The sequence below is a fragment of the Oncorhynchus gorbuscha genome, linkage group LG09 (assembly GCF_021184085.1).
Source record: "Oncorhynchus gorbuscha isolate QuinsamMale2020 ecotype Even-year linkage group LG09, OgorEven_v1.0, whole genome shotgun sequence".
NCBI lineage: Eukaryota > Metazoa > Chordata > Actinopteri > Salmoniformes > Salmonidae > Oncorhynchus > Oncorhynchus gorbuscha.
Genome location: NC_060181.1, coordinates 49,457,101 through 49,528,616, shown reverse-complemented (window position 1 = coordinate 49,528,616; position 71,516 = coordinate 49,457,101). Strand labels below are relative to the sequence as shown.

The 71,516-nt window shown below is 45.3% G+C and overlaps 4 protein-coding genes and 1 long non-coding RNA gene across 7 annotated transcripts in view; 1 reads left to right on the top strand and 4 right to left on the bottom strand.

The window, feature by feature from the left end:
* The window catches only part of LOC124043732 (palmitoyltransferase ZDHHC18-A-like), an 18,686-nt gene extending 12,143 nt beyond the window's left edge, over positions 1 to 6,543 (bottom strand). The window contains exons 1-7 of one of the 3 annotated variants that reach the window (XM_046362635.1): positions 6,311 to 6,543; positions 4,432 to 4,592; positions 4,050 to 4,199; positions 3,830 to 3,967; positions 3,652 to 3,703; positions 3,046 to 3,148; positions 668 to 780 (exon numbers count right to left, since the gene is read on the bottom strand). In XM_046362635.1, the coding sequence (XP_046218591.1) occupies positions 668 to 780; positions 3,046 to 3,148; positions 3,652 to 3,703; positions 3,830 to 3,967; positions 4,050 to 4,199; positions 4,432 to 4,592; positions 6,311 to 6,396 (803 nt within the window). In that variant the 5' untranslated portion in view covers positions 6,397 to 6,543. Of the gene's footprint in view, positions 1 to 667; positions 781 to 3,045; positions 3,149 to 3,651; positions 3,704 to 3,829; positions 3,968 to 4,049; positions 4,200 to 4,431; positions 4,593 to 4,946; positions 5,762 to 6,310 lie in introns of those variants that run through there. The other 2 variants (XM_046362637.1, XM_046362634.1) reach the window with 2 other exon arrangements.
* Positions 6,544 to 15,643: 9,100 nt separating this feature from the next.
* Positions 15,644 to 29,533, bottom strand: LOC124042853. The gene is made up of 5 exons (XM_046360982.1): positions 29,409 to 29,533; positions 29,257 to 29,293; positions 16,173 to 18,202; positions 15,905 to 15,995; positions 15,644 to 15,799 (listed from the first exon to the last, which is right to left on the bottom strand). The coding sequence occupies exons 2-5, from the start codon at positions 29,258 to 29,260 to the stop codon at positions 15,684 to 15,686; spliced, it is 2,241 nt and encodes a 746-aa protein (XP_046216938.1). The 5' UTR covers positions 29,261 to 29,293; positions 29,409 to 29,533; the 3' UTR covers positions 15,644 to 15,683.
* Positions 29,534 to 31,623: 2,090 nt separating this feature from the next.
* Positions 31,624 to 52,890, top strand: LOC124043731. Its single transcript, XR_006840376.1, has 3 exons — positions 31,624 to 31,633; positions 47,825 to 47,828; positions 52,738 to 52,890. It is a non-coding gene; the product is annotated as an uncharacterized LOC124043731 (long non-coding RNA).
* pigv (phosphatidylinositol glycan anchor biosynthesis, class V) lies at positions 37,743 to 40,250 on the bottom strand. The gene is made up of 4 exons (XM_046362633.1): positions 40,160 to 40,250; positions 39,899 to 40,060; positions 38,585 to 39,751; positions 37,743 to 38,418 (listed from the first exon to the last, which is right to left on the bottom strand). Exons 2-4 carry the CDS (start codon positions 39,959 to 39,961, stop codon positions 38,128 to 38,130), a joined length of 1,521 nt encoding a protein of 506 aa, XP_046218589.1. The 5' UTR covers positions 39,962 to 40,060; positions 40,160 to 40,250; the 3' UTR covers positions 37,743 to 38,127.
* On the bottom strand, positions 40,755 to 61,429 carry arid1aa (AT rich interactive domain 1Aa (SWI-like)). The gene is given in 21 exon segments (XM_046362632.1): positions 40,755 to 43,971; positions 44,429 to 44,559; positions 44,752 to 45,613; positions 45,790 to 45,886; positions 46,113 to 46,238; positions 46,462 to 46,621; positions 46,714 to 46,901; positions 47,074 to 47,203; positions 48,218 to 48,422; positions 48,686 to 48,895; positions 49,149 to 49,255; positions 49,761 to 49,906; positions 52,248 to 52,593; positions 53,434 to 53,607; positions 53,943 to 54,032; positions 54,346 to 54,452; positions 54,454 to 54,584; positions 55,339 to 55,446; positions 55,647 to 56,243; positions 56,387 to 56,605; positions 60,145 to 61,429. Coding segments are annotated over 21 exon segments (6,990 nt in total). The 5' UTR covers positions 61,060 to 61,429; the 3' UTR covers positions 40,755 to 42,030.
* Between the last annotated feature and the right edge of the window lie 10,087 nt (positions 61,430 to 71,516).

The following is a 71,516-nucleotide window of genomic DNA, read 5'->3' as shown; positions in this document are numbered from 1 at the left end:
CGCCAATGTAAACAGAGATTTTTGGATATAAATATGAACTTTATCAAACAAAACATACATGTATTGTGTAACATGAAGTCCTATGAGTACCATCTGATGAAGATCAAAGGTTAGTCTCTTATCTCTATTTCTGCTTTTTGTGACTCCTCTATTTAGCTGGAAAAATGGCTGTTTTTTTGTGACTAGGTACTGACCTAACAATCGCATGGTATGATTTTGTCGTAAAGCCTTTTTGAAATCGGACACTGTGGTGGGATTAACAACAAGTTTATCTTTAAAATGGTGTATAATACATGTATGTTTGAGGAATTTAATTATGAGATTTCTGTTTGAATTTGGCACCCTGCACTTTCACTGGATTTTGGTCAGGTGGGACGTGTCCCAAGTACCCTAGAGAGGTTAAGAACAAATAATTTTTTTACAATGACAGCCTACACTGGCCAAACCTGTACGACGCTGGGTCGATTGGGAGTCACATAGGGCGGTGACGGATGTGATACAGCCTGGATTCGAACCAGGGACTGTAGTGACACCTTTTGCACTGAGATGCAGTGCCTTAGACCGCTGCGCCACTCGGGAGCCAAGTTTAACAAAGGGTGAACTGAGATACATTTCAAATGACAGTAGCAACTTTGACTGACGTGGGGGTTTAGCCATACATACTGACCTGGGGGGCATGGGACCACACAGCGTTGCACAGCAGTTGGTAAAGATGTTGTCGTAAGTGTAGGGATTCCCAGAGTCCTCTGCACCTCTTTTACTCAACCAGGAGCCTTTTATCTGCACATGAAAGACAAAGTTAAGAAGCAGTCTGGAGACCAAGCAGGATCAAACATTCAAGTACTGTATATTTAGGTGATTAGAATGTGTAGGGCGGCCTTGTGGTCTAGCAGGAAAACCGCTTCCTCCGGCACAATGTCTACCGTGTCTGAATAGGTTGAAATCTGCCACCTGCCCTTTCACCCAACCACTCTTATCTTCGACCTCTGTCTCTCTCACCATCTGTTCAATAACATTTTAGAAACAATCCTCAAAAGAAAGTGTGTAGTGTACTAAACAAAATATAAAGCAAAAAGATATAAACGTCCCTTTTTCAGGACCCTGTCTTTCAAAGATAATTTGTAAAAATCCAAATAACTTCACAGATCTTCACTGTAAAGGGTTTAAACACTGTTTCCCATGCTTGTTCAACGAACCATAAACAATTAATGAACATGCAAATGTGGAACGGTCGTTAGGACACTAACAGCTTACAGACGGTGGGCAATTAAGGTCACAGTTATGAAAACTTAGGACACTATAGAGGCCTTTCTACTGAAAAACACCAAAAGATGCCCAGGGTCCCTGCTCATCTGCGTGAACGTGCCTTAGGCATGCTGAAAGGAGGCATGAGGACTGCAGATGTGGCCAGGGCAATAAATTGCAATGTCCATACTGTGAGACGCCCAAGACAGCTCTACATGGAGACAGGACGGACAGCTGATCATCCTTGCAGTGGCAGACCACGTGTAACAACATCGAACATTACACCTGCGGGACAGGTACAGGATGGCAACAACTACCGAGTTACACTAGGAACACACAATCCCTCCATCAGTGCTCAGACTGTCCGCAATAGGCTGAGAGAGGCTGGACTGAGGGCTTGTAGGCCTGTTGTAAGGCAGGTCCTCACCAGATATCACAGGCAACAACATCGCCTAAGGGCACAAATCCACCTTCGCTGGACCAGATAGGACTGGCAAAAAGTGCTCTTCACTGATGAGTCGTGGTTTTGTCTCACCAGGGGTGATGGTTGGATTCGCATTTATCATTGAAGGAATGAGCGTTACACCGAGGCCTGTACTCTGGAGCGGGATCGATTTGGAGATGGAGGGTCCGTGGTGGTGTGTCACAGCATCATCGGACTGAGCTTGTTGTCATTGCAGGCAATCTCAACACTGTGTGTTACAGGGAAAACATCCTCCTCCCTCATGTGGTACCCTTCATTCAGGCTCATCCTGCCATGACCCTACAGCATGACAATGCCACCAGCCATACTGCTCGTTCTGTGTGTGATTTCCTGCAAGACAGGAATGTCAGTGTTCTGCCATTGCCTAGCGAAGAGCCCGGATCTCAATCCCATTGAGCACGCCTGGGACATGTTGGATTGGAGGGTGAGGGCTAGGGCCATTCCCACCAGAAATGTCCAGGAACTTGCAGGTGCCTTGGTGGTGGAAGAGTGGGGTAACATCTCACAGCAAGAACTGTAAAATCTTGTGCAGTCCATGAGGAGATGCACTGCAGTACTTAATGGCCACACCAGACACTGACTGTTAATTTTGATTTTGACCCCTTTGTTCAGGGACACATTCTATTTCTGTTAGTCACATGTCTATGGAACTTGTTCAGTTTGTGTCTCAGTTGTGGAATCTTGTTATGTTCATACAAATATTTACACATAAGTTTGCTGAAAATAAACCCAGTTGACAGTGAGAGGATGTTTCTTTTTTTGCTGAGTTTATTATAGGTAGTTATTCTTCAGTTACTTGTGAAGCCTCTTATTTCTCCAATGCAGTAATGAGTTATGTCCTGAGTAGCAACCTAGCGGTGCCAAAAGCCCTTGTCTTCCCTAGAAAACCTATGTAAATTACCATCGCCAAAACAGGCCAAACACTTTTTTAGACAGAGGTTTTGGACTTTAAAATGTGCGTGATCAACTAGCATGATCAAGTTCGATCCCCATTTAATTATTTTAGGGTTCGCTACAAATCGAGATATTGTATTAAATAGGGATCCATTCTGACTACTACATTTGTAGTCAAACAGGACCACGTGCTGACAGACCATTCACAGGCCGGCAGGCTATGTGTTTGACTATCAGGCAGGATGAAAACAACTACGTTGACCATGATCCTTAGCGATTTTTGGTGCCATTCAACAATATGGGGCACTTCAAATTCAAATAGTTCTGGCCTCATACACCATCTGGAGTTTTCTATAGGAATACATGGTTGATGTCAGCGCTATCACTATCTACTATTTTCAAGATCTATGGTTGGTACTCACATCTTCATTTGTTGTGAGGTTGAAGGCCACCAAGTATGTATGGAAACCTGAAAGCCCCATAATAGACCAAATGGAGAAGAAGCAAATAACTAGTTCAACCACAGTGAGAGGGCTTGTCAAGGCTTCAACATACACTAGCAAAGGTTATCAACAATGACTATCAATAACAAGAGCTACATGATCATCAGAAGGCCTTATTGTGTGAATCTTAGGGAATCAAAATCACTACCTACTGGTTTCCCTGAACTGCAATTATACCATATTACTAACTGTTCTGGGTTTATAAGAAATCACAAAACCCACTATTGTAAACCACATAATGTGTCAAGCCAGCCAGTGTGACAACATTAGGTTGCACACCTGCTTCTGAAGTTTTGCCATCTGTCTAAAAGCCACAGGCTTACACCATTGCCAGTGTGTGAAGAATGGACTACAGGGAACTGATCCCATTAGGAATTAGTGGGCTTAGGCCAAAGTCTTAGAACCAGGAACAAAATCCTTGTCAACTTCTATCTCTGGGCTAAGAGCAAGAGCAGCAGTGTGGGCATCCAAGTCACTATAGGGATTCTAATGAGATCGAGAGAATGTTTGGTGTGAAAAGGATATCTGGCAGGATTCTCCTGTAAGGCCAGAACTAAGCCATTCCCTCCTTGGGATCCTGAAAAACAGGAAGGTAAAAAGTCAGCAACCCAATACGAACACTCCACAGTCAAAATTGTCACAGAACAGCAGGGAAGGAAACAACATAGTGCATTCGTGTTTGTTTGCGAGTGAGCATACATACGTAGCGTGAGGTGTGTGACAACACAACCGAAGATGAAGGAGGTGTGGAAGGAGAGAGATACTATGAAGCTGTAGAAGAAGCGGTAGTTGCGCTTGCCCACACAGTTCCCCACCCACGGGCAATGGTGATCGAACCGCTCTGAGGGCAGAACATTAAAAAAAATTGAGATATGGTATATTTGGACACTTTGAACAACAGTCACTAACCATACAGTCCTTACCCACACAGTTGTCACACATGCTGCAGTGTGAGGTCCGAGGAGGGCGGAACATCTTGCAGGTGAAGCAATACTTAAGCTTCACCACCTGCTGGTTAATGAGGATTTCTTTGGTGCGCGGAGGGGGGTGGTACGTGGAGGAACCTGAGGTGTCTTGAATCAGGGGAGGGTTAGAGGGAGGGATCGATTCTCTGACATCAATACAATTATATTGTTGACATCAACAAGATCACATATGAAACAAAATGTTAACAGAATACAAATGCTGTTGAAGGATATGAATCTGTACTATGAACACCACTGAAACAGTTGACCCCATATATACACCCCAGCTGGTCTAGCTCTTCAGCCATCACCCCAGTCTGTTACACTATATCCATCTTACCTATCTGCTTCTCAATGTCTGCAGCCTCATCTGGCAAGGTCCTAGGCAGGATTCCAGGGTCTGTAAAGCTGGTCTGCAGTAGAGAGGTGACCACAAACACAAACAACACTCCACCAATCACAGGTATGCAGACGGTCAGGTGAGTCACCAGGAATGGGCAACTGCAAGAACAAGAGTGGATATGAGAGCTTGTCGGTGCCTGGCCTTGAGTGGTTGAGACACCCATTCTAATAGGCCTACTGTACAACCCTAAAATCTACATGAGCCAGAGACAAGCTCAATTCAAATAGACAAAATAAACTAAAGTAAAAACAAGAGATTTTTAGGTAAGCCTGTATGGCCCTGAGCTTCACTGTTAGTTAACTAGTCAGCAACTTTGAATAACTGAGGAAGCCTACTCAACGAAGTAATGTTAACAGCCTAGTTAGCTATGCAACTAACGTTAGATGGCCGTCTAGACTGGTAACATTAAATTAAACAAAAGCGAAGCAAAATTATGATGCATAGCCACTTACTCGAATGCAAAGAAGAGGCCACTTGTGATAATGATAAGACCGAGTGTCAGAGGCAGGATACCATTTTGTCTGGCCAGAATAATCCGTCCATCGCAATAAAAGCGATTTTTCCCTGGAAATACTTCCCATTTTCTCCGAGGCCTCTGCACATTTTCGGTACAGGGTTGCGTTGACGAGGGTGTTGAAAGTCCCCGTGGGTCAATTTGCTGGTACTCACAGTTTTTCATAATGTAAAAGGGTCCGGTGATCAAATTAAGTTAGTTAGCTAGCTACAGTAGCTGTTTACGTTAGCTTACTAACCACCGGGCTGGCTAACGTTAGATAAATACCTAACGTTAAATCGAATGTTTCTGCTAGCTACAAGATCATTAAGCGACCATGCAAGCAATTTATTTAGCCAATTATCAAGCTAATTGCAGCCAAAACAGCGACCGCGTTCCCATTCATACTAACGTTAGTTAGCTAGCCATCGACACGCCACCAAAACAGCTTCTGACGGTGTCTCTCACACATACATATAATCAATCGTTCGTTGTATGCGACTGCCAGACTCCACTATTTAGCCCTTTGCTTAACGACAAGCTTATACTATGTTCTAGCTCGTTAAATGCTCAACTAGCGGTGTGGCCATCTTTGCCTTCCTCCAAAAATGCTCAGTGTGCAACTGCAGCCTGCATTTCGAGGCGTTCCTGCATCTGCCTGCCGAACACATACCATCACGGTCGTTAATAACATAACTGCGGGGAACCAGTACCCGTCATACCAACGTGTTCTCATCCCTCGGCGTCCTAACCTGACGAATGGACATAGTTCCTTTAATTAAAACTTCTTAGGGATAGACCTTTTTTTTTTTTTTTTTACATTTTTCGCCTAAAATGACATACCAAATCTAACTGCCTGTAGCTCCGGCCCTGAAGCAAGGATATGCATATTATTATTATTATAAATGGTACCAAGTACCATTTGAAAGGAAACACTTTAACGTTTGTGGACATGTGAATTGAATGTAGGAGAATAACACAATAGAGCTGGTAGAAGAAAATACAAAGAGAACCACCGTCTTTGAAATGCAAGACAAAGGTCCCAGTTCTAGCCATCACTCTGGTAATTCCGATTGTGTCCAAAAGATGAAAGCAGTGTATGTGCAACGTTTCAGACGGACAACTTGAAGTATGAGCATTCTCCATGACATTTAGTGTGAAGTCACCAAGCTACATATGGGCAAATCTAGGAGACAGTTGCATTCATATGAACTTTTCTGCAAGAATATCGTCACATCTGTATACTTCGACTTTGATTGAGCTTTTCCAGTATAAGTAGCCATATTATAAGTTTGACATTTGCAAAACAACCAGTTTTCATACCTCTGAATATTCTTCAAATTTTTGTCCAAAAGGGAAAAGGCATGCTGTCGCAAACGGTTAGCACCTACATTTTGCGACAGACACATGGTTTCCGGATACTCCCATAAAGCTCAGCTCATTGGCTATCTAGCTAGATTTGTTTGACCCCGATTGGTGCTTGTTTGACAAAGTTAGAGTCGTTCAGGTGAAGACCGCCAGCGTCATCGGAGTGCCATGAAGGCGTCGCTCTCTGACAAAATATGGTGTCCTATACACTGCTCAAAAAAATAAAGGGAACCCTTAAACAACACAATGTAACTCCAAGTCAATCACACTTCTGTGAAATCAAACTGTCCACTTAGGAAGCAACACTGATTGACAATACATTTCACATGCTGTTGTGCAAATGGAATAGACAACAGGTGGAAATTATAGGCAATTAGCAAGACGCCCCCAATAAAGGAGTGGTTCTGCAGGTGGTGACCACAGACCACTTCTCAGTTCCTATGCTTCCTGGCTGATGTTTTGGTCACTTTTGAATGCTGGCGTTGCTTTCACTCTAGTGGTAGCATGAGACGGAGTCTACAACCCACACAAGTGGCTCAGGTAGTGCAGCTCATCCAGGATGGCACATCAATGCGAGCTGTGGCAAGAAGGTTTGCTGTGTCTGTCAGCGTAGTGTCCAGAGCATGGAGGCGCTACCAGGAGACAGGCCAGTACATCAGGAGACGTGGAGGAGGCCGTAGGAGGGCAACAACCCAGCAGCAGGACCGCTACCTCCGCCTTTGTGCGAGGAGGAGCAGGAGGAGCACTGCCCAGAGCCCTGCAAAATTACCTCCAGCAGGCCACAAATGTGCATGTGTCTGCTCAAACGGTCAGAAACAGACTCCATGAGGGTAGTAATGAGGGCCCGACGTCCACAGGTGGGGGTTGGGCTTACAGCCCAACACGGTGCTGGGCTATAAGCACAACCCCCACCTGTGGACGTCGGGCCCTCATACCAGAACGTTTGGCATTTGCCAGAGAACACCAAGATTGGCAAATTCGCCACTGGCGGCCTGTGCTCTTCACAGACGAAAGCAGGTTCACACTGAGCACGTGACAGACGTAACAGAGTCTGGAGATGCCGTGGAGAACGTTCTGCTGCCTGCAACATCCTCCAGCATGACCCGTTTGGCGGTGGGTCAGTCATGGTGTGGGTTGGCATTTCTTTGGGGTGCCGCACAGCCCTCCATGTGCTCGCCAGAGGTAGCCTGACTGCCATTAGGTACCGAGATGAGATCCTCAGACCCCTTGTGAGACCATATGCTGGTGCGGTTGGCCCTGGGTTCCTCCTAATGCAAGACAATCCTAGACCTCATGTGGCTAGAGTGTGTCAGCAGTTCCTGCAAGAGAAAGGCATTGATGCTATGGACTGGCCCGCCCGTTCCCCAGACCTGAATCCAATTGAGCACATCTGGGACATCATGTCTCGCTCCATCCACCAACGCCACGTTACACCACAGACTGTCCAGGAGTTAGCGGATGCTTTAGTCCAGGTCTGGGAGGAGATCCCTCAGGAGACCATCCGTCACCTCATCAGGAGCATGCCCAGGCGTTGTAGGGAGGTCATACAGGCACGTGGAGACCACACACACTACTGAGCCTCATTTTGACTTGTTTTAAGGACATTACATCAAAGTTGGATCAGCCTGTAGTGTGGTTTTCCACATTAATTTTGAGTGTGACTCCAAATCCAGACCTCCATGGGTTGATAAATTTGATTTCCATTGATAATTTGTGTGATTTTGTTGTCAGCACATACAACTATGTAAAGAAAAAAGTATTTAATAAGAATATTTCATTCAGATCTAGGATGTGTTATTTTAGTGTTCCCTTTATTTTTAGGAGCAGTGCATGTACCGACATTTGTTGTTTCTCTAAAATCTGCAATCCTGACACAAGGCACTGCACGATTTACAACTGTCCCGTTGACGGGATGCCGATCCCTAACCTATACAGCAGACGCGGAAGGTGTCTGTCATGCATCTTTCTTTTTACCAATGAGTTAAGTTGGGGCGGAAGGTAGCGTTGGGCCAGTCACCAAGAGGAAAATACTTTAAGTGTTGCAACCCCTGGAGTTGGAACCTATCCTGTTTCGATGGCGCTTCAGTCATGTCAGGGATCAGAGGAGGGGAACATGTCCTACTAAAGCAAACATTTAAGCAAACGGTATATGTGCATTGTTACTCCCACCGTCTGAATTTAGTTCTGTGCACCACGGCAAAAGTGTCGGGGCATGTCAGTACTTTGTTTGACACAGTAAACCAGCTACACACATTTATGAGTGGATCTCACAGACATGCTCGATTCATAGAAGTACAGAAAGTGTTGCATCCCGATAGACCATTTATCGAGCTAGAAAGATCCACGGATGAACGGTAGAGTTCAAAATCAGGGTCTGTGAGTAAAGTGCTGTTACTGCTAGATGTCATTTTAGAGGTTTGTGGACAAAGAGGACAAGAGGCTTGTGGACAAACCAAATTAGGAGCCAATGCCCTCTTACAACAAATCCAGAACAATACGTTTTTATTCCTATTAGTCACGTTTAAGTAAATTGTTTGACACTAGTGATTTTGCTACGAAGGGATTACAAAGCTCTACATTATCTGTGACGGACTGTAATTGGCTTAATTGAAATCCTCAAAAGCAGCTTTTCAACGTTCAGAGAACTCAGGGGGAGACTTTGATAAAGTTCTCAAGCTTACTGAAGAGATGATGATTAAGCATGATATTTTTCTGGCCGTTTCTTCACTCTGCCAACATGTCAGGCTAGTCATCGTGTTCAAGAAGTATTCACCTGCAGGTTATGGCTGCGAAGTACATTCTGATATGAGTCTCCAGTGCTTGTCAGTACCCTTCATTTGATGCATAAAGTGCTTTATCAAGTTTGTACTGAGAATGAGATCATCATGCTGACCTGGGACTATGAGCACAGGAACTAAACAACTAATTCCATACACGTTAAGGTCAACTTCATACATGCATTTTGGTTGTGCCGTTTTCCCCCCTACATCAACAAGAATGACTGGCTCTAATAGTGGCTTCTTCTCTAGACTAATACTTTCCGCAAGCATTCTTTGTTCTGCTGCTTCGCTTAAAGTACAGGCCATGGAGCCGGTGTCAAGCATCCCTTTCAATTGGAACTGGTTATTTACAGTGACTGGGGCATCAAACAAATGGCATTACTCTTTGTATATTCTTCTCTATGACCCAAACCCCTTCTGGTGCTGCACTTCATGTGTTCACATATCACCGTTCTAAATCTTCATCACACTCGAGGGTTTGTTTCTCTTGACCCACAAAACTGACCAATCCTACCGATCCTCGACTTCGGCGATGTCGTTTACAAAATAGCCTCCAACACTCTACTCAACAAATTGGATGCAGTCTACCACAGTGCCATCCGTTTTGTCACCAAAGCCCCATATACTACCCACCACTGCGACCTGTACGTTCTCGTTGGCTGGCCCTCGCTTCATAGTCGTCGCAAAACCCACTGGCTCCAGGTCATCTACAAGTCTCTGCTAGGTAAAGCCCCGCCTTATCTCAGCTCACTGGTCACCATAGCAGCACCCACCCATAGCATGCGCTCCAGCAGATATATCTCACTGGTCACCCTAAAAGCCAATTCTTCCTTCTCCTTCCAGTTCTCTGCTGCCAATGATTGGAATGAACTGCAACAAACACTGAAGCTGAAAACTCATATCTCACTCTCTAACTTTAAGCATCAGTTGTCAGAGCAGCTAACAGATCATTGCACCTGTACACAGCCCATCTGTAAATAGCCCACCCAACTACCTCATCCCCATATTGTTATTTATTTTTTTGCTCCTTTGCACCCCAGTATCTCTACTTGCACATTCATCTTCTGCACATTCTACCATTCCAGTTTTTAATTGCTGTATTGTAATTACTTCACCACCATGGCCTATTTATTGCCTTACCTCTCTTATCCTACCTCATTTGCACATGCTGTATATATATTTTTCTACTGTATTATTGATTGTATGTTTGTTTATTCCATGTGTAACTCTGTGTTGTTGTATGTGCCAAACTACTTTGCTTTATCTTGGCCAGGTCGCAGTTGCAAATGAGAACTTGTTCTCAACTAGCCTACCTGGTTAAGTAAAGGTGAAATAGATAAATAAAATATACACCCTCCAAATGCGGGCCTGCTAGTTTAACGGCTCCGCTGCATGGGTTGCTTGTGTGGGCTCCTCACTATATCTAGACCCAGACTTTGGACAATTCTTCTACCAGTGACCTGACTCAAAGCATGACAAACACAGACCCTCTCTTCTAGTGTGCAAGCATAGTGGTTTGTATCGTTACACACCTTGCAATATTTCCTGTAAGAGTACCCTTGGTTAGGTGGGTGCTGCAGTCTTACTGTTGTCTGCGTGTTCTGCGTTAGCACACGATCAAGTAAGCTCATCAAGGTTTGCATGCAGTTTCCCTCAGTTTGATTAGAGGGTGTGACCTCACAAGTACCTCACTCTGGCTAGAAGACACTGGACAAGATGGCACTTCATCTTCATGTACAGGCATCTGGACATGTGTGGTCATCGGTTTCACAGCAGCAGGGCACATTGACCTTGGTCAGCATTTGAACTATCATTTCAGACTGATACTCGTCTAGAAGTTCTTGTATCTCAGCTGCTGTCCACCGATCAGCTGTTTTGAACTTTAAAACCGCAGAAAGAAGGATCTGGGCAGTGTTTCACAAACATCATCATTACCTCTCGGGTGGAGTCCTCGATGCTCCAACCCTGCCTCCTCAAACACTCATCGGCCACATCTACTGCCTTGTTCAGACAGATCCAGTACTCCATGGCATTTTCTCCTAATACTGGCAAAGTGTTAAGAGGCATGGATGATGGATGAGTATGTCAACTCACTGAAATGCTGTTTCAGTATATCTATTATCACTTTAGGGTTCTCGTGAGGTGTCAGAGATGTATTGCTGCAGAGTGTTATCTTTACGATGTCTCTAGCTCTCCCCATATGCTTGGACATGATCTCCTGTGGCTGTTCTATGACCGGCACACCCCTTTTTCTCAGGTAAACATCCATGAGCTCCTCCCATTCATGTACTTGTCAGACCCATCCCCTCTGAAACATGGGGGCTCTCTCACATCAGACTATATGACCAACTTCATACCAGATAAATTCAGGGAAGGTGTGTCAGTGAATGTCTGGCCTGCACTGGTGCTCTGAGCATGTACGCCTCTATCCTCCTACCTCTCACCTTCCTTCCTAATCTGAGCTGATACAGACTGTCCTATCTGATGAGCGAGTTGTGTGATAAGATTTCCTAAGTCAGGATTGGCCACCTCTGAACTATCTGAGGGGGTGTCACTAGGCATTATTATTATATATATTATTATAATTATAGGAGCTGAGGGTGTGTCGTTAGGCACCCGAGTAGAGCAAAAAAAATGGTGAATCTACATCTATAGTTCTAGCTGGGGTTTGAGGCAACTCCCTGAAAAACCTCCCTCTCCCAAGACCCAGTACAAGCTCATCACTGAAAACACAGTCTCCTTTTCTAACAATATAAGTCATATTCACTATCAATATACACAAATAAAATGAAATATATGTATCATCAATTTCAAACGAATCAGTTAATCTAAGAGATTTACCCAACAAAACATTCGTTTTTTTCCCTTGTGTAAGATGTTTCCCTTTCCCTTCCAACCTATTTATAGCATAGCAACTCCCGGCAACCAAGCTGGTGTTGATCAACAGCGATTCACAATGATCCATGTTGATCTGGGTCACGGCACCAATGTAACAGACTCTGTACTGGTACCTTTCTGCGTTGTGTTCTGGTAAGGTGTAGGTGGAAGATAAGGCTCTGGACACAATTCTGCAGGTTGTCTCTCTTTTAATGACTGCATGGAATGGGTACAAATACAAGGCAAAAGTTAATGCTGCCGTCTGGACTCCCTTACAAGTATTTTTGCCTCTCCTCATCACACTATGAGCAAACTCAGGAGTAAAAGCATCAACAAAAAAATACATTTTAAAATATGAACATGACATGAACATTTTGTACAAAGACTCCCATTTCGTTTTATAAATGTAGTACACCAATACACTAACAATCTACTAATAAGTGCTCAATATTTCTTAGAGTGTACTATTTTACCATTATACCCGAGATATACGAATGAAGCAACACCATTTTTTTAAATGAACGACAGCTAACTAGGCACATTAAACATGAAATACAAAATCGTCACATTTCACAACATACCCGCATGGAATAGGTACAAATACAAGGCAAACGTTAATGCTGCCGTCTGGACTCCCATACAAGTATATTTGCCTGATAAAAGACAAAAGACAGTGCAGAATACCTGTAAGAAAATCATCAGAAAACTCAAGCTGCCTGCACCTTGAAGAGACCCACTCCCGCAACAAAGCTAACGGTAGCTGGGTTAGCCATGCAAAGTTGCACTCGAACAATATTCCTATTCACCTAAATATATATTACTATAAACAGTAATGCAACACTAAATCAGTGACAATATAACTTTTGCTTGTCTTTTCTTGTGCATTTGTGAACATGTGTATTCAAAAGACCGGAGCATACATAGTTCTCCTCATCAGGCTCTGAGCAAACTGAGTAAAATCATGGCTCCCGTTGATGACATCACCACATTAACATACATTTGATTAAATAAATACAATAAAATAATTCACTCTTGAAAGTAGGGTACTTCTCAAAATAACTTTTAAATAATAAATTAAAATAAATTAGGGATTTTCGGTGAAATGCATCAAGTATATTTTACACCCGTTTACACCTCGTGTGTCTGCAGGCTTTATCCGCACATTGCACACGTTATGTAGTTTAGTCACACAACCAACATATTTTGTTAATTTAAAATCCGGCAGTCGTGGACTTGGTTGTAAAAGTGTTCCAACAGGAGAAACACTGTAGACTCCTATACAAGACTCCTGTATTTATGTCAATTGTTGGGTTCATTGCGATTACTCAAATGCAACACAGAAGATAGATTATGCAATCAGAGCTTTCTCACCTTGCCAGGGTTGCCAGGAAGCTTTTGTGCATCCCAGCAACCAACGTGCCATCAGAGAGTGTTCAGTGCCAGCAGGCACATAGTCTCCCCTTGCAGGTCACTGCTTAAACCAGACAAAGTATATATGCTGACATTTTTACATTTCAATCTCAAGTGAAGAAATATGCATACATACAGGATGTTAGGCCAGAAGCACCTAATTTCTCTATGAAGGAGAGAACAGACAGAAAATCAGTGCTGTTAAATTGAATTTGTTTACATATTTTGTGTTGTTATTTTAATGTCAACACCTACACATTGGATGTGTTGCCATATGGTTGTATTGTTCTTACATGCACATTGCTTTACTTGTGTTTTTATTTTTTTATTTTACCTTTATTTAACCAGGCAAGTCAGTTAAGAACACATTCTTATTTTCAATGACGGCCTGGGAACAGTGGGTTAACTGCCTGTTCAGGGGCAGACTGACAGATTTGTACCTTGTCGCAACCTTCCGGTTACTAGTCCAACGCTCTAACCACTAGGCTACGCTGCCGTGTTGCTTTTATATGCACATTTTATTTGCTTACTTAAGGTTGTGTTCATTCAAACCTGCACTAGGGAAACTTTTACCTCTCATGGCCATATGGTGCCATCTTTAATGTTAATGTTATTATTTTCATGTTTATGCACAATGCAAAAAGTGCATATTGCTGCTAATTTTATGTGTAGTTTGTTAGTTTTCAATATACAATTTGGTGAAATTATTTCAGTATGTGTATCAGTACTTTAACATTTCCAGCACATTTTAACAATACTGAGAACTGTGTGATAATTTTGGTCACTATAATCGTGGTATGAAATTTTCATACCGTTTCATCTCTACTTGTGACATGACATAAAACAAATTTGACTGGCAGCAATATGCCACCACACCACATAACTCTACTAAGAAAATGGTCCTTCTCTAGCTCAGTTGGTAGAGCATGGCGCTTGTAACGCCAGGGTAGTGGGTTCGATTCCCGGGACCACCCATACGTAGAATGTATGCACACATGACTGTAAGTCGCTTTGGATAAAAGCGTCTGCTAAATGGCATATATTATTATTATTATATATTTAAAAAGAGCTCTACTAACTTCTAACAGACCTTCCCCCATCCCCCAAATAAAAAAATATAATTTTTGCTGTCACACTAATTGTTCTTCGTTTTATAGCATTTCAAAATATACAGTGCCTTCCAAAAGTATTCATACCCCCTTGACTTATTTCACATTTTGTTGTGTTACAACCTGAATTCTAGTTTGTTTTCTACAGGTTAAAACATTTTTTTTAAAGGCACACAGATGTGCTTTAGTAGTGACAAAGTGAAAACATGTTTAAACAATTTTTTGCAAATATTATGAACATTAAGTACAGAAATATCTCATTTGCATATTTGTAGAAGCACCTTTGGCAGCGATTACAGCTGTGAGTCTTTCTGGGTAAGTCTCTTACGAGCTTTCCACACCTGGATTGTGCAACATTTCTTCATCATTTTTTCATTTTTTTTCCTCCAAGCTCTGTCAAATTGGTTGTTGATCATTGCTGGATAACCATTTCAAGGTTTTTCCATAGATCTTCAAGCAGATTTAAGTATAAACTGTAACTATGCCACTCATGAACATTCAGTGTCTTCTTGGCAAGCAACTCCGGTGTAGATTTGATTGTGCATTTTAGGTTATTGTCCTAGTGAGAATACTTTCTGAAGGCACTGTATATTTTTTATGGAATGTTTCTGGCACTGTGTTCATAATAGGCTATACTGTTGTTCAGGCATCATTCAAACCAACAAATAATCTTTGCTTCATATACTTAGCTAGCTGTGGAAGGTCAGCAGCCGAAATGACTATACATATTGTAATGTAACAGCAGGAGCAGGTCTCGAACCCTCGACCTTCGAGTCTGAGGTCCGGCGCACTATCGACTGTGCCGCAAAAGCATGCTCATGCATATAAACCCAGGGTCGTTACAATATAATGAAATGTGTGAATACTTTCTGAAGGCACTGTATGTTTTTAAATGGAATGTTTCTGGCACCGTGTTCATAATATGCTATGCTGTTGTTCAGACGTCATTGAAAGCAGCAAATAATGTTTGTGTCATATACTTAGCTAGCTATGGAAGGTCGGCAACCGAAATGACTATACATATAATGGAAATTATATGACTTACTGAAACCACGGTAAATTACCTGTTACTGAATCACAATAGAAGGTCAAAGTAGGCTTGCTTTGATTTATTTACATTCCTCCACCTTAGGTTTGAATGTTTGGTTACACTCAAACATTACTCGAACCAGTGGATGTCTTCAGTGCACATAAGCTTAGCTTAGAGAGGAGCCATCCAAAACACCCTCTTCTGTGTCCATGGCTTTCAGAAAACATCTCCACTGAAACTGAGAATATAATTAGACAGTCAATACTTTCTACAACAATTTACCAGAATATAATTCCTTAAGAAGTAGAGATAAACTTGTTGAAAGCAAATAGATGGTTCAAACCTGATGAGACCTCAGAAGATGACTCCCTCTGCATTTCCTTCAACCGAATGATCCTTTCTGACGGTGTGATATGAATTCCTCTGTGAGAGCGCTGTATTAACATACAAACCCATGGTTAAATCCTTCAGCTGTGAAAGAAATGTCTACTAAACTGCATGAAATAGTGTATGAGATTTTAAGTCAAATAAACATGAAGTCACTTCAGTGAAATGTATATTTGATAGTTTGGGGGATTTCCAATCTGTTACTACATAAGCACCTACTGTACCTTTTTTATTTTCACACTCAGGACTGTGTACCTTCTTCTGCCAGTGTATGTTTGACCTGGCATCTGTGGTAGGCCCTTGGTTGCAAACACAGTGGAAAAGCAAGCCCTATGGGACAAGCCCTTGGATGCAGAAATGGTGGAATGGCCCTTTGGTACAGTGATGTTTGACTGACAAGTGGGCCAATCTTCATCATTTACTTTGCTGCTCACTACACATGGTTGTGTTTGACTCTCAGGTTGATGGTGGGAACCTGAGTCTACTTCAGGGGAGCTGCCATTGGTCTGATTTGAGATCAACAGCAGGGTCTCTTGCACAAGATGAGCAACAATAAAGTAGCTGAGAGCCTCATCTTGGGCATCCAGGGCAGATCTTAAATTGTAGCCCATGAGGTTCATCTGAAATTGCAGGCACTCCAAAACACGGCCGCAGATTAACTCAATGGCCTGTGGATGGCGGCAGACGTCACAGATAGTCTCATCAGCACATACTGCTACCCCTGGAGACTCAGACAGCTTATTTATAGCACTATGAAAAAGATCCTGAGCATAAAGTTGGGGCTTTTCTTCCATGGGCACGTTAGGACAAATTTCCTGCAGCAGTCTGGAGATGATCTCCCACACAGCCTTGCAGTTCACTATGCACTCACTGGCAGACTGAGCAGCAGCAAACTCAGGTGTGAGTTGTTTGTTACTGTGGCTTGTAACAGGGCAGTCATCTTTGTGGCTGGTTTGGTCTGGGAGATATGTGGAGTCTGACTCCTCTTCTGAGAAGAGCTTGTACACTTGCTTTGCCACTACGTCAGCCAGTGCTGTGACTACACATTTCCTTCTGAGCTTGAGAGCGTTTTGCAAAGCCTCAGCTGAGCCAGTTTCCTTTACCATCTTCTTATACACTAATCTGGCAGCTTTCTCCAGATCTGTAGGGGAGGGTTTGCACCATTTTTTCTGGTGCTCACCTACTGGAATCGTCAGCATGGCTGTGTTAGTGAAGAGCTCCACCATGACTGCATCCATGAGATCTTCGGTCATGTCAGTGGAGCATCGGCTCTGTGGCCCATTCCAAGTGCTGTCTGGTGACCGACAGTATGATATGAAGTCTAGGATTCTGAGGACAAGATCTTCAGAGATGTCTGAGGCTGCACAGGACACCCAGGAAGCATTTGTGTCTGTTCTGGGGCCGGGTGAGATTGGATTATCAGTGTGATCGACACTAGTGTGATAGATAGCCCCAATCCTGCTGGTTACTTTGGACACCTCCAGAGAGATTGAGCTGGCAATCTCTTTCACCATGTGTCCCGATGATACAGCCTTCCACAAGCTTTCTTGGGAACCAGTGCAGGAAAGCAATTCTTTGTGAACACTCTTGGCCACCTGATGTTTATAACTAGATGGGAGGACCAGAGACTCGTCGGTATGTAAACCAGACAGGTCACTTGGGGTGTTATTTAACTCATCAACCACATTATCAATGAGGTCCAAAGCTGTTTCACTCAGGCCAGGAATGGGGGTGTCTAGTTGGGTACCTGTCTCATCATAATAGATTTCGCCTATTAAGCAGGTCACAATATCTTCAATTGTTTCAACTTGCTGAGCGTGTTGATTCTCAAGAAAATAAAATAGACTGACGTCATCTGGTGTCATCTGATGGACCCTCAAACTCTGCCGGGCTGACTTTGTCCTGGGCTGGTTCTCAAGTACATTAAACCATCCTGCCTTGTTGCTACACTCAGGTGTTTGTGGTGCAGTTGTTAAGGTTGGCTCCTTATTGGCTGGGGATTCCAGGGGCTTCAATGCACTTTTAATTTGCTCCTTGGCTCTCTGGGCCCATACAGGTGTCTCATGGAGTTTGGCATGTGACTGGCTGGGTTTTCCCTCATTCTGGGTGGCTCTGATGGGAGGCTCCTGTTCAGTGTGCACGGCAGTCTTGACTGGTGACATCTTCCCAAAAGACCTTCTCACACTGCTGGCAGCCTTACTGTGCCAGGGAAGCTCAGGTTTCACGCATTTAGACCACATGATCCTTTTCACATCTGAAACACAGGGGTAAGTGAAACAATCTGTGGTTTTGAAGTCCTACAACATGGTGACCAAATGGCCAGTCAGTCATTTTTGTCAATTGAGTATCTCTGTGACTGGCCAAAGAATGACCACCAAGCCAATAATCTTCTTTAACATGACTAGTGTACAGATCATGACAATGTTGCGGATGCGATAGCTTCTATTTCTATTTTGTTTGAAAAAGGTCGTCAGTGGATACGTTTCTCTTACCCTCAGGAAAAAAATGATCCAGTTATTGATAACCATCACTCTCTGTTATAACAATGCCACACTGACAAACCACTTCTATGATGTAATAGTGATGTAACAGTCACTATCTTTATGGTACAAGTGCACATGATGTAATAATGCATCTGTATTTATCCAAAATCTCTTTGGTCACTTTCAAATAAACTACCAGTTTCATTTAAGTATATTTTTGATTAATAGGAAATAACATTGTAGCCTTAATTTAATAAAAATGTAATTACTACTGATCAATGCACACGTTTTTTTTGTGATCATTTACTGCTCAATGCTCACAACGTTTTATGTTTTTCAGGTAACTTCCATTCCACAAAAGCAACCTATTTTAACACCTACATTACATGAATCATAAAAGCATAGACTACAAATTATTAACATGGACAGGCGCTAAAATATATTTTATTCTCATACTTAAATATCTCATTTCTATTGAGGGAATTCATTCTGAACTTACAGTGCCTTGTCTGCTAAATGGCATATATTATTATTATTATTATATTAATTCATTCTGAACTTACAGTGCCTTGCGAAAGTATTCGGCCCCCTTGAACTTTGCGACCTTTTTGCCACATTTCAGGCATCAAACATAAAGATATAAAACTGTATTTTTTGTGAAGAATCAACAACAAGTGGGACACAATCATGAAGTGGAACGACATTGGATATTTCAAACCTTTTTAACAAATCAAAAACTGAAAAATTGGGCGTGCAAAATTATTCAGCCCCCTTAAGTTAATACTTTGTAGCGCCACCTTTTGCTGTGATTACAGCTGTAAGTCGCTTGGGGTATGCCTCTATCAGTTTTGCACATCGAGAGACTGACATTTTTTCCCCATTCCTCCTTGCAAAACAGCTCGAGCTCAGAGAGGTTGGATGGAGAGCATTTGTGAACAGCAGTTTTCAGTTCTTTCCACAGATTCTCGATTGGATTCAGGTCTGGACTTTGACTTGGCCATTCTAACACCTGGATATGTTTATTTTTGAACCATTCCATTGTAGATTTTGCTTTATGTTTTGGATCATTGTCTTGTTGGAAGACAAATCTCCGTCCCAGTCTCAGGTCTTCTTCCAGAATGGTCCTGTATTTGGCTCCATCCATCTTCCAATCAATTTTAACCATCTTCCCTGTCCCTGCTGAAGAAAAGCAGGCCCAAACCATGATGCTGCCACCACCATGTTTGACAGTGGGGATGGAGTGTTCAGGGTGTTGCTTTTACGCCAAACATAACGTTTTGCATTGTTGCCAAAAAGTTCAATTTTGGTTTCATCTGACCAGAGCACCTTCTTCCACATGTTTGGTGTGTCTCCCAGGTGGCTGGTGGCAAACTTTAAACGACACTTTTTATGGATATGGCTTTCTTCTTGCCACTCTTCCATAAAGGCCAGATTTGTGCAATATACGACTGATTGTTGTCCTATGGACAGTCTCTCTTCACAACAGTATCTCGGACCTGCCTGGTGTGTTCCTTGTCCTATGGACAGTCTCTCTTCACAACAGTATCTCGGACCTGCCTGGTGTGTTCCTTGTTCTTCATGATGCTCTCTGCGCTTTTAACAGACCTCTGAGACTATCACAGTGCAGGTGCATTTATACGGAGACTTGATTACACACAGGTGGATTGTATTTATCATCATTAGTCATTTAGGTCAACATTGGATCATTCAGAGATCCTCACTGAACTTCTGGAGAGAGTTTGCTGCACTGAAAGTAAAGGGGCTGAATAATTTTGCACGCCCAATTTTTCAGTTTTTGATTTGTTAAAAAAGTTTGAAATATCCAATAAATGTCGTTCCACTTCACGATTGTGTCCCACTTGTTGTTGATTCTTCACAAAAATATACAGTTTTATCTTTATGTTTGAAGCCTGAAATGTGGCAAAATGTCGCAAAGTTCAAGGGGGCCGAATACTTTCGCGCTCAAGTCTGTGAACCCACTCTCCGAGGGATATGCAAAAAGCACATTTCCAATTCACACATGCGTATTGATACACACTTGTACACACTTGAAAAAGGAAAAATAGCAGCACCCACCAACCCTCTCCATAAAGGATACATTTGCTCTACAAAAACTGAAGCTGTGGTAGGCCTATGTAATAATATAATTTGGTTGGTCAGAAAAGCCAAGAGAGGCGCTAACTTTTTACCTTTTAAATAAGATGATAGTTGTGGACTTACTTGTGTTGCTTGTTGAGGCCTGGGGAGAGTTATCCCACAGCAAAGAAATCATCATAGACTTGGTCACAACATCAGAGTGAAGGTGATGAATCATTGAGCTCTTTGTGTTCATCTTCAGCTCCTCCCCTGATGCCTGAAGTCCAGACTGATCAGCAGCTCAGCGTCACCACTCTAGGAAGGCTGCATTTTGCTCAAAGCACTCCCTACTCTGACTGACATGAGAGTATGTACGGTAGCTTGCACTGATCCATCACCTTCACAAACTTCTCCACTGTGGATTTGAGTAAGTACATGGAGGATATTGGCAGCTTTGCATGTAGTTTCGCTGACAGGTATCTGTAGTACGACTGCAATCAGTGTCAAGGGCCAAGGTCCATTTGTTCTCAGGGGCACTGCATTGTTTGAGGTGTTGTCTTAGTCTTGACTTCAGACAAAGGATGTTGAGCTTCCTGGTTACACTCCTTTGTGTGTCCATGTGCAATAGGGACTACTGTAACTCTCGGTACAAATGATGTCTATGCTATTTACATAAGGCTGTATCACTCGGTTATTCTACATACATGTAAGGCTGTAATCACCAGGTTTTCAAATCTTTAATATGAGATGCAGGTTAGAAGTTCCCTTTCCATCTTGAGGTTTGTGGATCGCTCACCATATGTCTCCTTCAGAAGAGACGTAGCTGACTTTGACAGCTCTGTGCTAGTCACGCAGGGAATGAGAGAGCAGGTGATCTGTTTTATTTATAAACTCTTATTTATTCAGCCTAGCCCAATTGAGACCAGTGTCTCATTCCCAATGGTGACGTGATGTTTACTAGGTGTCTTTGCATTGTCTTTATGGAGGTGAGTCTCACTTGTGTGTTTGAATGTCTAAGAAATAGAGGAGGAAACATGGACAATTGCCTTTGGCCCATACTGCCTAATGTCTGACCCTGGACCTTTGAGTGTCTAAGATTTCTTCAACAAAATCCTGAGCTTCACATGGAAAACCAAACTATTTGTTCCCCTGAATTACTCAAACTCCTGTCTGATTATCTTTTTTTTAGCTTTCCAACAATATTTTGAAGTATTTCCTCTGACACCAATTCAATTTGAGACCCTGATAAGTCTGTCGGAAGAGATTCTGGGTTTTTTGAAGACAATGCTCAGACAAGGTTCTTGATCGCCATCTGACTCGTTTTACCACCAGAGGTCTCCACGAGCTTATTCAGGACCACAGATATGATATCGGCAGCCAAAGAAGAGAGCACTCTCCAATTCCTTACAGCACACATGGAAACTTTTGGGCTGTAGTGGTTGTATGGAAGTTCAGCGATGGGGTGTCTTCACTCGGCTCCTACTAGAATCCCTCCTCACATGATCATCCAGCTTCTCCAATGCAGTTTCAACAATCTCTAGAACAAGGATGCCATCCACCTGCTCTTTGCTGTCCACCCCCGTCTGGATATCGCTCTGATCTATCTTGACAGGATGCATTTTGATCTTCTGGAATATACTGTGAGCTACCTTGACTGCATGATGGCATATTTGGAAGCCTGACAACAGAAGATCGCTACCAATGTCTGTGTGGTGTCACTTGTCTGATTTTCATAGGCTCATTCTTCAGTTCACTTACACCTTCGTCCTCTGTATTTTACTCAATGTTCTGCAAGATAACACTGATGATTTCATCAGCATAAGGTTCAATCTCACTGAGTGTCAGTTCTTCTTTCAACGCTAGGGGTGTAAGAGAGGTCATATTGGAGGAATGTCCGCCCAGAATCTTGCAATCAGAGCTGGAGTCCTTCTCTGCCCTCGGTGGTGGGCTTGGCCACCTGACACACAACAAAGTGCCTCGTCTGAGGTCAAAGGAACAGGATGATTGGCTGGATGACCTGCTAGATGACTGGATGGATTTCTCAAACTCCATTACCTCAATTCACTCCTTGGCAATCATAGAGCTAACCTTCTCCAGCATGGTTTACCAGCTCATTGGACATCAAGTTTGTCCTGGACATGCTTATGGGACATACATGTTGGCTGGGGCTCGCCTCCCTATCAGAACTGTCAAGATCACTTTCATATGTACTCTCTGTCTTTGTTTGTGCCCTATGTACATCAATTATGTTCTCAGCATTGTTGCCTTTAGGGCCAGGCTCCATAATAGTATTGACATCCCTGGGATCTCTACTCACTTTGTTTTGTATTTTGTCTCCTCTGACATATTTGTAACATCATAGGGTGGCAGGTAGCCTAGCGGTTAGAGCATTGGGTCAGTAATTGAAAGTTTGCTGGTTTGAATCACAGAGCTGACAAGGTGCAAAACAACTGATGTGCCCTTGGGCAAGGCATTTAACCCTAATTGCTTTGGATAAGCGTCTGCTAAATTACTCAAATGTAAATCCTTCACTGCCCCCCAGATGACCCCTCAAACGATGCTCTAACTTTTTCAGAAGACTAGATTTTGGTCACTCCAAGGAAGAGCTAGTGGGAGATGTGGGTGTCCTACTGTTCTCATTTTTTAAATTATTTTTTATTTTACCTTTATTTATACCCTTTTTTCTCATTGAGATAACATCTCTTTTCCAATAGAGACCTGGTCCAATAGCAGCAGAGGCAACAATGTTTCAGACAAAACAACTTACATACACTAACACAACATTAAACAAAACTATAAAAACACACATACAGTACAACAATGACATATTCCGTTAAAAACACAAAACTCTTGACTAAAAACAGCTGTCCTAAAGACCATTACACTCTTCTGTGATATCGATCAAGTGTTTAAACTCCACCAACAAAACTAGATCAGCAAATTTTAAAATGTTCAGGAGAGAATTCCAGGACCATGGAGCTAAGTAACTAAAACTATTTCTATCATCACCTGTTCTAAGTTTTGGTACTGTTCGAAGCAAATGAGAATGGGACAGTAATTTATATTTATTTACCGACCTGACTAAAAAAGAACACTTATTTTACCCAATATGGCTTTATAAATCAGTGTATACCAGTGTTTAAGCCTATGCAAGGTCAATGACGACCAGCCAACAGCGCTGTAGAGATCACAATGACGTGTTAGACGTTTTTGATTTGTAATGAACCTGAGGGCTGCATGATACACTGAATCAAGTGCTCTCAGGGTAGTAGTTGAGGCCTGCATATATACACTGCTCAAAAAAATAAAGGGAACACTTAAACAACACAATGTAACTCCCAAGTCAATCACACTTCTGTGAAATCAAACTGTCCACTTAGGAAGCAACACTGATTGACAATAAATGTCACATGCTGTTGTGCAAATGGAATAGACAACAGGTGGAAATTATAGGAAATTAGCAAGACACCCCCAATAAAGGAGTGGTTCTGCAGGTGGTGACCACAGACCACTTCTCAGTTCCTATGCTTCCTGGCCGATGTTTTGGTCACTTTTGAATGCTGGCGTTGCTTTCACTCTAGTGGTAGCATGAGACGGAGTTTACGACCCACACAAGTGGCTCAGGTAGTGCAGTTCATTCAGGATGGAACATCAATGCGAGCTGTGGCAAGAAGGTTTGCTGTGTCTGTCAGCGTAGTGTCCAGAGCATGGAGGCGCTACCAGGAGACAGGCCAGTACATCAGGAAACGTGGAGGAGGCCGTAGGAGGGCAACAACCCAGCAGCAGGACCGCTACCTCCGCCTTTGTGCAAGGAGGAGCAGGAGGAGCACTGCCAGAGCCCTGCAAAATGACCTCCAGCAGGCCGCAAATGTGCATGTGTCTGCTCAAACGGTCAGAAACAGACTCCATGAGGGTGGTATGAGGGCCCGACATCCACAGGTGGTGGTTGTGCTTACAGCCCAACACCGTGCAGGACATTTGGCATTTGCCAGAGAACACCAAGTTTGGCAAATTCTCCACTGGCGCCCTGTGCTCTTCACAGATGAAAGCAGGTTCACACGGAGCACGTGACAGACGTGACAGTCTGGAGACACCGTGGAGAACTTTCTGCTGCCTGCAACATCCTCCAGCATGACCCGTTTGGCGGTGGGTCAGTCATGGTGTGGGGTGGGATTTCTTTGGGGGGCTGCACAGCCCTCCATGTGCTCGCCAGAGGTAGCCTGACTGCCATTAGGTACCGAGATGAGATCCTCAGACCCCTTGTGAGACCATATGCTGGTGCGGTTGGCCCTGGGTTCCTCCTAATGCAAGACAATGCTCGATCTCATGTGGCTGGAGTGTGTCAGCAGTTCCTGCAAGAGGAAGGCATTGATGCTATGGACTGGCCCGCCTGTTTCCCAGACCTGAATCCAATTGAGCACATCTGGGACATCATGTCTCGCTCCATCCACCAATGCCATGTTGCACCACAGACTGTCCAGGAGTTGGCGGATGCTTTAGTCCAGGTCTGGGAGGATATCCCTCAGGAGACCATCCGCAACCTCATCAGGAGCATGCCCAGGCATTGTAGGTCAAACAGGCACGTGGAGGCCACACACACTACTGAGCCTCATTTTGACTTGTTTTAAGGACGTTACATCAAAGTTGGATCAGCCTGTAGTGTGGTTTTCCACATTAATTTTGAGTGTGACTCCAAATCCAGACCTCCATGGGTTGATAAATTTGATTTCCATTGATAATTTGTGCGATTTTGTCAGCACATTCAACTATGTAAAGAAAAAAGTATTTAATAAAAAGATTTCATTCATTCAGATCTAGGATGTGTTATTTTAGTGTTCCCTTTATTTTTTTGAGCAGTGTATATCATCACTAAAATCTAAAACCGCCAGTAATGTACATCGTACCAGCTCCTTCCTGGCCTCAAAAGAAAAACAAGCCTTATGCCGGTAATAAAAACCTATTCTCAGCTTGAGCTTCCTTATCAAGTTCTCTACATGCACAGTGAAGCTCAGCATATCATCAAGCCACACACCCAAATATTTGTACACTTTAACTTGCTCTATAGTATGTCCAGCCAATGTAGCAATGACATGATTAGTAATATGCCTGGCATTTGAAAATACCTATGCATTTGTTTTACCAGAATTTAGTACCAGCATTAAATCAGATTATGTTGTATGATGTTAAATGTTCTTTGGGCATTTTCAAAAGCTGAAGATAAACTACTACAACTTGAATAAAGAACAGTATCATCTGCATAAAAATTAACATCCCCTGTTTCAATAAGATCCCCAATGTTGTTGATATACAAAATGAACAACAGTGGGCCAAAATAGAACCTTGCGGAACACCTGAGCACACCTCTATGGACTCAGATTTACAACCATCCGCCATTACACATTGGTTTATAAATTATCTATCAAATCGTAGACAATCTAGAGCATGACCAGTAATTCCACAACATTTTAACCTTTGCACTAAGACAGCATGGTCCACGGTGTCAAAAGCCTTCGACAAATCAATCAAGACAGACACACAACTTCTTATCAAGAGCACAGTGGATGTAATTTAAAACCTTCAATGTTGCTGAAACAGTGCTGTGGCCAGACCTAAAACCTGATTGCATTCTATTTAAGATGTTGCTCTCCAGACAGGAGTTCCAAACTACCAGAATGCTTATCCTGCATTGGAGGTGATGGGATATGGGGAGGGTACTGTAGGCCAACACAAAACGAGGCAGGGTCTTTATAGTAGTTGAAGTCATACAGCATAGACATTTCTCCAGAATAAGTAGTGTTAGGTGGTGTGCTATGCTTGCACTCATAACTGCATGGTGGATGTCGGATTCCTATTCACTTCCTTCATCACTAATACCTAAGCATTGTATTTGGGACAAATCATTCACTAAACCTCAACTAAATCTTGTAATGAATCATGTCAAAATAGATCAGGTTGAGGTGACTAAACTTCTCCCTTACCTCACCTCGCTCATCAACTCATCACTGACCGCTGGCTACGTCCCTTCCGTCTTCAAGAGAGCGAGAGTTGCACCCCTTCTGAAAAAACCTACACTCGATCCCTCCGATGTCAACAATTACAGACCAGTATCCCTTCTTTCTTTTCTCTCCAAAACTTTTGAACGTGCCGTCCTTGGCCAGCTCTCCCGCTATCTCCCTCTGAATGACCTTCTTGATCCAAATCAGTCAGGTTTCAAGACTAGTCATTCAACTGAGACTGCTCTCCTCTGTATCACGGAGGCGCTCCGCACTGCTAAAGCTAACTCCCTCTCCTCTGCTCTCATCCTTCTAGATCTATCTGCTGCCTTCGATACTGTGAACCATCAGATCCTCCTCTCCACCCTCTCCGAGTTGGGCATCTCCGGCGCGGCCCACGCTTGGATTGCGTCCTACCTGACAGGTCGCTCCTACCAGGTGGCGTGGCGAGAATCTGTCTCCTCACCACGCGCTCTCACCACTGGTGTCCCCCAGGGCTCTGTTCTAGGCCCTCTCCTATTCTCGCTATACACCAAGTCACTTGGCTCTGTCATAACCTCACATGGTCTCTCCTATCATTGCTATGCAGACGACACACAACTAATCTTCTCCTTTCCCCCTTCTGATGACCAGGTGGCGAATCGCATCTCTGCATGTCTGGCAGACATATCAGTGTGGATGACGGATCACCACCTCAAGCTGAACCTCGGCAAGACGGAGCTGCTCTTCCTCCCGGGAAGGACTGCCCGTTCCATGATCTCGCCATCACGGTTGACAACTCCATTGTGTCCTCCTCCCAGAGCGCTAAGAACCTTGGTGTGATCCTGGACAACACCCTGTCGTTCTCAACCAACATCAAGGCGGTGGCCCGTTCCTGTAGGTTCATGCTCTACAACATCCGCAGAGTACGACCCTGCCTCACACAGGAAGCGGCGCAGGTCCTAATCCAGGCACTTGTCATCTCCCGTCTGGATTACTGCAACTCGCTGTTGGCTGGGCTCCCTGCCTGTGCCATTAAACCCCTTCAACTCATCCAGAACGCCGCAGCCCGTCTGGTGTTCAACCTTCCCAAGTTCTCTCACGTCACCCCGCTCCTCCGTTCTCTCCACTGGCTTCCAGTTGAAGCTCGCATCCGCTACAAGACCATGGTGCTTGCCTACGGAGCTGTGAGGGGAACGGCACCTCAGTACCTCCAGGCTCTGATCAGGCCCTACACCCAAACAAGGGCACTGCGTTCATCCACCTCTGGCCTGCTCGCCTCCCTACCACTGAGGAAGTACAGCTCCTGCTCAGCCCAGTCAAAACTGTTCGCTGCTCTGGCCCCCCAATGGTGGAACAAACTCCCTCACGACGCCAGGACAGCGGAGTCAATCACCACCTTCCGGAGACACCTGAAACCCCACCTCTTTAAGGAATACCTAGGATAGGATAAGTATTAAGTATTCCCCCCCCCCCTTTAAGATTTAGATGCACTATCGTAAAGTGACTGTTCCACTGGATGTCATAAGGTGAATGCACCAATTTGTAAGTCGCTCTGGATAAGAGCGTCTGCTAAATGACTTAAATGTAATGTAAATGTAAACTGCTTGGAGTAACCCTGGATTGTAAAACTGTCATGGTCAAAAGATATTGATTACAACAGTAGCTAAGATGGGGAAAAGTCTGTCCATAATAAAGTACAGCTCTGCCTTCTTAACAACCCTATCAACAAGGCAGGTCCGGCAGGTCCTATAGGTGCTAGTTTTGTTGCACCTGGATTACTGTTCAGTCGGGTAGTCAGGTGCCACAAAGGGGGACTTAGGAAAATGACAATTGGCTCAGAACAGGGCAAAACGGCTGGCTATTAAAACAGGGAGCCAAAAATTATTCTTATTTTTTTAACTAGGCAAGTCAGTTAAGAACAAATTCTTATTTTCAATGACGGCCTAGGAACAGTGGGTTAACTGCCTGTTTAGGGGCAGAACGACAGATTTGTACCTTGTAACCACTAGGCTACCCTGCCGCCCCATGCGTGACATGCATAATGATATGCATGTCAATCTCTCATGGCTCAAAGTGGAGGAGAGATTGACTTCATCACTACTTGTTTTTGTAAGAAGTGTTGACAAGCTGTCTGTTTAAACTACTAGCACACAGCTCAAACACCTATGCATACTCCACAAGACATGCCACGAGCAAGAGGTCTCTTCACAGTCCCTAAGTACAGAACAGATTATGGGAGGCACACAGAGCTACATAGAACCATTCCACATCAGGTTACTGATGCAAGCTGTAGAATCAGATTTTAAAAAACAGATAAAAATATACCTTATGGAACAGCGGGGACTGTGAAGAGACACAGAAAAGGTAGACACACACATACATTGTAATATTGTTGTATGGTGGTATTATACATTTTGTATTGTAGATATGTAGTGGTGTAATAATGTTATGATGTACTGTTTTACATTTTGTTTTATATGCAATGTAAGTGCCCTACTGTGTTTGGACGCAAGAAAGAGTAGCTGCTGCCTTGGCGCTTCCAAATAAATACAAAGAAATGCCACAATATTCCAGAGAATGGGGTACATAGTAATCTGTGTAGAAATTAAATATATTAGAGAGCAAATTAACTAACTGACTCATGACTGTGAGAGTACAATAGCTTTAAGTATTAATACTAACTGGAAGTTAGTTCTGATGCACATATATTTTTAGACAAATCAATGAAAATGGCTTCAAATGCCAAATATGCAAAGAATATAAATCGTACTTACACATCTCTTTTGATGCACCTCTATTGGCTCCTCGTCACTGAAATATAACAGCAAATCAAAGTTTATGAAACAATAACAAGGGAGCTGATTTTAGTCAAATATTTGTCTGCTATTAACTACTTTTAATGACCAATAACCCATTTTCGAATTACTTTTTTTACATCGTTGCCATGGCGCTTAGTGACAAATTAGTTTTGTGTTTTTTATATGCATTATTATCAATTATCAGCTTAAAAAAAAGCTAATCGGTTAGGTAGTTAGGACAGCTCACTACCACTTCCACACTCCTTTCCCTCAGTGGGCAACAGCAACCTTATCCAGGTGGTGAGCCTGGTTGACAAGCACATCAGGTGCTGCCAATTAAGGATCGTCAGTCAGTGTCCCCGCTTGCGAGCCGTGAGGCAACTGGTTTATTTGGTGGCCATGAGGCCTTTTGTTTGGATTTTAAATCCTTAGTTTAGGCATGCCTGTTTGTTGTTTTCCTTGTCGTAAATATCTGTTTCCGTCACCATCTGAACATAATAATCCGCTTGGGCTCGGCCGACCCAAAATAGGTCAAGAGAGACAGAGCTGCCCCTGGACCAAGTTAAGGTTGCTGTCTCCCTGGGTACATGTACTTTCAACACCTAGGCACTGATTTCTCACATAAATGCACATCTTAAATCAGGTTACAGACCAGTGAACTAGGCCTAAGACCCCTAGACTTTGCGAGCATAACAATATTAACAGGGAAGTTAATCGGTTTCGTAACATACTGAATACAAAAATCTAGTCATCTAAACTGACCTTAAACTTGACAAGATATTAGCATACTTCTCCAATCAACTAGCTAATTGTTTGGATTCAAATACTAGCCTAGATCTTCCTCTCATCTCCTGGACCAAAGACTAAGGAATGGCAGCAACTTTCCTCCACTACAAGGATTCCCCCGAAATGTTGAACAGATTAAAACAACCCTGTGCAAGGAGCTCAAGAACAGCCTTATGCAATACGGGATCCTACATAAAACATGCAGACGGAGAGGAATTAAAGTCTATTGTGTGCACTCACAATGTGAACAGTACAACATGTACACCGAAGTTGGACAATAACGATCACTTGCCAGTTCTGCAGGCTAACCCTCAGGCAATTGACATCCCCTTTTCCAAGTTAATAGTTCATACAGAGCACAGTGGACCAACCACAATGCAATGAATCTGTTTCCACCAATACGTCCACACGTTTTGCACTCTACAATCCTTAACGAATAAGTCTCTTCTTCTGTAAGAGTTTTTCTGAGAATGACTGTGACATATGTCTCACTGAAACATGACACAGAGACAGTGACTTTCCCAATCTTAATCAAGAACCTCCGCCTGAAATCAAATACATTAAAAAGGCACACAGCCACGGCCGCGGTGGAGGCCTTGCTATTTTATACAGAGACTGCTTTATTTTAAACCCACTGACTGTTGCTGATTTTCAGTCTTTTGAGTACCTTGCTTTTAAATGTAAATAACCAAATCCTCTCTCTCACTGTTATTCTTGTTTGCCACCCCAAAGACAAATACCTCTAATTTTTGAGTTTTCTGAACTAGTAACGTCTGTATGCCCCACACTCTCCCACATTGTAATTTTGGGAGACTTTAACATCCATGTTGACTCACCCAAGTGCTCTATGGCTGCTGACTTCTTTAACATGTAAATATTCCCACCCACAACTGTGGACATACACATGATCACTGGTGATGTCCCTGCCTCTGACTTGGATGTCATCGAGCTATGCGTCTCTTAGCACAAGTCTCTGACCCCTCCAACTCCTCTCCAGCTCTCAAAGAGGGCTATTAAATTCCTCAACCTAAGGAAACTCAACCCATCCCTCTTTGAGTCTGACTGCAGTGAACTAGCCCTCGATCAACACATCTAGCCCACCTTTGAGTCTGACTGCAGTGAGCTGGCCCTCAATGACATGGTCAATCTGTATAACAGCACTCTGAGTAATACCATGACACAAGTCTCCGAACTATGGAGAACAGATCCTTCTGCTCCCTTTACCTTCGCCTTTGAAATACTCTCCCTGTCCATCTGAACTTTTTTTAAATGGGCCTTGAAGCCCAATTCTACAGACTCCATCTCATAATCCTAGTCCCAATCTGAAATGTATTTAGCGCCATCCCACTATTGCTATTTTACCTGCCTTGATTCTAAATGTCTTATTGCGGAATGGCCGTGGATGTCTGGCCTTTTCTGTGCCTCCTTGAGGACAGACGGGAGATGGGGGACGGAGGACCCACATCATCAATAGAAACTCTCCGTGCAGGGTGGGATGCTGGAGCCTCAGACACCCTTGAGGCCTGATGTGGTAGAAACTCCCTGAGCTGGACCCTCAGGAGACAGGGTAGATGACAAAGGAGCAGGAAATCTCTGGAAGCAGGTGGGCAAAACGGTTGGTCAGCAGGATGTCGAGCTCAGACATTCCTCAATAAACTGAGTTTCCACATTGGAAATTTGGCCGGTCAATATTATCCCGGAACTGTGCAAAATAGGTGCAGCTCCTACATGGGATGAAACCTTCCGAGGCTACAGTGAAGGTGGTATCCGCCAATCTGGGAAAAAATAGCATGATCATTACACAGGTGCACCTTATGCTGGGGACAATAAATGGCCACTAAAATGTGCAGTTTTGACACTGCCACAGATGTCTCAGGTTTTGAGGGAGTGTGCTATTGTCAGGATGACTGCAGAAATGTCCACCAGAGCTGTTGCCAGATAATTTAATATTAATAGCCCGCACATTCCATGATCGAACGTTCTAAACACACTTCCTATCAGTGTGACAATTTCCGGTCAGTCTAGTTGTTATCGACAATATAACGTTACTACCACTATGTCTCAGTTTTTTTACTAGGTGTCTTCAGGACTTGCCTCAAATTAATATTAATGATGTACATCGAATTGTTAAATCAGCCTCAGAAACTCCAGCTAGCAAGAATGAAAAGGGGTTCAAGATGTATATAGGTGTAACGACGTTCTTCTGTTGAAAGAGAGTCGGACCAAAATGCGGCGTGGTGGTTACTCATGTTCTTTAATGCGAAATGAAAGATACATTAAATAACTAAATATACAAAACAACAAAAGAAACGCGAAAACCTATACAGCCTATCTTGTGACGACAAACACAGAGACAGGAACAATCACCCACAAAACACACAGTGAAACCCAGGCTACCTAAATATGGTTCCCAATCAGAGACAACGAGAATCACCTGACTCTGATTGAGAACCGCCTCAGGCAGCCATAGCCGATGCTAGACACCCCCACTCAGCCGTAATCCCAATGCCTACTAAAACCCCAAAACACAACAAAATAAACCCATGTCACACCCTGGCCTGACCAACTAAATATATAAACACAAAATACTAAGACCCGGGCGTGACAGAACCCCCCCCCCCCCCCCCCCAAGGTGTGGACTCCCGGCCGCACACCTAAACTCATGGGGGAGGGTCCGGGTGGGCGTCTGTCCACGGTGGCGGCTCCGGCTCGGGACGTGGACCCCACTCCAACCAAGTCTTAGTCCCCCTGTACCGCGTCCTTTGATTGGCGACCCTCGCCGCTGACCTAGGCCTAATAACCCTCACCAAGGACCCCGCTGGACTGAGGGGCAGCTCGGGACTGAGGGGAAGCTCGGGATTGAGGGGAAGCTCGGGACTGAGGGGAAGCTCGGCACTGAGAGGAAGCTCAGCACTGAGAGGAAGCTCAGCACTGAGAGGAAGCTCAGGCAGGTAGTTGGCTCCGGCAGAGTCTGGTTGACTGGCAGATCTGGAAGAGTCTGGTTGACTGGCAGATCTGGAAGAGTCTGGTTGACTGGCAGATCTGGAAGAGTCTGGCTGACTGGCAGATCTGGAAGATCATGGCTGATTGGCGGATCCTGGCTGACTGGCGGATCCTGGCTGACTGGCGGATCTAGCCGCTCTGGCTGCTCCATGCAGACTGGCAGCTCTGGCTGCTCTATGCAGACTGGCAGCTCTGGCTGCTCCATGCAGACTAGCAGCTCTATGCAGACTGGCAGCTCTGGCTGCTCCCTGCAGACTGACAGCTCAGGCTGCTCCATGCAGGCTCTGGCTGCGCTGAACAAGCGAGGCACACTGAAGGCCTGTTGCGTGGTGCTGGAACTGGTGGTACTGGACCGAGGACACGCACAGGAAGCCTGGTGCGGGGAGCTGCCACCGGAGGACTGGTGTGTGGAGGTGGCACTGGATAGACCGGACCGTGCAGGCGCACTGGAGCTCTTGAGCACCGAAACAGCCCAACCTTGCCTGGCTCGATGCCCACTCTAGCCCGGCCAATACGAAGAGCTGGTATGTACCGCACCGGGCTATGCACCCGCACTGGAGACACCGTGCACTCCATAGCATAACACGGTGCCTGCCCGGTCTCTTTAGCCCCCCCGGTAAGCACAGGAAGTTTGTGCAGGTCTTCTACCTGGCGTAGCCATACTCCCTGTGCACCCCCCCCCAATACATTTTTGGGGCTGACTCTCAGGCTTCCAGCCGTGCTGCCTCTTCATACCAGCGCCTCTCCGCTTTTACCGCCTCCAGTTCTTCTTTGGGGCGTCGATATTCACCAGGCTGTGCCCAGGGTCCTTTTCCGTCCAATATCTCCTCCCAAGTCCAGAAGTCCTGTGATCGCTGCTCCTCACGATAAGTGCCTCCACCTGTTCCCATGGGAGGCGATCTCTTCCAGCCAGTATCTTCTCCCAAGTGGAACAACCCTTGCCATCCAAAACGTCTTCCCATGTCCATTCCTCCTTTCGCTGCTTCTGCTGTCGCTGCCTGTCACCACGCTGCTTGGTCCGGGGGTGGTGGGTGATTCTGTAACGGCGTTCGTCTGTTGAAAGAGAGTCGGACCAAAATGCGGCATGGTGGTTACTCATGTTCTTTAATGCGAAATGAACGATACATGAAATAACTAAATATACAAAACAACAAACGAAACGCGAAAACCTATACAGCCTATCTTGTGACAACAAACATAGAGACACTAAGAGTACTAAGACCAGGGCGTGACAATAGGAAGCTGCATAGACAACTATGAAGGTGAGTACCAAGTTGGTGACAGATATAACGTTAGCTAGCTACAATCATTAGCTAGCTAATTTAACTATTAACTGTAGCTAGCTAGTTACTTCGTAAAATGATGTAACGTTGACAGAATGTACCTGAGAATGTGTGTATTTTCGTTAGCTTGCTTAAGTTATGCTTGGTAGCTATATTTGCTAGCTAAAAATAATTTTTATTCATGTCTTCTACACAGTATCTAACAAAGATACATTGACACGGTAGATCACCGTGAGGGCTGCCTGTCACAGGTCCATGAGGAAGAGTGAAAAGCCGCACAGCATGAGAGTAGGGAAAGGTTATAGATAGCTACTAGGGACGTTGTTAAACATCTTTTGTGAGACACTATCATCATGGTCAAAATGTGTTGGAGACAGTGTCAACGTTTAATCTTATCAGTAGATAGATATTAATGATGGGTCCCAATCCCAATTTAGAATTGCCCACTTTACCAAATAACCTGTTAAGATCTGTTGATGCAGTATTTGGTAATTGTGTTACTGAGACACAATCTATTCCTGTATAGTTAAATGAGCCCCTAGTTAATAAGACTAGACGCTACTATGTTTTTGTTATTTATGGGCCGCATCATACTTGTTTCTCACTTCAGTCACTTCACTTATCTTCAGATGGTGTTAACGCACTCCGTACCAGTGATAGTGGTCCAAAGCCACTGCTCCTGTGTTGCAGGAAGTGCTCTATGCAATCATCTGGTGGCCCTTCTTTACCAGACAGCGCACTACTCTCAACTAAACATTCCTGCTGCAACACCAGTTCACAGCTGCACAAACACAGAACAGCATTGGCACAAGCCAATGTAACAGTATAGACTTTACATCCGTCCATCCCCTCGCCCCGACCTGGGCACGAACCACACATCAACAGTCACCCTCGAAGCATCGTTACCCATCGCTCCACAAGAGCCGCAGATCTTGCAGAGTAAGAGGAACCACTACTTCAAGGTCTCAGAGCAAGTGACGTCCCAGATTGAAACGCCACTAGCGCGCACCACCGCTAACTAGCTATCCATTTCACATCGGCGACACAAAGAACACTTGTGAGTCTATCAATATCCATTAAAAAATGCACCTGAAAAGTTTTCAGGCGATGTAATAGTAAATCTTTGTTAATTAGGGTGTGAAACCAGGTCCGATTGATGGGATAGAGGTCCGTAAAACCTACTAAATCGTATGCTGATGGAATAAGGTAAGTTGGAGGTTCCTAGAATGGAAACATTTTAGAAAACATTTTCTTGTGATTGTATCCAGATGATAATGACAACTGTTTGGGACAATGACTGGGGGTAAATATATAATATATAAATCTGTATATTTTAATTCATTTTATTTGAACTTTCGGGCTGGTGCTGTTTCTGGAAAAGTTACATGAGTCTTTGTCATAGTAATCTCTCCAACATGATGTTAAGGTTTTAAAATGTTTTGCAGAAGTTCTCTCTACAAAGCACTCAATGGATACATGCCTGACATGGACCTTCTCCGCGTCTCAGAAACGTATGCCAACTTTTCTCCACTTACTGCCCCTCTTGTGACAACAATGGAAATGTCAGCTGACGTGCCCCTGGTTGAGTCTGCCTTTGGGCCAGTGCAAGCCGGCAGTGTTCTGTCCTATCAGCTTCCACAGCCAAAGACCCGTGAAATTGTGAAGATTGCCAATGCCACTTCTCCACCAATACTTCCATTAGATGGCTACAGGCTTCAGGCTTCCCAGTGTGCTTACTGACGCCATCAGGAGCAGTTACACCTCAAGGCATTAGAGACAACCTACGAGATGTCACACAAAGTCGAGGTTGCTACAAGGGAGCAGAGCAGCAGCCCAGAATGGCATTAGCTCAGGAAAATAAGAATATCATCCTCTCATTTCCGAGAGGATTGCCATGTCCAGGGAGACACCTCAGCTGACCACCTAGCTGAGCGGATGTTCAAGGGATCTGGTATGCAGACCATGGAGATGAAGGGGGCTAGCCATGGAGCCAGTGGCTGTACAGGAGTACTGCACACTGAAGAATGTTAACATCTTTCCGTGTGGCTTCGTAGTGCACCCAGATGCTCTGTGGTTAGGATCCTCTCCAGATGGAATCATATTTGATCCCAGTGTGAGACTCTTAGAGGTCAAGTGCCCAAATGTACCAAGTTATGTTGACTGCCCTTACCTGAAGATACAGAATGGAGAGCTGAAGTTGAAGAGATCTCATGCTTACTACTGGCAGGTGAAAGGTCAAATCCTTCTCACAGGTTGTAGCTGGTGTGACTTTGTCAGCTGTGCACAGGAGGACATCCTAGTTGAAAGGATATATAAAGATCTATATATATATATATATATATATATATATCTACAGGTTTCAAAAACTATGAGAGGAGGTTGACCACTTGTATTGTTACCACTACTTGCAGAAGTGTCTCTCGCACCTGAATGGATCCCCTGCATGGGTGCCCAGTTTAGTGGTTTTATGAAAAATAAGTAGTGATGTTCTTGTGAAGAAATCTACAGTAGAATAGATTTGTTTAAATAAAACAAATCATCAAATGATCAACAGTTCAGTTAATCAATTACACATCTCTAACGTTGTATTCAATCTTGCATTCTGGCTATTCAGGGTTTACTTGATTTCTTTCCCCCCACCCCTGTCACTCATTGCCTAATTAAAGCCAATACAAGCTCCACGCAAACTGATATTCACTACAACACAAATGATTGATACATGTCGTAGATAAACAAATTATAATTTGAATAAACACCTGTACATTTACACTGGCTTGGCCCATGCTCTGGACCAGATCAGAGACTGCACAGTCCACAGGCAGCGCACCATGTTCTTCATCCCCCAGTCGGAGCAGGAGGTTTCAGTCATCTTCCCCAAACACCAGGTCTCTTTTGAATGTGCCCAGCTACCACTTCCAATTCAAATGAGCTTGAAAAAAGTGATTACATTTGTTTTGTGACTACAGCGCCAACGAAAATACGCAAACACGTTCTAATTGAGCTAGGCGTCAAAGTGGACAACCCGCCTGCACGGCTTCGGTTGGGTCATAATTCAAAACAATACATTCACACTCGCCTTTGAGTTTAGACCGTCTGTTTTTAGACTCTCCATAATTATGTGCACTGCTCACCTTTCAAGTTTCACTGTCATTTGCTAGTAATGTTCTAGAGTAATGATGCAAGTTTTATCAGGTCAGCTACAGTAGCATGCATGGTCTGTATAAAATACAGCAAGCTCGCTAGCTAGCTTCATTTACTTAAGATCTTAACTTTCTAGGTGTTTCAACTAGAAAGGCTTGCTGTCGGTGGTGCTGAAATCAATGGTTGAAATGCTGCAAGCAGAATCTATCAACAAACGCTAATAATTTGTGACGCATACTATTTTAATTGTTAATTTAAAAAACACAGCAATGCTTTATTACAGTAGCTCTTTAGTAAACAAAAAAAATACAATAACACATGCACAAACTGCACCCTGTACATTTTCAGAGACAATTTGATATAATCAGTGCATCAATGCTGGATTACGAATCAATCCAATGTTTTTCTTGTTAAAGAAATATTAAAATATGCAATTTTCTGAAAATTAGATGAGTGCAAATAAAACGCTTGAACTTTATTGCCGAACACTAACAGAGGGGAGTAGCCAGTTGCGATCTCAAAACGGAACTGTCTATTTATGAAGCAGGCAGAAAATGACAAGCTTCAGAGCTATTATTATTGCCCTCAAATAGTATTTTGTGCACACATCAGATCTTCAGTAGAAAGTGTCATGTCAAGTCCATGGTAAGAAGTTACAGTGCAGTGCCAGGCCCATAAGCCAATAGGAGATGAAGTACCCTAGAATCCATCGTGTGGGAATAGAGCATGTCTTCCAGCGGGACAGTAGATGAACAATGGGGTTTTGGGGTAAGTACAAGAAGACAGTTCTAGGTGTCCCCCGCTGCTGCCCCTTATTGTATGTGGGTGGTGACCTTCGCTGAAGGAGAGGCTCGTAGAGTAAGAGCAGGTGGGCACTGATCCAGAAAGGTACAGGGGAGGAGGAAGACAGAAACCGGGTCAAAACCTGGAGAAATCAGTAAAAGAGAATAACATTAATGGACTAGACGAGCTGCCTGTATTTCATAAAAATCTTCAAACACAGCAATTTGTTTAACATTGTGACTGTTGTTCCCCCACTAGATCTGTTAAAATCCCCTTACATAAACATTTTCCACTGATTCGTTCCTTACCTGCACATGCATGCAGAATGTTCCAAATCCCAGGAGCATTGTAGCATGCACCACATACAAAAACACCCTGGGGCTGTAAAATCCAGGTGTGGGTTTGTCTGGCCGTTTATTTGCCCCTCCGTCCCACAGCCCCAGTCTCAGACACCTGGCTGGGTTAGCCCTATAGTACATATAGGCCGCCGCCATGCCCAGAGTTGCCATGGGCAATGCCAGCAGGAAGTTGGGTATCTGCTTAAGCTGGAAGTAGCGCAGGAAGCCCACATCCCAATACACATCCTGGATATGAGAGTAGAGTAGGGGGAGGGGTCGCAGGCACCAGAGGGGTGGGGGTGCGTTTTCGTCAGGGACCCTGTAGCCTTTATCCTCAGCAAGCTGGATGAGGGCAGGGGAAACCTGCTCCAAGGAGAGGGAGGGTGTACAGAACACCCTGTACCCATAGTACTGGAAGACCAAGAAGGGGAGCGCAATAACTGCTGTGCCCAATGCAGCCGTGAACAGGAGACGAGCGACGATCCAGGTGTAGTGGAGGCATTTTTTGTGCCTGTTATTGTCCTTACGCAGTCCCCAGATCTTGGACAGGGCCTGTTGCAGGGGCAGATACAGCAAGAATCCTACATTAACAAGTCCATTGGCTCTCGCAGCAGTAGCTATACTCAGAGCCAGACAGGCTCTGAGGGTGTATCCTCTCTCAAGGAGAAAGAGGCCACCGAAGGTCAGTGCAGCAAACAGGCTCTCGGAGTAACCAGCAGTCATGAAGACATTGGCAGGGGTGAGACAGTAGAGTAAACTTGAGACTAGAGCAAGACGGCGATCCTGCAGCACCACACGGCCGAGTCCATACAGTGCTACCACACTCAGCAGGAAGAGGGCGCTGTTACCCAAGGCAACAGCCAGTAGCAGGCGTCCACGCAGTGTAAGACAGCCACTGAGGGGCAGTAGTATAGTCTCTGCAAGCCCCCGCAATATGACAGGGAACAGGGGGAAGAAGGCGTAGTTGTGCTCATACAGGTAACCCCTCTCAGCAATGAAGAGGAAATGCTCTGCATCCCAGTGGGAAAGGCCCCCTAGAAACCATTGCACTGCAGGGTCCAGAAGCCGAGGCTCCTCTGCACGTGGAGGAGTGAATGCATCAGCTTCGTGATCTGGGATTGCAGCATTTAGGAGAGCCTGAAAGGGAGACATAGCAAACATGAGATGACAAGCACACACCAATGACACTTTTCTAATTGATTAACATCCAAGTCCTTCAGTCTGTGGACGTCATGTTGGAGTTAACCAGCAACTATTGTAAATAAATACAATATTATTACTGACCTGTATTAGTAGTGACAAGCCTCTTGTGGTGGCGGCGAATTGCAGAACCGTCTTCACGTCCATCTGTCATTACAATGAACAGCCTTTCCCATAACAATATCTAGCGCAAGCTAGCTTGGTGTGGGTGGTACGAAGGCAACACGATTTCAGCCTCTACAAACACTCGAAATAGACGGTGGCAAATGGGACGAAACGTTGACATTCATTTACACACGGTCTATTTTTTGCTTTAAAATTTTTTTACGTTACACATATCTTTACCTTTTGATTAGAGGAGCCAGGTCAGAACCATAGACATTAAGGTCAGAAACCTTCATATTCTATTGTTGGAACTGGTTGGTCCGCTAAATTTTACTTCCGGTGGAATTTTCTTTATTTCAAAATAAAAGTTAGTGAAAAAGATCGTCTCCAGCTGTTAAGAGGGGAATACTATTTGCTTTGAATAATCAGTTATCATTATTGCATAATGAAATACTACAACAACTTATAACCTTTCACAAATATACTAATTACGATACCATATAAATTATAGATGCTTTACAATCGACTAGTTTGTCTTGATTCAAATCCTAGAAACTAGTCAGTCATAACCAAGGAAGCTGAGACAAAGGGGATTGCACACCAGTGTGCAGGATTTTATCCCAGCCCAGTTCTAAAATAATAACATGATTCAGTTTATCAAGCTTGACTATTAGTTAAATCAAATGTTCTAGTACTGGGCTAAAAAATAAAATAAAACATGCACACCCAGTACTTTCACAGGGCCAGGGATTGTAGAAAAATTGTGAAAGACAAACTGCTTTTTAATAAATTGTACATCCGAGAAAGACACCAAGTCCAACGGAACAAAACCAAACATTTTATGAAGATTTAATGTACATTTATTCTTACCACGTGGAACATATAGTATAAAGATTTCATACTGAATGATATTCATTGAGCCAAAAAAGGAAAAGGAGGAATTTACATGTTTTTAGCTACATAGTTTGAAATACAAATATGCAGAATCCTGGAGAAATGAATTGTCAAGTGTGTTTCTTCATCTAGTTTTTTTGTTTTTGTTGTACCAGGAGGAGATAACAAATTTGATCCGAGTCTGCCGTACTAAGGAGCCATGGAGTGAGAGGGTCTATCAGCAGGGACTGGATGACAGGAACCAAACTCATGGGTCACCTTCCATTCCTCATCAACAAAATGAGTGGGAATAGTGACACAGAGACAGACACAGAAAGGAAGTGTAAATGTACAATATCATATATATACACCACAGCAAAGCTGCATCTGAAGTTGAAAACCAATCCTAAGAGGGGATTTATTTTACATGGGTAAATTCATACAATCAAGGGCTAAAGAGAGGAGGTAAGGGTGTTGTAGTAGGTTCTCTGTACTTTGGGGAAAGCCTTTTTAGCTTTTAACGTCAAAACTAAAATGACCTTTTAACTCTAGTAGAGCTGCATTGGCAACGTTTTTCTGTATGAAACTTTTTTACAGAATGCCTGACACTCGAGCAGTACGGTAGAGAAAATGCCCTACAATCTACTGCACAGGCCTCCCCAGCGAAGGTGTCTCAACAGCCTACTGAGTGGTAGGTAGGCTGACTGGTAAGCATCCAATTACAGCAACTATGCCATCAGATCAGGCTGTTCTTCAGTCTGCACTACCTCCAAACATGAACCAGTCTGACTCACTCACTCACTGTGCTCTCGAGGGGCACACAAGGGCACACATTATCCCCAAATTTCCTGTAAACGAGACAGCAACTTTGGTTACAGTTTGTTTTTCAGCTATTTATCTTTATTAAAAATACACTCACCAAAAAAAAACAACAACATGTGGAACACTCCTAAACCCAGGTTCTCCACTCTGTCATCGAGTTGGCATTAATGTTACAAGTTGTGACAGTTTGTGGAGTGTCTGGTTTGTAAATCCACCAGTGTAGCTTTGTGACGTCCCTTCTCCTCGAGTGAGAACAGCGAAAGGGGGCTCAGACAGTGGAATCTGAAGGGTTTGCATAAATTAAAAACAGTCACTTGAACTTTCCCTTCCCCCTACACACATACAAGCCATGTTGTAACCAAGGGGTGAGGGGGGAAGAAACCAAGAGGAGGTGGAGCCAAAGCTCCTTACAGCTGTCATGACTGGCCAATCAGAAAGAGTACATCGCAGATGACGTGAGACACCACAGAGTTCATGAGAGGTGACACGGAGAGGTCGAGGAGGCGTGACTCGTAGAGTGTGAACTCTGAGTGGTTCTCCTCCACCTTGGCCAAGGCGTGCAGGGCCCGGGCCGCCCGCCGCATCATGTCATTACTGGTGGGCTCGAAGTGCATCCCCTGCAGGTGCAGCAGAGAGCTCTGGCTCTGCTGTAGCTGGGTGGCCGCCAGGCTGTCCTCCAAGAAGCCCAGGAGGTTTCCCACGCTTCCCTTCTGCACAGCAATGGCGCACGCTGCCATGCTGTCTCCCTGGGCCAGGTTGGCCAACAACACCACCGACATCTCCCTGCAGACGGCCACCTTTCTCTCCCCAACCAGCCGCACCAAGGTCCCATACAGCTTCTCTAAACGACCCAACGGCGGCGTGGCCAGGACCAGGTCCACATTGTTGTCTTGGATGCTCAACTTGCTGAGTGTCTCCAAGACCAGTCTCTGGGGGGACATTGCGCTGTGTGGCCCCAACGTGGGGAAGGGGTCCTGGGCCTCAGCCGAGGGGCACACAGCCCAGTGGAGGAGGCCGTCCAGCAGAGGAAGGCAGATGCTCTCGGGGTAGATGGAGAGGTCCAGCTGGCCAGAGATGTTGGCCAGAGTGACCAGGCAGTTCTCCCTCAACAGCGACAGGCAGTCCCACCACCATTCGTCCCTCTGGCCAAGACAATCATCAGACTCCTCCTCCTTCTCGTAGGTGAGCGGGGCCTGTTTCCTCTCAGGGTGGCGGTGGTGCAGCAGCACTAGGCGACCGAGCAGCAGCATGAGGCCAGGGTGTTTGGACATCTCCTGGTCGTTGCCAGGCACGAAGGAGAGGCTGCGCACGATGTTGGAGACGCAGACACAGCGGCGGGCCAGAGCATCCTGCCAGTTGGCCAGTGTAACCAGTGGGCCCTCATCCTTGCTGTGAGGCTCGTCCTCCACCACACGCTGGGGGACTTGCTGACGAGTGGGTCTGCTCGATTTGTCGTGCTCCTGCTGGCGATGGGGCTCTTCGGGCTGTGACATTTCCTCTGTCTCAGCGTCCGAGTGCTCGGACTTCCCCTCCTTACCGTCGGTTGTTGTTGAGGCCTTTTCTGTGGATGATGGCTGGGAGGGCCTCTGATCCCTCTCCCCCTTCTGTTTGTATTTCTCTGTGGGGGTAGCATTGTCCTTGTCCCCCGCCTTCTCTGGTTCTGGCCTTTTCCTCTTGGCTGTGGGGACGACCAGCACTCGTTCTCGTGGGACCAGGAATTCCTCCCTCCTCTCAAAGTGGGTCTGGATGTGTTCCGTGCTGTCTCCGCCGCCGGCACTCCAGTGGAGCAGCCCACTGTCAAACTCCTGCACTTTTCCTCTCCGAGTTGCCCTGCCTGCTGGAAACGGGTCCTTCTTCCGTACCATCTTCAGGGGGAGCTTGTCGAACTTGCTAGCCTGTTTGGGTCTCTCCTGGGGGGTAGCCGGGCCTAGGCCAGGGGGTTCCGATGAAGAGCTGGGCTGCTCAAAGGTAGAGCAGCTCTTCTCCTTATCTTCAGCATCCTTCTCTTTCAGAGTGTCCCATTCTGAGCACGACTCCTGCTCATCCTCTTGCTTCACCTGAGCCTGTCCATCAATTGTCGTCCCGGCCGGCTGTTTTGAACGCTGCACCACCACATCTTCTTCCTCCTCCTCCTCCTCCTCCTCATCATCATCATCATCCTCCTCCTCTCCTTCTACCTTCATGTCCTCCACCCCTGGTTCCTCATCTTCCATGCAGCTCCAGTCTCTTTTCAGGGCGTCAGGGTCCAGTAGAGTCCTCTGGCCGGGATCGCCCACCTCATACTCGCGCAAGATCCCAAAGATCTCGATGAGGCAGCGCCGGAAGTACTCCACCACCAGCTCCAGCAGGCCAGGCAGCTGAGGAGAAGATCAATAGTTTGCATTGTATGATATGATGTGCATGACAGAACATCTGGAAAAGGGTTTGGGAATAGGTCAAATTTAATACATTTGTGAAAGGATAAATGTAAAAATAAAAAGCCCTAAATCAGAAAATATTACAGTTCTGATTCGATAGGTTTACCATGTAGGGTTTTTATTAAAACCTTTATCCCACATTGTGGCCAGTGTAGTAATAATACTTTAGTGGGTGCTTATATTTGTCCTATTTACACATGCACATGTGTATTAATGTGTTTTGTATAGCAGACTCTACCCAAGACACCCTCAGAGAGTGGGGTCACATCTAGGGTCTGGCAAAATTAGGTTTAAGCACCGCCAGATTTTTCACCTTGTGGCTCGGGATTCGAACTTGCGACCTTTTGGTTACTGGCCAAAACCTCTACCCGCTAGGCTACCTGTCTTGTTAGCTCACCGAATTGAGGTTGAAGGTGGAGATGCTGTTGTCGTCATACAGGAGGATGTTGATGGTGTCGAGGGCCCACGTGCTCTCAGCCAACAGGCCAGACTTTAGGGACATCATCACCCTCCAAGCCTCTGGGGTCCCTATGGAGATACACAGTATTTTAACTCAAGCTGATACCCTTCACAGTACTGATGGACCACACAATACAAACAAGTTCATAGAGAGCCGAAGCAACCTATCATTGTAATATCCTAATGTGATCCCTAAATACTGTATAATCCATATATAATAACATTGATTGTGGTTGGAGTTGTGGGATGTGATAGCCATACCGATATCTTTCGTTGTGAGGCATCGGCGTGGTTTTAGGATGGGGTGGGTGGCCTCCACTGAGCCTGGGGGAAAGGGCATGTCTCTACGGATCAGAGGGGACTGCACAGACTGGGGCACTATGTGAGAGGCAGGAACCGGGGGCCCTGCCTTTTGCATCTTGATGCCACTGTGCATGTAGGGAGATTTACTGGGTGACGTCCGGCTCTCCATGGGGCCCCCGCGGGGCATGGGGGAGGGACTGGACACCTGTGGAATGTGGTTCTGCATGGCCTGAGCGGATTGGTAGTTGGACTGTAGTGTGCGGGTCATGGGCGGGCCCGTCCCTCCAGGGCCGTAGGGGGGCTGCCGAGGGCCCATCTGACCTGGCCCCCATTGGCCCTCGTGGTTCATGCGCTGCTCTGATGACATTTCCTCCGAACCGCGGTTCATTCCGGGATGGCCAGGTCCCTGGGCTGGGCCCCCTGGGGGGCCACCCTGCCGGTTGGGGTAGTTGCCGGGATAGTTCATCTCCCCGCGGCCCTGCCACACGCCACCCGGGGATCCGTCAGGGCTTGGCTGCATAATCTGTGGGGGCATGGAGGGCTGGGCGTTGGGCCCCGTGGCGGCCTGCATGCGCTCTCTGTTGAAGGGGAAGGGGAACTGGCCCTGGGGACCAGGCAGGCGGCGGTCAGTGCCGGTGAAGGAGCCGCTGCTGTACTGGGGTTGGTACATCTCTGGTTGGCCAGCAGGGGGTGCAGAGGCCACCCCTGGCTGCTGCTGCGGTTGTTGTTGCTGCAGCCCTGCACTGAAGGGGGCACTGTACATCTCCCCCTCGTGACGCTTCGCTGGTGGGTAGCCCCCATCCACGGGACGCTTGTAGTTCTGCATAGAGCAAATACGCTTAGTTAGGCGGTGTCATTACATTGCATCAGATGAATATTGATGGCTATTACTCATCTATACAGTAAGTACTACTTTTTGGCGTAATAACACATGGCTAGTGGTTACAACATTACAGTTTGATTTTCAGTGCTTACACAGTGGGTTAGAGCCATCACCTGTTGTTGCTGTGGGTACATTCCTGGCTGTTGATTGGGATAGGAACCACCAGGGGGAGTACCATGGCCAGGATATTGATTACCATAGGAATCATTCCTGTAAACAACCACAATACATCAACAAGACATTCCAAATAAGCCGAGTGCCTATGTATCTAATATTGCTACAGTATACTGCTAGTGTGCCAATAAACACTCTGAAAAACAACCCAATCTTTACAATATTGCAAGACTATAAATGCTGAGACAGTCATTGCATGGTGTCTGCACAAGTTTGTGCCAGACCTCTCCTGAGAGAGAATGGTGCTGGGTGGTGAACTTACCGTGGCTGCTGCTGTGGTGGGTAGCGGTTTGGCGAGTACATCCCCGTGTCGGAGTTGACAGGCATCAGGTTTGACTGCGGAGCACCAGATCCCATGCTGCCCTCTGGGCCCATCCCCTGCTCTGGCCTGGTAAACAACAAGTTTGGTTGACTACACTTAGCACGAATCATTTCCATTAAAAAAAGGAAATGAGCAGACTTATTCGCAGTCAAAGATGGTATAGAATGTATAGAAATAGAATTATACTCCATATGGCCTCCAGTCCACCAATCATAGACACATTGCCTTGAATGTGGATGTCCATTATAGTAATTCTATTTCTACAATCTAAGCGTGTGTAGGGTCTTACCTCCTTTCGTAGCCTTGTCCGTAAGGTCCTGGTCCGTACTGTTGTCTCTGAGCCATCGACATGTTCCCCATAGCACCTGGAGGAGGCCCACGGTTAAACTGTTGCTGTTCAGCCATCCCACTATTAGGACCCTGACTGGCAGGCAAGAACTGCTCCCCAACTGGAAAGAAATACACACTCCATCAGCAAGGGACCCAACTTCCCAGCACCATCAGTTTCTAGGGATCTTTCTTGTAGCCTCTTCTTACGCACCTTTCCGCATGGCACCAAAGGGGTCTTTGTTAGGCCCTGGACCCTCGTAGGGCCCTGGACCCATGCGACCTGGCATCTCTGGGGTGCTCATGCCAGACTGGTAGCCAGAGTTAGGGGTCATGGAGTTCCTTCTGGGGAAAGCAGGGTCACTACTGTCAGCAAATGGGTCCTGCAGCGCCACATTGCTCCTAAAAGATAGAGGTACGTTTAGGGAGTAAATAGGGGTTTATCAAAGCGGATAGCAAAGTTGGGGTGAATTACATTTAAATTCAATAAGTAAATGAAAATTCCAATTCAAGAATTTAATCTCCTGAATGCAAATGATCTCAAAGAGGATGAGATTGAAGCGCTGCAACTCACCTGGCCCCGGGTGGCATCTGGGTGGGGTGTGGGGTGGAGGCGGGTGTGGGGGGCTTGAGGTCGCTGCCCTCGGCCATGGAGCTGCTGGTGGACTGGGGGGTCTGAGGGCCCTGGAGAGAACCTGACCCAGCTACCGGAACAAAAGAGGGGAATTTCAGTTAGAGAGAGTTGACTTTCATCGGGTGGTTTAAGCCCTGAATGCTGATTGTCTGAAAGCCATGGTATAGCAGACCATATACCACAGGTATGAGAATGATTACTATTTACTGGTCAAATAACAATGGAAACCAGTTTATAATATCAATAAGGCACCTTGGGGGTTTGTGGGATATGGCCAATATACTAAGGCTACGCGTTGCGTTGTGCCTAAAAATAGCCCTTGACCGTGATATAATCACACCTTCTCGGGCCTTACTGCTTAATTATACAGGTCATTCAATTTACATTTCTACCGATACTAGACTGTGGAAACATTATCTATATGAATATAGCTGCCAATTCATTAAAGCAGTTAGATGCATTTAACATAGGGCACTTAATTTTATTATGGCATCAGATTTATTCTTCACCAGAAAGTCAGCTGGCCCTCATCGAATTTAAGTAGGTCGATTCAGTGCTTTCTTTTTATTTATAAAGTTCTCTAACAAAAACTCCCGCCGTACCTAACTGTTAATAACGAATAATAAGTATGAGTTAACCATACCGGGTCTCGGGATGGCTAACTCTGGAAATCTCTTCAGTCTCCTCAAAGTTAGGTAATTCTGCTTTTATTTTCTTTGCACCCCATGTATGGAACAGAGTTCCCTACAACTGGATGTTCTGGTGCCTCTCAGGCAGTTCAAAATGTTGATTGGGGACCTCTTTGCTGACGAATGTGATTGTTATTTTTTACAAAAATATGTATTTTGTAAATGATGCGTATGCAGGTCTCCCTTGTGAAAGAGATCTTGGTCTCAATGGGACTCCTTGTTCAAAGCAAAAAAAAATCAATACATTTAAAAAAATAAAAAAGAGTTTTGCAATGAAAATTAGCTTTTCATATTGGACAAGACCAGGTAGTCCCAACCAGGTTCAGTCCGCGTTCTTCCGTTTGATGCCTAATAATTACGACCCAGCATAGTGTGGATAACCGTCTGGCACTGACCTGGGGAGGGTGGCTGGACCTTGGCCTGGTTGGCCTTCTTGTTGTCAGTGATGATCTCAGGAGGGGGGTCCTCCCCGCGTTCAATCTTGCACTCGAAGGCGTACAGACACTGGATGTACTGCTTCTTCAGGGAGCTGGCAGCGCTGCTCGAAGTGCCAACGTTCAGGTTGGTGGACAGCTCCCGCCACTTCTTGTTCTTGTTCACCTGGACATAGAGCATGAAGACCGGGACATTAAAACAGGGACTAGAAGGGGGATGGAGCAAATAAGAACCAAGAGATTGTGCATGGTGTGTTTGTGCATGTGTTATACTTATTTATTGAACCAATATTTATCCAGGAATTCCCATTGAGGTCAGAAGACCTCTTATAAGGGAAACCTGGTCAAGAGGGCACCTCAATAGGGAAACACATAGATCAAACACACTACAGTGTATGCATGCATAGTACAGCACAAACCTACACTGACCTGTGCGAAGCCTCCAATCTCCTTGACCGAGACGTAGAGTCTGAAGAGGTCTAGGGGCTTGCGGCCAACAGCAGGCAGATTGGTCATGCCCATTGCTTTCTCCTCGATAAAGCCCAGATAGCGGTCCACCCACATCTTCCTCTCCAGCTCGGGGCCCAGCTCATACAGACGCGTGATCTTCTCGTTGGTCGTCGTGGAAGAGCTTGACTTCTGCAAGGTGTCAAGAGAACACAAGACGTCAAGAGAGCCGTCATGAGGGAAAGGGTTGGGTAACCCATTGGTCTTATTTCCCTTTAGTAGCTAGCTCAATGGCAACTGTAATAACCATGGAATAAAGTCAAAAGTATGATCGTAACACGTGTGTTACAAACAATATGGTTTATAACATAGTTTATTTTAACGTACACACAAGCCCTTAAACAAAATTGTCCCAAGTGGACAGACAAAGCCATTATCTTATCACCTTGGATTTAGTCGGTTCTGCTTTCGGTGTTCCGTCCACTTTGTTGTTCATCTTCTGGCCCTGGTTCATTTTCCCATCCATACCAAACTCTGGACTGGGGGCCAAACCTAGGTACAAGGGTACATTGTGGGGTTGAGCACTGTTCGGCTTTTGAACAACAATTCTCGGGATCAGGAAATATACCAAACATTTTTGTTGTATTCTAATTTCAGAGGAATACAGACGAACAACAAAGTTTCCCCTGTAGAACTTATTCATACTGCGGCCATTGTTCATTGACCCACATTACCTTCAAACAGGATTGGAAGTGCTCTGGTGAAACCAATGCAAAACCTTCCTGAAGTGTGACTTCGATTAACAACCACTGCACTAAAACAATATTTGGATTGGAAAACTCATACTTAGCTACCGCACTATCCGTCTATGCTAGAACTTTCAGATGGAAAAAAAGTATATTGTAAAAACACTGCAGACAAATTGCATCAGGCCTTACTTACTAGCCACCCCAATGCAAACCTGTTCCACTGACCACCGTCCCAACCAAAGTCATCCTGCCATATCAGAAATACCCGGGGCACCATGGAGCAACAGTATTGGACTTACAGTACTCACCACTGGAGTTATTGGCCATGTTGGGCCCCATAGGGAAAGGTGGGCCGCCCTGCGTGTTCATCATGCCAGGCATGTTGTTCATGGGAGGGCCATAGGGGGCGCCAGAGCCCATCATGCCAGGGGACATGTTGGGGTAGCCAGGCATCCTGAACAATGAGGGACAACCATACTTTTAGCATGTAGCATGATATCAGAGTGAAAAATATTCCTCTCCTGCTGAGAAATTAATCTCTTATGCTGAAAAACAATCAATCAGTTATGCAACAATATCACTAAATAAAAAAGTGTGAGTTATGAGTGCCATTGCAAGGGGGAATTGTTTTGAGTTCTTGATATGAAAATGTCTAGTGACTTTGTACACCTGTGAAGACTAAAGAGAGGGAAAATATGCTGAACCTGCATCTGAATTCTCCAATGCATTTCATGTTTGGATGTAATGTGAGAGCCAGGTATTCCTCGTAGTGACAGGTGCTGGATATCTCTTCTGCCTCTGCCTGTCTACCTCTCAGTTAAGTCTGTCCTCATCTCATCTGCTCTCTCCTTTGTTTATTTCCTGTTGCTCTAATCACTCCTCTCACTGCCTTCACTGGACCTTCAAAGTAGAGGAAAATCTACTAGTTAGGACCAGATAAGGCATTCGCAACACATTAACAATGATTTAAATATAAGGTCCCACAGTGCATGTCAAAGCAAAACCAAGCCATGAGGTCGAACTAATTGTCGATAGAGCTCTGAGACAGGATTGTGTCGAGGCACAGATCTGGTGAAGGGTACCAAAAAAAGTCTGCAGCATTTAAGGTCCCCGAGAACACAGTGGCCTCCATAATTCTTAAATTAAAGAAGTTTGGAACCACCAAGACTATTCCTAGAGCTTGCATCCAGGTCAAACTGAACAATCGGGGGAGAATGGCCTTGGTCAGGGAGGTGACCAAGAACCCAATGGTCACTCTGATAGGGCTTAAGATTTCCAGAAGGACAACCATCTTTGCAGCACTCCACCAATCAGGCCTTTATGGTACAGTGGCTAGACAGAAGACACTTCTCAGTAAAAGGCACGAGAGCCCTCTTGGAGTTTGCCAAAATGCACCTAAAGGACTCTCAGACCATGAGAAACAAGATTCTCTGGTCTGATGAAACAAAGATTAAACTCTTTGGCCTGAATGCCAAGCGCCACGTCTGGAAGAAACCTTGCATCATCACTACGGGGAAGCATGGTGGTGGAAGAATCATGCTGTGGGGACGTTTTTCAGCGGCAGGGACTGGGAGGCAAGTCAGGATCAAGGGAAAGATGAACGGAGCAAAGTACAGATAGATCCTTGATGAAAACGTTCTCCAGAGCACTCAGGACCTCGGTTCATCTTCCAACAGGACAATGACCCTAAGCACACAGCCAAGACAAAGCAGGCGTGGCTTTGGGACAGGTCTCTGAATGTCCTTGAGTGGCTCAGCCAGAGCCCGGACGAACATCTCTGGTGAAACCTGAAAATAGCTGTGCAGCGACGCTCCCCATCCAACCTGACAGAGCTTGAGAGGATCTGCAGAGAAGAATGGAGAAACTCCCCAAATACAGGTGTGCCAAGCTTGTAGCGTCATACCCAAGAAGACTCGAGGCTGTAAACGCTGCAAAAGGGGCTTTAACTAAGTAAAGGGTCTGAATACTTATGTAAATGTTATATTTCAGTTCTTGTAATAAATTTGCAAACATTTCTAAAATAAAAACAGTTTTTGCTTTGTCATTATGGGGTATTGTGTGTAGATTGATGAAGGGAAAAAAACAATTTAACCCATTTTAGAATAACATGCAGACCACACCGCCCGCGTCGCAAAATAAATGTACATATACATGTTATTCAATCGTTGCATCCACGCTATTGCGCATCAACGAGCGTACGCGTAGCCAGACGCTAAAATAGAACTTAGTTCTATTTGTGACGCTTGACGCCCTGCCTCTCCCATCTCCTCATTGGTTTGTAGGAGCATATACCCACATGGGTGATTGAAAGATAAACGGAGGTCCACACTCCTGTCCAATTGGTAGTGGTAATGCACCTTAAAGTTGATTGCCATCCGCCATATAAAGTCCAAAGAAGACGCCTGAAGGAGGAGAAATGACTACAAAAAAAGAATTTGGTTTACCGTTTTATCTGTGGATTAATTGTCGGAGTAGGACCTTGTGCATTTCAGGTAAAATAACAACCCAATGTTTTATATCCCAGGACAAATGAGCAAGCAAGAGCAAGGTAGCTAGCTAAATTGCCTTAAATGTTCAATGCTTTCGACCTGTCTCCAAATTAATATTGTTGGTTCAGAGTTTGTTTTGATTTTCAACATGCTGATCGCATCTACTGTGGCTGGACAAAATCAACAGCTGGTCTGGTCAGCATGTAAGGCTGTAACATAACAAAATGTGGAAGAAGTCGAGGGGTCTGAATACTTTCCAAATGCACCGTACATGTGTAATATGGGTTAGTAAAGAGTATAGTGTACCTGCTGTGTATGGAGTTGGTAGCAGCGTGTTGCATGACTACAGCTGCAGCCTCCTGGGCCTTCCGGTTGAGGCCGGGGGGAGGGCACATCCCTGAGCCCACCTGAGGTGGCATGTTACTCATATTGGGTGGCATGTTGGGCCCCATGTTAGGGCCATAGGGACGCACTCCCATCTGGCCCGCAGGCATTCTACCAGGGGGGATGCCTGCGTACGGCAGCCCCCCTTGCCCAGACATGGGGTTTATGGGTTTGCCCATGCCAGGGCCAGGGTTCATGGGGTTGCCCATGCCAGTGCCAGGGTAGTTGGCATTGGGCATGTTGTTGTATCCAGGTTGCCGGGGGTAACCTGTAATAGAATTAACAAAAACTGTGTGTAAAAAATGTGTTCAAAAAAATAAATAAACACTGCTCAGATGACATTGGGAAGACTAGTTATAAGTGCAAAACAACAAACTAAATATTTAACCTACTTGGGGTTCTATTGTGAAAGGTGTACCCTACTGATGATGTGTTGTTGCAATAGTAATCCTGCTCAGTACGAGAGGAACCGCAGGTTCAGACATTTGGTGTATGTGCTTGGCTGAGGAGCCAATGGTGCGAAGCTACCATCTGTGGGATTATGACTGAATGCCATGAAGTCAGAATCCCCCCTAAACGTAATGATACAATGGAGCCTGAGAGACTGCTAATGTCTGTTGAAGTTGTGCAAGGCACTATACTGAGCTGGCAGTGGCGCTGTGCACACTGAGCTAATGAGCCTGCCATCACAGTGGCAGCTCTACTGACAGTGTGGGGGGGGGCTCTGCTATGTCAGCTGACTGTTCTCCATGGCTAAAAATAGCTGCACTAGGCTCAAAGAGGGAGGGATGAGCTGATAGGATGGAATTCCTATGAGGCAAAAATCATATTCCATGGATTTGGCTGGGGGAACAAACAAGAAGCAACTTCAAAGGATAGTGAGATAATTAAGTGGGATGCATTTATATATTGGCAGTCAGAGGATAACCAAAATGTTAAAGATTAAAATGATTAAAAGTCTATTTGGTATATCAACTGAGTTGTTCTTTTTCAAGTGTTTCAAATTTTGAAATTTTAACATATTTAAGCAAAACTAAACCAAAGGATCCTTTAACTAATTGCCACCAGCCCCTCTCCTTTGTTGCACAGTGTAACCCACAGAACTTACCTTGTGGGCCATACTGCCCACCCTGAGGTCCATAGCCCCCCATGGAGTTGTTCTGCTGCTGATAAGGTCCCATCCCAGGGTGCATCTGGCCTCCAGAGGACTGTCGGGGTGACAGGGGAGAGGCAGACTGTGGTGAACCGTATGGGGGCATCTGGGGGTTTCTCTGTACGAACCCTGGCAGGGTCAGAGAAGAGAGAGTGAAAGAGATGTTAATCTTCCAACAAAACACTGGAAATCTCACATAAAACACATCAGAGGGCTTTGGTACAGCAATTAGCCAGTATTTACTTAGAAAGGTACATGGTAAAATGGCAATTACATGTAATATTATTTGAAGTACCAGAAAGTACCCATGTTTACAACACAATTTTCAATTAAGTACCAGGTAAATACCAGTGGTACCATAAAATAAAGTGCAACCAAAGTTTCTTTAAAACAGCACACTGTCAGTGGTCCCTGCAGAGCGGGGTAGTACTGTGTGAGGGGATTCTCAGTCAGGGTGAACTCACCTCTCTCCTGGGCCATGGGAGACTGGCTCATGGCGGGGTGCAGACTCCCGTCAGACTGCACACTCGATGGTCTAGGGGGCATCTGGGTCCCTAAACAACAGAAGGGTTGTCTCAGTATGTAAATAACAAGTCTAAGTAGGAACAAGGCCACTAATGTCACTACTTAGTTAACTTAAGTGTCCCTTAAATATTGTTAATCCAACAAAATGCCCATAGATTGAAACAGTGGAGCTACTGCAGCCAAGCATCATACAGTTTTAAAAGGTGTTTGGCTGCAGTAGCTCCATTGTTTCAATCTATGTTCATTTTGTTGTCATCGTGTATATGTATAACAAATGGCATGTGTCCTAGTACATGTCAGTAAAACCCATGTATGTGTGCGCACTCGTGTACATGTGTTCACCTGGCATTGTGACGGGTGAGAGGGGCCCCGTGCGGGAGGTTGTGGCACTGGCGGGGGAGCCGGCGGGTGACGGTGAGGGCCCTCGGATGCCTGGCAGCTGGGGAGAGGTGGGGCGAGAAGGGCGACTGGGCCAGGTTGCTCTGCTCGCCCTGGCTGCTTGACACACCTGAAGTGCTCACGCCAGGACTCAGAGCGCCATCCGTGCCCGTGGGTAGGTCATCAATGGAGCCTGAGAGATCCTGCAGACACACAAGACAGGAGACAGCAAGGCCTATGGTGAGGAGACACTGTGGAAATATGCCGGCCTGATGGAATCGACACGACAGCTATTAGCTGACTGTACAGTTAGCAGTGAGACGTCTTGATAACGACTCCATGTATTTCCGGTAGCTCTGTCAACTAGCAGGAGCACATACAGGATGCAAGCACAATTTAATCTCCTCCGTTTTAGAAAGCATGACAGCACACTTTATTAGGTTTGGAGACATGTGACACACACACAGTTGTCGTTATTGATCTTGTCGAGGAAAAGAGAGGGCATATTAGAGCAAGGGGTTGTCATGGTTACAATGGACGTGTGCCGACTCAGCGCGCCGTAACTCTGCCATGTGAATCTGATATACGCTCCCTCACACACACGCTAGGCGTGTGCGCCATCACTTTTGCTCTCGTTTTATCCAGGCCGGAGCTCTGCTCAAATTTACTAATATTCATCTCACAGACAACATTTCTGCAAGTCCACAAAACACTCTACGCAGGCCCAATGACATCTACAGACACACACACTCAAATGAAATATACAATAAACAGGGGTAGCATTAATTAACCACAACACACACAGCGGTTTTACTATGTTAAGTCTAAAATGGGTCACACGGAATCATGCAACACGGAATCATGCAAACATGTTTCAATGCATTATGATTTTAGAACAATGTAATAATGATTTATAGATGTATAGTATACCTTTGCACAGGTTGGGTGAGGACTCACCGGTAGGCTGGACGGCTGGCCTTGCATGCTGACGTCCTCTGAGACACTTTTGGGCTGGTTGGAGGGAGGGGCGCTAGACTGGGAACTGAACGAGTCCTGGGATATCTCCTGGGGGAGAGAACGAGACCATCAGTATTGAAGGGCATTCACATACACGCGCACATGAGAATGTACAGTGACAATACCAATGCCTTCCATCTGGTGAGCAAGTATGGCAACTGGTACTTCACGTTCAATGATGATATCAAAGGTACCTCAATCATAAAACATAAATTGCGCGCACACATACACACCAAACTCAGTTGTACCTGCTGTGGTGGAGGAGGGAAGCGTTGGTAAGGTGACTGCTGTTGCTGTGGAGGATTCTGGGAGTAGGATGCAGGCTGGCCCTGTGGATGCTGGCTGTGACCTGGTGGTTGCTGAGGGGGTTGAGAGGGTGTCTGGGGTTGCTGCTGCTGCTGTGTGGGGAGCTGCTGTGGGCCCTGCGTGGGTGGATAGCTGAGCTGGGCCTGTGACCCTGCTGGGACCTGGGAGCTGGCCTGCTGGCTGGGAGGCCCCTGCTGCTGGGGGTAAGGAGGCTGACCAGACTGAGCCTGGGCTGGGCCCTGGGAGTAGGGCGGCTGAGACTGCGGGGGCCCTTGGGATGGAACTGGCTGCGGGCCCTGGGACTGGGGGGGCATGTGGGGCTGCGGATAGGGCGGCCCACCCTGGGCATGTGAGGCTGACGTCTGGGGAGGGTGGGACTGCTGAGGGTAGGGTGTCTGACCACCCTGCTGTCCCAGAGGTGCCTGGGGGTAGGGCCCTTGCTGCTGGCCTGGGTGTAAAGCCTGGCCCTGTTGGCTGTAGAAGGGCCCTTGGCCCTGAGGCCCATAGCCTCCTGGTCCCTGCTGCCCATAAGACGGCATCTATACACAAATACAGACGAAAGTTAGAAAACAAGAAAAAGATTAGGCATATGACAAGCAAGCCATATAGTAGTGTGTGAAGAGGAGGGCTGATTCCGGTGTGAGAGAATGTAGGAATAATTCAGCTTTATGACACCACTGACCTGCTGCCCGTACTGCATGCCCCCCATAGCCCCAGGGATGCGGCCCTGCATGACCACCGGGTATCTCTGGGAGCCAAGGGGACCGTAGCCTTGGCCCGGGTATGCGTGACCCTGCTGGGCTCCTGGGGGTGGCCCCTGTCCAGGTTGTTGGGAGTATGGACTGCCCCCTCCGTACGGCTGGCCTCTCAACTTAGCCATCGGATCCATTGCACCTGGGGGCTGTGGAGCAGAAACAAAGATGAAATACATTGCATAACATGAACACTATTAAAAAAATACGGTTGACCGGATGTACCATAGATCACAAAAGACTTGGATACAGGCAGATGACTATACTATAGTTTATAGGCACTTTAATTATCTAGCAGGGGTCTCACATGCAAGCCAACTCACACATTTCAAGCTACCCAACACAGCAGGAGTTATAGGTATGCATTTTCTCATCCAGATAGGCACAAACAATAAAAACATGACAAAGGGGAAGTCCATAGAACACGTGAGAGCATTACTAGGGAAGGAGGAGTTTTTTTTCCCCTTCACATTTCCCACGGTCATTAACCTGACTTCTACCTTTTTGTGCCATATTTACAGAAGTCAGAGCTATAAATAAATATATCTCTCTCATCTCAAATGGAGGGCAGTCTGCCCAATCTTAAACACATCCCAGCTGTGGTCCTGTATGGCTTGCAAGCCAGTTTCCCTTCTGGGGGGGGGGGGGCAATTCTGGCTCTGAATGAATGACATCATAAATGGAAGGAGAAGTAGCCTACTCAATATACTGTGTTATGATGTAAATACCTAAATATGAGTAAGGTATCCTCTCAATGGAGAAAGTTTTCTTAAATCTCTCAGCCACCATCTCAATATTATAATTTCATTCTATGTAAATCGATAACCCTTAGGCCTATCAGTTATCTTCCTCAACTCAAAACAACCTAAACAAGGGTTGTCAAAATATTCCATGTCGATAACGTTAATAACAACAACTGGACAAGCTAATGAAAACATGAGCATTAAATTTACCACAGTGGATTCTTATGGGCTTTGTTTCTTTATCTGTACCCTTGTCAATGCACACTGCTCTGAGACTTGAGACAGCTCTGGCACGTCACTGCTAAACAAAGGCCTTTAGAAATGAAGGGCAAAAAGCCTTTCTTGACATTTCCCAGCTTCCAGATAATTAATTGAAATAAATAAAAGCAGCACATGGCTAATCTGCATAAGACAGAGTGGAGACTCCCTAGGTGGGGGAGAGGCGACTGGACTGTCTCTGTGATTGGCCAAGGGAGGTTAGAAGGAATTCTTAGTCACACACAGAGAGACAGAGTGGCACATGAGATACAGCAGCTATTCATTTCTCACACACACACGGCTCATGTTCACCTCGCTATGCAGGGTCAACATACAGCAATGCCACAGGATGTAGACCTAACCTTGCCTCAGAAATACATCTGTATGTCATTGATAGATGAACCCATCAAATGGGACATAGTGGATGATGTCTCCCTAACACGTTAACATTGGTACGCATTACCATGACCAATGTAACAAAGATCCTATTGATGACCAAAACATTGTCAGGTAGAAGTTTGTTAGGGGAAGGTAAAGGTGCATGAGTATTACTGCTTTAATATGCTAGTGAGCTATGGCATGTAAGCAAAGACAGCTGGGCATACATCACATAGGCCACACTGTAGTCTCGAAGCATGTACATACATTTCATGACAGTTGGTTAGGTCTGGGCGATATTCTTGGGTAGATAGGTCGTCAGAGCAGATTTCAGCTTTCCATTATATTTACAATGATCACGCCCAAATATGATTGCTCCAGATTGTATTCTCAGATACTCCAGCAAGTTCTTGTTGTAGCCTACATAAGGGTTTCCCAAACTTGGTCCTAGGGCCCCCCCTGGATGGACGTTTTGGTTTTTGCCCAAGCTTTACACTGCTGATTCAAATAACCAACTCACCATCAAGCTGATTATTTGAAATCAGCTGTGTAGAGCAAGGGCTAAAACGTGCACACAGGGGTGCCCCAGGACCAAGTTTGGGAAACCCTGGCCTGCATGGGTCAAATTCAGTTGCCTCCAAATGTGAAAAACCCTGTCAAAATAGTCTGTGCAACCTGAACTTGTCAAATCATGTTAATTTAGCAATGTCTTTATTTCAAATTCATATCACACCCACATGGTCTTATGGTCCTTCAAATTGTTATTGTGATAAATGTTTACATTTTTGTGATCTGGATTATTTGTGATGGATTGATCATCTGGCATCGACTGTACACATCTCAACCACTAAAAAAATGGCTTAGTTTCAGATTTGTAGCTTATAAATGCATGGTGCAGATACAAAAACGATTTAAAATAACAGTATAATAAATTAACTTGGTGATTTACCTCATCATTTTACTTTGATCCAAAATAAGAGATCTTAACAATGAGGGTAAAGATACTATGGCCATTTTCATCTGCCTTTCTTTATAGGATGGTGCAAATACGGTTCCGTACTTATACATGTAGGCTACAGAGTTCCGCAAACTCTTCTATTTGCAATGTTGGTTGCGGTTGTTAATGAATATAGTAATTCAACAGGTATGGGTTAGGCTATACAATGTAAAAATAAAATAAAAACAGTGGCACACAATATCAAACTGGATTGACAAAGGTTAAACGTGAATAACTTGGTCAATGGGCCAATCTCTGAACATCTCTCCTTATTATAGAATGCATATGGAAGAGTGCAAACAGGCATGTCATAGGTGTGGGAAACAGATGATTGCAAAATAGTAATTTAGAGAAATTGCCAAAAATCTGTATGAGTATGAGCAATCATGGATTTGTGCAATGTGGAGGTGTGCACTTATCAGGAACTGTTGTTGCTTTACAGCATATGCAATTATAAATGGCCAAGAGCACAGGGTGAGGAGCCAATCAGATCTCAGCTAGCATGTCAAACCAAGACCAACTGTCAACTGGGTTTGACAGCAGGATTTTTACCTCCACAATTCAAATCCCAGTGAAAAGCAATCGGCAGTCAGTCACACAAATCACTAGGCCAATGTTTACAAGCAGAATGCGGTGGGGGAAGCAGTTCCTGGCAACAGAGACACCAAATGACACGGTTTCATAAATTAATAGGCCAGTGTGTTGATTAACATGTAGCATCATTTAGTTACGTGTGCAGTCCACTTCAAATAACTTTCAAACACACACGAACACTTGAGTCTAGACAACATTAGTGGTCTGGGCTTGCAAGTGTTGTGCATTTCCTTCACAATTTCCATAATGATCGAAACAGACTTGCCGACATAAAAATGTATAGTCTATTCATAAGCATTCAATTGTAATCCGAAACGACTGACGTTACCAGTACAAACTATAAGAAATACCCATATTATGGAATAACTTTAATTACGTTATATACCGCCCTGCCGAGAAACAAGCCAGAGTCATGAATATAGGCCTTTAGAGCTTTTTCACCTCTTTCGAGATTCAGGCCTCCATTTTCTGAACGTTCGAAGTTCGATTTCATAAGGATTACCGAAGAACAGTTGCCTGCAAGTGATACATTTCATACCAACTAAATAAATACTGTTTAATGAGGTGGTGTTGGAAAAACGAGAGGCAGCCATTTTAGAGTGTCTTTGCAAAGCGAACTGGCTAGCAACAATGGCTGGCCTGCTACGTTTATGAACTACATACATAAGATTACACCAAATGTACAACAATAAAGATTCGGTGGAACATGGGCCTTTACCTGGCTTCTACCTAGGGGTTGCCCTGTACTTCCAGGGCTCATAGGCGGCGGATGATGGGTCCTTTGTTGCCAACCCGGACTCCCCCCTCCATACTGACCGCTACTGCCCGTGTCTGTTGGTCCCTTACTAGCGCCTTCCTGATTACTATATTCACTAGAGGGGTAATTTGGATATATACGAGTGGAGCTTGGAGAGGTTAGGAGCTGGTTGAGGGTTGGGGTAGACGTTGGCTGTGGATTCCCCATATTATATCTCTGGTTGTTGTAAGATGCAGCCATTGCTGTGGGTCCTCCTGCTGGTTGCTGCTTAACGTTAGCTGGCTGTCCCCCAGCTGCCGGAGCCTGGGTATTACGTGAGGGGTTCATGCCGTATCCTTGGCCAGAATAGGGAGTTCTGTTCGGGAATGGATTGTAATTGTTAAACTGGTGGTTAGAAAAGCCATGTTCGTGCGAATTGGGTTGATATGGGTCCATCATATTACTCGACGGCACGGCTGGACCTGCAGCAGCTGCCATGCCAGGGCTTTGTTGTCCGCCATGTTGATGAAAAGGGGCCCGGCCGTAGTGTTGACTGTATCCATAAGAAGGTGGAGGAAAACCAGACCCATGGTGGTGTACCATCCCGGGATGGTTATTCCCCTCGGATCCGATGGAATCATTCTGATTATTATTAGTCCTGGAAGGGTTCCCGTTCCCGTTCTTCATCTCAGGTTCCCCTCCTCCCCCTGCATTTCCAACATCGGCCCCGTCCTGCAGATCCCCCCGGACCGGAGATCCACACTCTAATCCCGGCTGCTTGTTTTCCTGCTGCTTTTCCCCCAGTATAGAATCCTCATGTGGGTCTCGATCCGGTTTCTTTAGTTCGGAAGGCGGGCTTGTGTTGAGAGTGGCGGCGCTGGCGACCTGAGCGGCCATAATACCCCCCTCTCTCCGTGAGTCAGTCACAATCAAACGCTAGCATTGAATATAAATACTTGTTTATAACCATTTATCCTTGTCCCGACTCATTCCCACCCCTTTCTCCGGACCGAATCCGGGTTTGTCTCCTGATTCCGATGTGAAAATAACTGGACACGTAATAATAAACCTCAAGGATGCATAAACATACATATATTCCGGGGGTTCTATTAGTGAGCGAGAATAGAGGCAAGGAACGGAGCGAACCAGCACGAGGCTCCGCGAGATACAGCCATTTTACTAAACCGTACAGACAGAAGTAAAGTACGGATTGGAGCTAGGTGGGAACACGGAGTGGATTCGTTCGGATTTTTACATTGCATAAGGGCACAAGTGTGGTTGCATTCATAAAGTGATTTTGGGGTTTTAAATGCAACGATTCTAAAAACATTAATCGTTGCTTCGTTCCATTCTATCGACTGTTTTTTAACAATTCAGCATGCGACAGGCCAAATGGTGATACACTCAAAGTACAAGATCCAAAATGTTAATAAAAATGTGTTTTACATTTTACTCTAAGTAACTATTGATATGAGTGTGATTCCCCTCCTTCTCAGGGCAAGGTCAAGGTTGGCCAACGTAGTTCAATGTTGGCGGCTGAGAAAGCTGTGTTCACTGCCCATCCCCCACACTCACAAGAGGAGTGTTTCTGCTAGTGCGGCTGCTGTTAGGAAAGAGAGACAGACCGAGAGGGGGTGGGTAACGAATTCGTGTGAGGGTGCATTAGTAGTCTCGTTCTGGCAAATTTTTCCCTCTAAAATTCTGAGCTAATATCAATTTTAGCCCCCAACATGGTTTTGATATTTAGAACATGCTAACATGACCAGATTTGTGTGACTACCTTATTGTTTTGTTTCACTTCCTCATTCATTCTGGCGACCTCATCACATAGTATGCACTCCGCACACGATGACACATCGACACTGGTGAAATGCTACCCCCTCAGTCCTGGCCAAGAGCAGGAGTCTTCCAACCAAAGGATATTAATTGAACGTGGATGCATCATAATGAAACAATGTATCTAAAAGTCATTATTCACACTTCCAAATCATGAAACATGACCAGTCAATCATCAGGTGCCTGCTTCCTGTTAGGGGGGGGGGTAATTGGGTTGTTGCATTTAAGACATATTCTGATCAATGTGAGGCTAATCTACAGTCGCCCCCCCATACACAAACACAGTTGTACAGGGGGCGCTAAGGAAAAAGGCAGTAAGTGCCAGTCAGGAGGCACACTCACATGTATAAACATTCACAACTCAACCTCACATTCTCCCTCATAGCCTGAGAGTGATGATCAGTCCCAGACCATCACATACACACGTAAACAAACACACACATTGTCTGGAGTGTGCTGAGGAAGGAGGTGCCACTCTATGACACATACACACACTAGGGAATGCTCGACAGAAGTGTTACTCTGTTACTGTAGAAAAGGCCCATGGAGTTGTTGGAAGAATCCTTTAATTCATGGCCACTTGCTCAGCTGGGCCAGGGGCGCTTTAATTAGGTCAGGTGGAAATGTTCGACAGATCTCAACTCCGTAAAAGGAGGAAATCGCTATCGCCCGATCTCGCTGCTTTATCTTCATTAACTCCATCTAATCCAGAAGTTCTGTGCGTCCATGAATCCACCGAATCTCTTACCTTTCATCTGAACTATCTGTTGCGATCGGGAGAGTGGGCAATTAGTTATTGTTTATAGTTATTACCGCGGAGCGCGGCTTAGAGAGCACGCTTCAAACCTATTGTGTAATGTTAATGGACAATGATCACGGCCCTACGGATCATCACAGGGCAATTATGCCACCGATATATGGTTAATATGTAATGAAATTGTACATATGAAGACACTTGAAAGGGTGAAATATGAAACGTCATTGTTTGCTGAACTGATCGATTCTGATATCAAACTAATGGGGATTATAGATTGAATAACCAATCACTGTTTATTATTCCTCTCATGATTATGATAAATAGTTAAGAGCTTAAATGACTCAAGGATGATTCCTATTGACTTCTTAATTAACTGGATTGCCGAATTCCCTAATTATGTTAATGACTGATTGTTATGATTTGATCTGGGTTATTATGAATTTGATTGGATACATGTTATTCTGTTTCCTTAGTTATGCAGCACAGACTACTCAGTAAATATACCACTTTATGATTAAAGGAATTCCTGCCTCAGTCTCATCCATTCCTCTGTCACCTGACCCATGTTCACTTTCACTGTTAGTCATCCTACCTGTCCAGCTACCCATACAGATTTCACTAAACTTTCAATGGCACTTCGAGCCGGATAATGACTGAACCAAAGACAGGTGAAAAGGAAATGGAGAAGGAAGAATTGTCTCCACTGGAAGGAAGAAGAGCGGAGGAAAGAGCAGCTGAGGGAAAGGTATTGTAACAAATACAAAAATCCAGGAACTAAGACTAAAGAAACAAAGAAGGCTTCCTCCTCAACCACCAGCAGCACCAGGTTATTTTAAGGATTATGTGGTCGAGTTTCCCACACCAAAGGGCAAAGTGGGGATGGATCAACTGTACGTTTCAGCCATCAACCATTCCCTCAAAGACAAGGACAGGAAACTGCTTTGGGACAGGAATGTGGTCTACAGGAAGAACCTATGGAGGAGGTAACTCCAACCGCACAGGTCGACCAGCTTCCTGAAGCAGGCTCCGCTCACCCCTTAACTAAAGAGAAATTGTCGTGGCACTCTAGACAGAGTGAGAGTTCGACCAGTGGATACCCCTTTGGAAGTGGCCATGGCAGCCGCCATTCACTAGCCCTCAGCGATTCACAGACCGCTGTCATACGAGAGAGGATGAAACTACTAGCGTTGGAGGAAATTGAGTGTCAGATTGAGGAGGAACGACAGGCTGACGAACGATGTCACCTATTGGATGTGCGGGCCCATAGAGCTCTACAGGAACGAGATTCATTGCCAAGGACCTGGCACAGCAGCGACGGCACCGCCGAGCAAGAAGGGAATTGGAGGAGGCACGAATGGTCTCATCCTTCCTGGAGAGGAACGAACAGGGAGTTGACCTGACCACCCTTCCACATGGACCTGACCTGTCTGCCTTTCTTTCCCAATCTGCTCCTCTGGTACAGCATGGCACACAGTCCCCGGAGGCTCCAAGGTCAACAACCAACACGGAGCACGGGGGACAGGCCGCTCCGCCAACACCCTCTATGCCAGTGACACAAGTTAGCATTCCTCCTTCATCTAGACAAAGCATCACTCCTTTGCCTTTCCGCCAATTACCAACCACAGCAAATTGTTCCTCTCGACCATGGCCTGGGCCAGGCCAGTCATCAAACAGGAGATGGGAGGGCTCTCATCCAATTCCGGCTGCCACCAATGGAGGGTCTGGGACAGTAGGGGACAGGCCCAATGAGGCCACAGTGAGCTCATCAGCAGTCCTAGGTTTATCCTTCACGCAACCCGAAGAGGGATCCAACATTATGAAACTGCTAGTAGCCTCAGCCTAAGTACTGGATACTTGGAGGACGAGGAGCAATTCGTATGCATCAATACGCCTGTGTGGAATGTCAGAGATGGCGGGCCGGAGCCACTGTGACCAAAATGGCAGTACCCCCTGCTCACCTGCGCCTCCTCAAACCACCCTTCTGGTCAACAGGAGTAGATTGCTTTGGCCCCTTGACGACCAAGCGAAGTCGTCAAGTAGAAAAGCACTGGGGCATTCTATTCAAGTGTTTGACAACTAGATGTGTCCACCTGGACCTACTGGAGAGTTTAGATACTGAAGCCTTCTTCATGGCCCTGCGGCGGTTTATCTCCCGACGGGGGAAACCCTACAGGATCCTGGCTGACAGGGGCACAAACTTCAAGGCAAGAGAAGCCTTGTTCGAGAAAGCCTTCTAAGCCATGCTTCCAGGATCATCTGACGGACCAAAAAATCTCATTCAAATTTAACCCTCCAGGAGCTCCTCATTTTGGAGGAACTTGGGAGCGAGAGAAATCTGTAAAGACGGCCTTAGAGTCGTCCTGGGGGACCAAACTGTCACTGAAACGGTCTTGTGGACCGTCCTGATAGAGGTGGAAGGGATACTGAACTCCAACCCCTTGGGATATCTCTCTGCAGACATCGCTGACCCCGATCCCGTTACACCGAATATGCTCTTGATGGGAAGCTGAGATGCATCACTTCCTCAAGTCATGTATGCTGATTACCAACCTCGTTGGCAGATGCCGGTTGGCGACACAGCCAGATCTTGGCTGACCATTTCTGGGTCCGAATCATTCGGGATTACCTACCAAGCCTACAACACAGAGGGAAATGGTGGAGAGAAATGGCCAGTCTGGAAACTGGCCAAGACCCTCAGCTGCCTCAAGCCTCCTGGCCGGTGGGCTGTATCACTAATATCATGCCTGGGACCGATGGTCGTGTTAGATCAGTGGAGATCCAGGTAAAGAACCGAACATATATACGGCCAGTTGCCCGACTCATTCCTCTCACTGAGATGACAGAGGACGGGGAGCAATGAGCCTTTTTGAGGAGTGTGGAATTTAACAGTAACCCTTTCACAGACAAGAGCACATCGACAACACACTCTTCATGAATGATGGTACTTTGCCCAGTACTCTAAAACTAAATCTGCCAATGTGCCCTTGAGCAAGGCACTTAACCCTAATCTGTTCCAGGGTTGGCGTACTACTGTGGCTGATCCTGTGTATGTGACAATAAAACATCTTCTAGATTTGTATACCAAACGAGATAAATTACTTCTAAGCTCACTTCGAGGTAAGTAACACTGAAATATGCATGAGAGCATCAGCTGTTCCGGACGACAGTGATCACGCTCTCCGTAGCCGATGTGAGTAAGACCTATAAACAGGTCAACATTCACAAGGCCGCAGGGCCAGATGGATTACCTAGACGTGTACTCCGAGCATGCGCTGACCAACTGGCAAGTGATTTCACTGACATTTTCAACCTGTCCCTGACTGAGTCTGTAATGCCAACATGTTTCCAGCAGACCACCATAGTCCCTGTGTCCAAGAACACTAAGGTAACCTGCCTAAATGATTACCTGACCTGTAGGCTCACATCTGTAGCCATGAAGTGCTTTGAAAGGCTGGCCATGGCTCACATCAACACCATCATCCCAGAAACCCTAGATTCCAATTTGCACACTGCTCCAACATATCCACAGATGATGCAGTCTACATTGCACTCCACACTGCCCTTTCCCACATGGACAAAAGGAACACCTACGTGAGAATGCTATTCATTGACTACAGCTCAGCGTTCAACACCATAGTGCCTTCAAAGCTCATCACTAAGCTAAGGACCTTGGGACTAAACACCTCCCTCTGCAACTGGATCCTGGACTTCCAGACGGACCGCCCCCCAGGTGGTAAGGGTAGGTAACAACACATCCGCCACGCTGATCCTCAACATGGGGGACCCTCGGGGGTGTGTGCTCAGTCCCCTCATGTACTCCCTGTTCACTCATGACTGCATGGCCAGGCACGACTCCAACACCATCATTAAGTTTGCCGATGACACAACAGTGGTAGGCCTATAGGGAGGAGGTCAGAGACCTGACCGTGTGGTACAACGACAACAACCTCTCCCTCAACGTGATCAAGACAAAATAGATGATTGTGGACAACAGGAAAAGGAGAACGCCCCCATTATCATCGACGGGGCTGTAGTGAAGCGGGTTGAGAGCTTCAAGTTCCTTGGCGTCCACATCACCAACAAACTAACATGGTCCGAGCACACCAAGACAGTTGTGAAGAGGGCACGACCAAACAGATTACTGCACCTGTACATAGCCCACCTATAATTTAGCCCAAACAACTACCTCTTTCCCAACTGTATTTAATTAATTTATTTATTTTGCTCCTTTGCACCCCATTATTTTTATTTCTACTTTGCACATTCTTCCATTGCAAAACTACCATTCCAGTGTTTTACTTGCTATATTGTATTTACTTTGCCACCATGGCCTTTTTTGCCTTTTCCTCCCTTCTCACCTCATTTGCTCACATTGTATATAGACTTGTTTATACTGTATTATTGACTGTATGTTTGTTTTACTCCATGTGTAACTCTGTGTCATTTGTATCTGACGAACTGCTTTGCTTTATCTTGGCCAGGTCGCAATTGTAAATGAGAACTTGTTCTCAACTTGCCTACCTGGTTAAATAAAGGTGAAATAAATAAAAATATTTTAAAAAACCTATCCCCCCTCAGGAGACTGAAAAGATTTGGCATGGGTCCTCAGATCCTCAAAAGTTTCTACAGCTGCACCATTGAAAGCATACTGACGGGTTGCATCATGGCAACTGCTCAGCCTCCGACCACAAGGCACTACACAGGGTAGTGCTTACGGCCCAGTACATCACTGGGGCCAATCTTCCTGCCATCCAGGACCTCTATACCAGGCAGTGTCAGAGGAAGGCCAAAAAAATTGTCAAGACTCCAGCCAACCTAGTCAACGACTGTCCTCTCTGCTACCGCACCGCAAGCGGTACGGGAGCGCCAGGTCTAGGTCCAAGAGGCTTCTAAACAGCTTCTACCCCCATGCCATAAGACTCCTACACATCTAATCAAATGGCTAACCAGACTATTTACATTTACGTCATTTAGCAGACGCTCTTATCCAGAGCGACTTACACTGCCCCCCTCCCCTCCGTTACGCTGCTGCTACTCTCTGTTATCATCTTTGCATAGTCACTTTTATAACTCTACCTACATGTACTTATTACCTCGACTAACCGGTTCCCCTGCACATTGACTCTGTACCGGTACCCCCTCTATATAGCCTCACTATTGTTATTTTACTGCTGGTCCTTCATTTTTTGTTACTTTTATTTATCTTTTTGTTGTATTTTTCTAAAAAATCCATTGTTGGTTAAGGGCTTGTAAGTAAGCATTTCACTGTTGTATTCGACGCATGTTACAAATAACATTTGATTTGGTTATAATGGCAGTCGGGATACGGCCTTTCAAGGTACTACAGTCTGCCATAATATTTCCAATGTTAGAAACAACTGTGTCAGCTCCTACATCCCCAATTGATAATAGAAGAGTCATCTATCTAGGAGGTCCATGCTAAATATCAATATTGAACGGGCATTTTTAATATCAGGGAACTATAGCGGAAAAACCTGGAAGGATTTGGACCGTTCACTAAGGACAAACGGTCTCGGAGGAGAGATGGAAAGAATTGTCCCTGTTCTCTCAAAGCCACTATACTGTATATACATAAGGACAGTTGTTTTGGAAGACATGCAGGGCCTTCCCATCCCAGAGAACAGACACAGGGCCAGTTGTGCAGAAACACATTTAATGTGGCTTCCTCACCCCTCCCAACTTAGTTTTTTTTGGCCACCTGTAAAAGCTGGAGTATAATTTCTTAAGGGATCTAGGGAAGGGGATTTGGATACACTGGTGCCATCTCCTGGTCAGAAAGGAACTTAAAAACAAATACAATAGCCTAGATGTCCTATTTATACTGCATTTATTTGGAACAAAAATATAAATGCAACATTTAAAGTGTTGGTTTCATGAGCTGAAATAAATTATCCCAGAATTTTTCCATATTCACAAAAAGCTTATTTCTCTCAAATGTTGTGCACAAATTTGTTTACATCCCTGTTAACATTTCTCCCTTGCCAAGATAATCCACCACTTCACAGGTGTGGCCTATCAAGAAACTGATTAAACAGCATGGTAATTACACGGGAGCTCTTTGTGCTGAGGACAATTAAAGGCCACTCTAAAATGTGCAGTTGTCACAACACAATGCCACAGATGTCTCAAGTTTTGAAGGAGCGTGCAATTGGCATGCTGACTGCAGGAATATCCACCAGAGCTGTTGCCAGATAATTTAATGTACAGTTCTCTACCATAAGCCACCTCCAACATCGTTTTAGAGAATTTGGCAGTACCTTAAACCGGCCTCACAACCGAAGACCAAGTGTAACCACGCCAACCCAGGACCACCATTACGGGGATCGTCTGAGACCAGCCACCCGGAGAGCTGATGCAACTGAGGAGTATTTATGTCTGTAATAAAGCCCCTTCGTGGAGGGGAAAAAAACAAATTCTGATTGGCTAAGCCTGGCTTTCCAGTGAGTGGGCCTGGCTTCCCAGTGGGTGGGCATGGCTCCCAAGTGTGTGGGCAGGCCCACCCATGGCTGCGCCCCTGCCCAGTCACGTGAAATCCATAGATTAGGGCCTAATGGATTTATTTGAATTGACTGATTTCCATATATGAATTGTAAACTCAGTCAAATCTTTGAAATTGTTTGGTTCAGTATACATAATACTGTAAATAAGGTATGTCACATTAGACCAGTTATGCTTGGCCCAGTCTCCTTCACCAGCCATGTTTTTTAATCAAATCAAATTTTATTAGTCACAGGCACCAAATACAACCTTACAGTGAAATGCTTACTTACACACTCTTAACCAAGAATGCAGCTAAGAAAAAGTGTTGAAGAATTTACTAAAATAAACTGAAATTTAAACAAAAAAAACTATTAAGGAGCAACACTAATATAACAGTAGCGAGGCTATATGAAGAGGGCACCGGTACAGAATCAATGTCAATGTGCCGGGGCATCGGTTAATCAAGGTAATATGTACATGTAGGTAAAGTGACTATGCAAGGACAATAAACAGAGTAGCAGCAGCATAAAAATGGGGGCAATGCAAATAGTCAGGGAATCAATTTGATGAGCTTTTCAGGAGTCTTATGACTTGGGGTTAGAAGATGTTAAGAAGCCTTTTGGACCTAGACTTGGCGCTCCGGTACTGCTTTACCGTGCGGTAGCAGAGAGAACAGTCCATGACTAGGGTGGCTAGAGTCTTTGACAATTTTTAGGGCCCTCCTCTGACACCGCCTGGTATAGAGGTCCTGGATGGCAGGAAGTTCGGCCCAAGTGATGTATTGGGCCAAATGCACTACCCTCTAGTGCCTAGCGGTCGGACGGCAAGCAGTTGCCATACTAGGCGGTCATCCAACCAGTCAGAATGCTCTCGATGGTGCAGCTGTATAACTTGAGGATCTGAAGACCCATGCCAAATCTTTTCAGTCTCCTGAGGGGGATTAGGCGTTGTCGTGCCCTCTTCACAACTGACTTGGTGTGTTTGGATCATGATAGTTTGTTGGTGATGTGGACACCAAGGAACTTGACGCTCTCAACATGCTCCACTACAGCCCGCTGATGAGAATGGGGACGTGCAAGTTCCTCCTTTTCCTGTTGTCCACAATCAGCTCCTTTGTCTTGATCAAGTTGAGGGAGAGGTTGTTATCCTGGAACCACACTGCCAGGTCTTTGACCTCCTCCCTATAGGCTGTCTCATCGTTGTCGGTGATCAGGCCTACCACTGTTGTCGTCGGCAAACTTAATGATGGTGCTTGGCCATACAGTCATGGGTCAAGAGGGAGTACAGGAGGAGACTGAGCACCCACCCCTGAGGGGCCCCCATGTTGCGGATCAGAGTGGTGGATGTGTTGTTACCTACCCTTACCACCTGGGGCAGCCCGTCAGGAAGTCCAGGATCCAGTTGCAGAGGGAGGTGTTTAGTTCCAGGGTCCTTACTTAGTGATGAGCTTGGAGGGCACTATGGTTTTGAACGCTGAGCTATAGTCAATGAAAAGCATTATCACGCAGGTGATTCTTTTGTCCAGGTGGGAAAGGGCAGTGTGGAGTGCAATAGAGATTGCATAATGTTGGGGGAGGTATGCAAATTGGACTGGGTCTAGGGTTTCTGGGATAATGGTGTTGTGAGCCATGACCAGCCTTTCAAAGCACTTCATGGCTACAGACGTGAGTGCTACGGGTCGGTAGTCATTCAGGCAGGTTATCTTGGTATTTTTGGGCACAGAGACTATGGTGGTCTGCTTGAAACATGTTGGTATTACAGACTCAATCAGGGACAAGTTGAAAATGTCAGTCAAGACACTTGCCAGTTGATCAGTACACACCAGTTGATCTGTCTGGCCCTGCGGTCTTGTGAATGTTGACCTGTATAAAGGTATTACATCGGCTACAGAGTGTGATCACACAGTCATCCGGAACAGCTAATGCTCTCATGCATGCTTCAGTGTTGCTTGCCTCGAAGCGAGCTTAGAAGTTATTTAGCTTGTCACTGGGCAGTTCGCAGCTGTGCTTCCCTTTATAGTCCGTAATAGTTTGCAAGCCCTGCCACATCCGACGAGCGTCAGAACCAGCGTAGTACAATTCAATCTTAGTCCTGTATTGACTCTTTGCCCGTTTGATGGTTCGTCGGAGGGCATAGCAGGATTTCTTATAAGAGTCCGGGTTAGAGTCCCACTCATTGAAAGCGGCAGCTATACCCTTTAGCTCAGTGCGGATGTTGCCTGTAATCCATGGCTTCTGGTTGGGGTATGTATGTAGTCACT

Bases quoted from the DNA above. Each gene is read 5' to 3' on its own strand.
- LOC124042853 (XM_046360982.1), bottom strand. The intron at 15,996-16,172 runs GTACAGTAGGTG...ATGTTAATACAG, and splicing joins TGAGTGTGAAAATAAAAAAG to CGCTCTCACAGAGGAATTCA. The intron at 15,800-15,904 runs GTTTGAACCATC...TTATATTCTCAG, and splicing joins ATCTTCTGAGGTCTCATCAG to TTTCAGTGGAGATGTTTTCT.
- pigv (XM_046362633.1), bottom strand. From the start codon at position 39,961: ATGGACGTGAAGACGGTTCTGCAATTCGCCGCCACCACAAGAGGCTTG. The intron at 39,752-39,898 runs GTCAGTAATAAT...TCTCCCTTTCAG, and splicing joins GCTTGTCACTACTAATACAG to GCTCTCCTAAATGCTGCAAT. The intron at 38,419-38,584 runs GTAAGGAACGAA...TGATTTCTCCAG, and splicing joins CATTCTGCATGCATGTGCAG to GTTTTGACCCGGTTTCTGTC.